Below are 72,089 nucleotides of genomic sequence, written 5' to 3'. Positions count from 1 at the left end.
GTCGAATCTTTAAAACTGTAAGTAAATCTTCTGGGGTTAGTGTTAGGATTTTTTTAGGGTGTATTGGGTGGGTTTTAGTTTTAGATTAGGACTTTGGGCCTGCAATAGAGCTAAATGCCCTTTTAAGGGCAATGCCCATCCAAATGCCCTTTTCAGGGCAATGGGGAGCTTAGGTTTTTTTAGATAGTATTTTATTTGGTGGGTTGTTTGTGTGGGTGGTGGGTTTTACTGTTGGGGGGGTATTTGTATTTTTTTACAGGTAAAAGAGCTGATTTCTTTGGGGCAATGCCCCGCAAAAGGCCCTATTTGTAGTTTATTGTAGTCTAGGGGTTTTTTATTTTGGGGGGACTTTTTTATTTTCATAGGGCCCTTAGATTAGGTGTAATTAGTTTAAAGCTTTGATAATTTATTTTATATTTTTTGTAACTTAGTGTTTTTTTTTTGTGTAACTTAGTGTTTGTTATTTTTTGTAACTTAGTAATTGTTTAGAGCAGATTTAAATTATTGGAGTAGGGTTAGGTGTTTAAATATATAATATAGTTAATTTAATTTGTAGTTTAATGTAATTTTAGTATAAATTTAGGTTAGATTAATTATTATTTTAATATAGTTTAATGTAATTTTATTATAATAGCTAGGGTAGGTTAATTATTAATTTAATATAGTTTAATGTAATTTTATTATAATAGGGTAGGTTAATAATTAATTTAATATAGTTTAATGTAATTGTAGTATAATAGTTAGAATAGGTTAATTATTTGTTTAATATAGTTTAATGTAATTTTATTATAATAGTTAGAATAGGATAATTATTAGTTTAATATAGTTTAATTTAAATCTAAAGGTAAGTTTAAATTTATTATAAGATGGGGATGAGTTAATATTTAATGTACAGTTAGCGGGTTGTTAGGTTTAGGGATTAATAGGTTAATTTAGTTTTGGCGATATGGGGGACTGGCGGTTTAGGGGTTAATGCATTTATTTAGTTGCGGTGGGCTCCGGGAGCAGCGGGATAGGGGTTAATACTTTTATGTAGGTGGCGACAGTGTAGGGGGTGGCAGATTATGGGTTAATAAGTATAATGTAGGTGGCGGTGGTGGGGCAGCAGATTAGGGGTTAATAAGTATAATGTAAGTGGCGGCGGTGTCGGGCGGCAGATTAGGGGTTAATAAGTATAATGTAGGTGGCGGCGGTGTAGCGGGCGGCAGATTAGGGGCGTTTATACTCGGGGTACATGTTAGGGTGTTAGGTGTAAACGTAACTTTTATTCTCCCATAGAAATCAATGGGATATCGGGCAGCAGCGAACATAAGCTTTCGCTGCTTTCAGACTCCCATTGATTCCTATGACACCCGCCGCCTCCAGGGCGGCGAATTGAAAACCAGGTACGCTGGGCCGGAATAGTGGTGAGCGTACCTGCTAGGAATTTGTTAACTAGCAAAAGTACTCAGATAGTGCCGAATTTGCATTCGGAACATCTGTAGTGACGTAAGCATCAATCTGTGTCAGACTGAGACCGGCGGATCATATGTTACGTCACAAAATTCTACTTTTGCCGGTCTGTAGCCTTTGATAAATAAGGCGAATCAAGCTCTCCACAATTACGCTGCGGAATTTCAGCATATTTGTGGTTGACGGCTTGATAAATAGGCCCCCTTGTTACTACAGCATGGGGGGGTAAACAGTGTCACTATACAGTACCACTATATACAGAACGGAGGGGCTGGACCATGTCATAGACTACTGTGGTTACTCTATAAAGTACTGGGGCGGGTAGGGTCAGGCCAGCCATCTCACCGGCAGATTATAGACGGTGTCACTAACTCACTATATACAGTACTGGTGGTTTAAAACAGTGTCACTATATACAGTAATAGGGGGTCAGACCATCTCACAGACTGTGGGCACAGGGTACATAGTAACATAGTAACATAGTAGATAAGGTTGTAAAAAGACCGAAGTCCATCGAGTTCAACCTATACAAATCTAAAATACTTGCAAAGAGCCCCACTAAAAGGTGATCCATTTAATACTAGCAATCATATCCATGAATTTTGTTTATATACAGGAATGTATCCAGACTATTTTTAAATGTATCTATGGTAGTGGCATTCACTACCTCCTTTGGTAATGAGTTCCACAATTTTATTGCTCTTACAGTGAAAAAACGTTTCTGTTGCAGTAGATTAAAATTTCCTTTCCTCCAACCTTAAATTGTGACCTCTTGTCAGAAACAATTTTCTTGGAATAAACAGAGATTCTGCCATCTCTGTATATGGGCCTTGAATATATTTATATAAAGTAATCATGTCACCTCTCAAGTGCCTTTTTTCTAAAGAAAACAGACCCAGTTTGGCTAGCCTCTCCTCATAGGTTAAATTCTCCAATCCCCTTATTAGCTTTGTGGCCCTTCTCTAAACTTTTTCTAGTTCTGCAATATCTTTTTTGCGATCGGTCCCCAGAACTGCACTCCATACTCAAGGTGAGGTCTTTCCCGGGCTTTATATAGTGACAGAATTTTGCTTTCCTCTCTTGAATCAATGCCTCTTTTAAAACATGCTAGTATCTTATTAGCCTTTGAAGCTGCTGCCCTGCATTGTGCACCCATATTTAGCTTGTTATCTATTACTACTCCCAAATCCCTTTCCTCCTCTGTTTGGCTAAGTCTTGTCCCATTTAAAAAATACGTTGCCTGCTTATTTTTACTTCCAAAATGTAGAACCTTGCATTTTCCCGTATTAAATCTCATTTTCCATTTACTTGCCCATACTTCTAATTTTTGCAGATCCCTTTGTAATGAAAGTTCATCCTGCTCTGACCTAATGACCTTACTTAACTTAGTATCATCTGCAAAAATAGAAATGTCGTTATTTAATCCTTGCTCCAATTCATTTATAAAAATATTTAAAAGAACAGGGCCCAGTACTGATCCCTGGGGGACTCCACTGATTACCTTTGTCCAATATGAGTATGATTCATTTACTACTACTCGTTGCTCCCTATCTTTTATCCAGTTATTTATCCATGAGCTAACATTTTCAGCTATTCCCAGTCCCTTACATTTGTGCATTAATCTCTCATGTGGCACTGTATCAAATGCCTTCCCCTTTATCTATATTTTTACTTACTTCCTCATAGAATCTAATTAGATTAGTTTGACATGATCTATTTCTCCTAAAACCATGCTGATTAGAACTCATAATCTTGTTTACACGAATATGCTCATCAATATAATCCTGTATAATCCTTTCAAATATCTTCCCCACTATTGATGTCAAACTAACTGGTCTATAGCTGCCTGGATCATCCCTGCTTCCCTTTTTGAAGAGTGGCACTGCATCAGCTTTACTCCAATCCTGGGGTACCATGCCTGAGGATAATGAGTCTTGGAAAATTAAGAGTAGTGGTTTGTCTATAGCAGTGCTAAATTCCCTTAACATCCTTGGGTGTATTCCATCTGGGCCTGGAGTTTTATTTACCTTAATATTATCCATTTTTTCCTGATATCCTCTAAACATAACCCAGTTAATGGTATGGACTGGCATGTTCTATTTTATTCCAAAGTATCATCCAATGGTTCCTCTATTGTGTATACTGAAGAAAAAAACTGGTTTAGTACCTCAGCGTTCTCCCTGTCATTATTTATCATGCTACCTTCCATACATTTTAATGTACCTATATTGTCCTTCTTAGATTTTTTGCTATTTATGTACTTAAAGAACCTTTGAGGGGTAGACTTAGAATCCTTTGCAATTAATTTTTCATTTTCAATTTTGGCTAATTTGATTGCTTTTTTGCATGCTTTGTTGCATTCCTTATAAATATGGAAAGTTGAGTCTGTACTATTTTCTTTGAATAATTTAAATGCCCTACGTTTTTTCCTAATTTCTCTTAACACATTTTTATTTAGCCACATTGGCTTTGATTTTTTATTTTTATAATGATATGGTATTTGTTGATATGTATATCTATTTAACAAAGTTTTAAATATTATCCATTTATCCTCTGTATCTGGGTAGGGGGGTGGGGGGCCCTTCTTAGATTCTTGCACCTGGGCCCTGTGGTTTCTAGTTACGCCTATGGTGTTAATATGTGTATATACACATATTAACACATAAATATATATGTATTTAAACAGAATGCACCTGTCATGGTTGATTATATATTTCCTACCTGTTCTATGTTAAATTTCTGCATATATTGTGTATTATTATTGTTTTTATATTTTATTGTACCCTATTATATCAATGCAATATTTTGTGGACCCAGGACATACTTAAAAATGAGAGAAATCTCAATGTATCCTTCCTGGTAAAATATTTTATAAATAAGTAAATATGCATATATATTTAGAGTAAAAACAAAGTCCCCATTCACCTCTATGTAAAGGCACTTTTAGTGCCGTTTTTTCCCCCCAAACACCCCACATCACTTCACTTTAACGCCTTATAACTGCTTTGTGCATTTTTTTATTAAAATCATTTATCATTAACCAGAGGTCTGGTTATTTAACATGTGCCCATAAACGGGCAAATTTGCCCCTTTACGGGTGCACGTTAAAATTTGTAATCTAGGGCGCGATCCGATATACGGCGCAGGTTTCGGCGCAAGCGTGGAAACCTGCGCCGCCCGTAGTTTGAGCTCGCACATCGAGCTATCACATATACGGCGCCGGCAGTTGCTAAAGTGCCGTAAGTCGGACAAACTAGCAATGTCCAGAAATCAGCGTAAGTACAAATTTCTGGAGTCGCCAGTGACTTACAACACTTTAGAAACTGCCGCTGCCTACAAAAACTGACTAAAATATTAAATCTCCCGTTACTGTCTAACACGCCTCCCAAACATCATCCCGACACGTATACCCCTCTATCCGCAATCCCCCCTCTCACTCCTAATAATAAATATATTAACCCCTAAACCGCCGCTCCCTGACCCCGCCACCAGCTACATTAAATGTATTACCCCCTAATCTGAGCCCCCTACACTGCCTCCATCTATATTAACTCTATTACCCCCTAATCTGATCCCCCTACACCGCCGCCACCTATATTAAATTTATTATCCCCTAATATGAGCCCCCTACCCCGCCGCCACCTACATTAACTATATTAACCCCTAATCTGATCCCCCTACACCGCCGCCACCTATATTAAATTTAATAATCACTAAACCTAAGTCTAACCCTAACACCCCCTAACTTAATTATTATTGAAATAAATCTAAATAATATTAATATTATTAACTAAATTATTCCTATTTAAAACTAAATACTTACCTATAAAATAAACCCTAAGATATAATAATTATTATTAAAAGATTAATAATTACATTGTAGCTATTTTAGGGTTTATATTTATTTTACAGGTAACTTTGTATTTATTTTAACTTGGTACAATAGCTATTAAATAGTTATTAACTATGTAATAGCTACCTAGTTAAAATAAAGACAAATTTACCTGTAAAATAAATCCTAACCTAAGTTACAAATACACCTAACACTACACTATCAATCAATTAATTAAACAAATTAACTACAATTATCTAATATAAAATACAATTAAATACACTAGACAAAACAAAGGGACGCCTCATGTGTAGTATCATCAAATAAGCATAAAGCCACAGAAAAAAGCCAAATGGGTACTCACAAGGCTCTGGAGCACACCTATGTGCTTGTAGGGACAGGCTGCAGATTTTATCAGGTGTGATAGCTCATCCACAGAGGATATCAGTCATTAGCTGTAGTAGGAAAATAAAACACAGGAAAAGCACCAAATTGTGCAGATCACAAAGGATATGGTGTTTGACTTAGCACAAAGAAAGATTGGGTACTCACATATTAGATGAGCACACTTATGTGCTAGTAGGAGCAAGCTGGCATATTATGGTAAGGTGTGTCAGCTCACCACCAAGGGACTTTTCCTTATGACGCAATATCCAGAAGTGGCAGACTTCAGTGTGTTAGGTTCCACTCCAAGCAGGTGCAGGCAGGTAAAATCACTCACAGGAGTATTTTTTAAAAATTAAAAAGTTCTATTTATTAAAAACAAATTAAAATACATATACAAAAGAGTGAACTAGGGGTATACAGTCAAGCCCCCTGTAAATGCAACGCGTTTCTCGACTCATACGCCGTTTCCTCAGGCATATTTTTTACCCTGCTACTGTCCTGCTTTATATACCTACTATCTAGTGCTAACTAACATTTTTCCTCTCTATCCTAAGGGCGTGTACCCTTAATTGGTAACCTTCAACACCTGACTGTTTCAGTGTTTATTTGCAAAGGTATCAGTCTAGTGTGTTAAAATAAAACAAAGGTATAAAGTGAAAATCTATACAGCAATTCATATTCATTTGGATATTGCATCCTAAGGAAAAGTCCCTTGGTGGTGAGCTGACACACCTTACCATAATATGCCAGCTTGCTCCTACTAGCGCATAAGTGTGCTCATCTAATATGTGAGTACCCAATCTTTCTTTGTGCTAAGTCAAACACCATATCCTTTGTGATCTGCACAATTTGGTGCTTTTCCTGTGTTTTATTTTCCTACTACAGTTAATGACTGATATCCTCTGTGGGTGAGCTGTCACACCTGATAAAATCTGCAGCCTGTCCCTACAAGCACATAGGTGTGCTCCAGAGCCTTGTGAATACCCATTTGGCTTTTTTCTGTGGCTTTATGCTTATTTGATGATACTACACATGAGGCGCCCCTTTGTTTTGTCTTTTATATAGCATCTCTGGACCATTGTTGGTGAGGAGGAGGCTGCCATCATTGGGAAGAAAGATACACTTCTTAATCTGAAATTGAACTTTCCTTTAACATGCCAAATTGCTGGCAATTCTAATTGTATTTACATGCTTATATATCATTGAGGTTATAACTAGCTATTTATTAGCACTCACCCTTTTGTTGTGTAAATTAAATACACTAAACTATATTACAAAAAAAAAAAAAATTACAAAAAATAATAAAAGATTACAAGAATTTTAATCTTATTACACCTAATCTAAGCCCCCTAATAAAATAAAAAAGCCCCCCAAAATAATAAAATTTCCCTACCCTAAACTAAATTACAAAGTAACCAGCTCTTTTACCAGCCCTTAAAAGGGCTTTTTGCGGGGCATTGCCCCAAAGTAATCAGCTCTTTTACCTGTAAAAAAAAAGCTATACAATATCCCCCCCAACATTACAACCCACCACCCACACACCCCTACTCTAAAACCCACCTGATCCCACCTTAAATAAACCTAACACTACCCCATTGAAGATCACCCTACCTTGAGCCGTGTTCTCCCTTTAAATGACATCATCCAAGATGGCGTCCCTCGAATTCTGATTGGCTGATAGGATTCTATCAGCCAATCGGAATTAAGGTAGGAAAAGTCCGATTGGTTGATTGACTCAGCCAATCGGATTGAAGTTCAATCCGATTGGCTGATTGGATCCGCCAATAGAATTGACCTTGCATTCTATTGGCTGATCCAATCAGCCAATCGGATTGAACTTCAATCCGATTGGCTGATTCAATTAACCAATCGGATTTTTCTTACCTTAATTCCGATTGGCTGATAGAATCCTATCAGCCAATCGGAATTTGAGGGACGTCATCTTGGATGACGTCATTTAAAGGAACCTTCATTCATCGTTAGTCCGTCGGCCGAGGAGGATGTTCCGCGTCGGAGGTCTTGAAGATGGAGCCGCGGATGGATGAAGACTTCTGCCGGATGGAGGACCTCTTCTGCCCTGCTTTGATGAAGACTTCGGCCGGATGGAGGACCACTTCTGCCCCGCTTGGATGAAGACTTCGGCTGGATGGAGGACCTCTTCTGCCCCGATTGGATAAAGACTTCTGCCGGTCCGTATGTCCTCTTCTGCCGCATTGGATGACCAGTGGTGCCCGGCTGGGTGAACACGGCTCAAGGTAGGGTGATCTTCAATGGGGTAGTGTTAGGTTTATTTAAGGGGGGGTCGGGTGGGTTTTAAGAGTAGGGGTGTGTGGGTGGTGGGTTGTAATGTTGGGGGGGTATTGTATTGGGGTTTTTTAACAGGTAAAAGAGCTGATTACTTTGGGGCAATGCCCCACAAAAAGCCCTTTTAAGGGCTGGTAAAAGAGCTGGTTACTTTGTAATTTTGTTTAGGGTAGGGAAATTTTATTATTTTGGGGGCTTTTTTATTTTATTAGGGGGCTTAGATTAGGTGTAATTATCTTAAAATTCTTGTAATTTTTTTATTGTTTGTAATTTAGTGTTTGTTTGTTTTTGTAATATAGTTTAGTGTATTTAATTGTATTTTAGTTGAGATAATTGTAGTTTATTTAATTAATTTATTGATGTAGATGTAATGGTAACTTAGGTTAGGATTTATTTTACAGGTAATTTGGTAATTATTTTAACTAGGTAGCTATTAACTAGTTAACTATTTAACAGCTATTGTACCTAGTTAAAATAAATACACAGTTACCTGTAAAATAAATATAAATCCTAAAATAGCTACAATGTAATTATTAATTATATTGTAGCTATCTTAGGGTTTATTTTACAGGTAAGTATTTAGTTTTAAATAGGAATACTTTAGTTAATAATATTAATATTATTTAGATTTATTTCAATAATAATTAAGTTAGGGTGTGTTAGGGTTAGACTTAGGTTTAGTGGTTAATATATTTAAAATAGGTGGCGGCGGTGTAGGGGGCTCAGATTAGGGGTTAATAAATTTAATATAGGTGGCGGCGGTGTAGGGGAATCATATTAGGGGTTAATAAATTTAATATAGCTGGCGGCGGTGTAGGGGGCTCAGATTAGGGGTTAATATAGTTAAAATAGGTGGCAGCGGGGTAGGGGGCTCAGATTAGGGGTTAATATAGTTAAAATAGGTGGCGGCGGTATAGGGGGGTCAGATTAGGGGTTAATAAATTTAATATAGGTGGCGGCGATGTAGGGGAATCATATTAGGGGTTAATAAATTTAATATAGCTGGCTGCGGTGTAGGGGGCTCAGATTAGGGGTTAATATAGTTAAAATAGGTGACGGCGGGGTTGGGGGCTCAGATTAGTGGTTAATATATTTAATGTAGGTGGCGGCGGTGTAGGGGGATCAGATTAGAGGGTAATTAATATAATGTAGGTGGCGGCGGTGTAGGGGGATCAGATTAGAGGGTAATAAATATAATGTAGGTGGCGGCGGGGTCCGGGAGCGGCGGTTTAGGGGTTAAACACTTTATTTAGTGGCGGCGGGGTCTGGGAGCGGTGGTTTAGGGGTTAAACACTTTATTAGGGATTGCGGCGGGGGATTGCGGTTGACAGGTAGATAGACATTGCGCATGCGTTAGGTGTTAGGTTTTATTTTGCAGGTAGTTTAGGGAGTTACGGGGCTCCAATACTCAGCGTAAGGCTTACTACGCCTGCAGTTTGTGGCGAGATGAAAATGGAGTAAGATTTCTCCATTTTTGCCACGTAAGTCCTTACGCTGTATATTGGATAGCAAACTGCGCGGGTTTGGTATATCACTCTATGGGCCAAAAAACTACGGCCGAAGGGTGAAATATACGAGCGTAACTTCTAGGTTACGATGTATATGCGATACCAAACCAGCGCAAAATTTGGCATTGCCGGCTTTTGCGGGCGACGCTGCATATCGGATCGGGCCTCTAGTTCTTAACTCTTACACTTCAGATATCAGGTCGCACCATTATTCTAGCGCTTTGGGCTTTTGCTTGAGCGCTATCCATAACTTACAACTTGTAATATCAGTGCTACTTAGTGCAGTTGAGCTATCCATTGAAAAGTAATGGGTGCAGTAGAGTGATGTCAGCCACGCTAAACTACTCTGGTAAAACTGATTTACCATGGACTTGTATAAAGTTGCACGCTTATTTTAGCACATCCCGCGTTATCATTAGCGCACCACTAATCTGGGCCAATGTGTCCTCTTGATGGGGAAAACAGCAGATGGAGAGCATCCAGCAGCCTCACCTAAATATGACCCTGTACTCTTTAGTAAATATATTATTATTTGTGTGTTTCAGAGTCATAAATTGATACGTGGCCCTCATGTGTTAGCAAGATTTATTAAAATAATTTAAAACAATACAGTAAGAAAACAGACAGACAGCTGTATTGTGCAGCAGCCAATGATTGTTTCACCCTCTACTGGTAGGTTTCTTGAGGCCTCAATTTTTTTCCTTTCGGTGGTTAAAATTAAGGAATTGCAAGATCTAAGTGAAATCACTTATATACTGTATTTATATAGGGCTAGATTGTGAGTGGAGTGTTATTTATCGCTCCTGCTTGCGCGTTAACTCCGCCACAAGCAAGCTATTTGCGTGCGTCGGATAACATTTGTATTACAAGCTGAAAGTAAAAGGTTTTCAAACTTCAAATATCTCGACCTCGTTAACCTATTCCTCCACAGATTTCAATGGAGCATGAAAAGTTTAAAAAAAACTAACATCATACTCACTCGCAAACCTGATCACATTTTCTCAAGTGTGCTAACTAGACATAATATGATAAAAATTGAATATTTCACTTTCTAATGTTCTTCACATAGCAAAATATGTTCGATTTATTCTTAAATACATTTATATATATATATATATATATCTATATATATATATATTTATATATATATATAATGTTTTTTTGGTGAAATAAATATCTATACACATATATACTGTATATATATATAAATATAGGGGCATATATATATATATATATATATATATATATATATATATATATATATATATATATATATATATATATCTTTATAAATACATAGAACATACTCCCTTATGTGAAGACCATTAGGATCTTAAATATTTACAGTAAATACACAGTATAACACTTTATTAAATATGAATATTGCATAAATATTATTTTTCATGTGTTCAGCTACTTTACTGCAAAGGGCTCCAATGCATATATATATATATATATATATATATATATATATATATATATATATATATATATATATATATATACATATAAATATTTAAACATGTGTATGTATGTATCTCTGTGTTAAAGCCATTTGCCTGCCTTTTTTTCACCTGAGACCTCATATCTTTGAACAAACAACAATGAAAGGGGAATATATAGGGTGTGTGCACCAAAACTATTAAGAATAATAAATGGGCCTTAACAGATACCCAGAGGCATGGGAAACAGTCCAATACAGCTTACTGAGGGAGAAATCCCCTGCCTACCTCAGTGTTATCACAAATAATTATGTGTAACTAGAAACACACTTAAATTATGGTTACTATGTAACTCACTACTCCAGGGTAGTGCATGCTCAGGAATCTATTGGACTTTAGTACAGCCACTTCTTCCAACTTACTTCATGTGCAGCATGAATCCTTTGTGGTGTCCTCTCTGCTGCACAAGTGCCCGGGTTGCTGCAACCAGTCCCTGATGTATGCTGCCCTCCTGCAGCTCCATTCAGTGTCCTCCTTCTTCCAGTTACTAGGATCTGTCCACCGCGACTGATGGCCTCTCCTCCGCAGCTAACCTATTTACCCCAAGCTCACTCACGGCCAAACAATGTTCAATATGAGAAAACTTGTAGGAGCACCATGGTCAGGGTTAAAACATAAACTTTATTAGGAAATCTCCAGGGTGTATAAACCCTGAGGGTAAAAAACAGTACAATCTGTGCAATATCAGACAAAAATAAGTGGCTGACCGGTTTTGGCTGCTGCCTTACTCCTAGCCTAGATGCAGGCTAGGAGTAAGACAGCAGCCGAAACCGGTCAGACACTTATCTTTGTCTAATATTGCAAAGATTGAACTGCTTTTTACCCTCAGGGTTTATACACCCTGGAGATTTCCTAATAAAATTTATGTTTTAACCCTGACCATGGTGCTCATATCTTTGAACCCTTATAGCTTTTTTTCTGCAATTTACATTTAGTGTAACTGTACTTTCAATGTATTTTTGATGTGTTTTGTAACACATTTTAGTTTTGCATAGAATTGCACTCATTCACATTTACTTTCAACTTGTAATATGAGCCTTACTTCCGATGCACGCAAACAGCTGCAATAGACCCGATATTGCTTGTACAAACAGTGCACTACTTGTAATCTGGCCCCTAATATTTTAATATATTGGATTTATATCTGGCATATATTTTTATTGTTGTGACTTATTTAGTTTGGTCGCTTATTAATTAATTAGTACACTGGATACCACAATACAGAATCATATCATGAAAAACAATAAATAAATATATATATATATATATATATATATATATATATATATATATATATATATATATATATATATATACACACAAAATGCACAGAGAAATAAAATTGACATGTTATAGTAACATCAACATGTACATAAATTGCTGCATTAGAATGTTTGTTTAGCAATCTTGGATGCCAACATTTCCTTTCTAGTATTGTAAACATTTCCAGTAATAATTAATAAAAGCACAAGTGATTACTGCTACACTTCACATACTGCACTCAAAGCCAAATAGAAGCTGCTTAAAAATGTGCTTGCGGTTACACTTACCAGAACAAGCAGTCAATCGTTAGAATGTGCAACTACAAAGTGATCATTTCTAAATCTGCAGTTGATTGCAATCTTTGATACCTGCACTCTGTATGTTTAAACATTTTTTTTATTTAATGAAATTTGAATTCAGTTATTTTTCTTTTCAGCGTCTGTTTGCTCAAATGTAGAACACAAACTCTATAAAGATTTATTTACCAGCTACAATCCGTACATCCGACCTGTGGAAAATGTGTCTGACCCAGTCATTGTCCAATTTGAAGTGTCAATGTCCCAGCTTGTTAAAGTGGTGAGAACTTCTCTATTTTCATAAATTCCCTATGGCAGTGTATAGGTAGAAAACCTTTATCCAAACTGCTTCGGACCAGGAAAAGTTTGGATTTTGGAATATTTGCACCCGTAAAATCGGACAGTTTGGAGAGGGGATGGAACCAAGTGTTAACAACAATATCGTATGTCATTTAGGCAATATTAACATGTCATAATACAACTTATACATGAAACCTAAAGGTAGTTTTATATAATTTTTAATACTTTTGTATACATAGTACCCTCAGAAAGATAGTACAGTACTATAATCACAAAGATAATATTTGTTGTTTTAAATAAATATAGACTATTTGTATTTTAGAACACAAAAAACAACCAAAGACCCAGACAGAGAAGATTGTGATTTACAGCCAGGGAAAAACTGTAATTTTTGATAATTTTATTCTGGATTTCAGAATAATTTTGGATTTTGGAATTCTGGATTAGGAGATTTTTACCTGTACTACAAATACACTTCAGCCTTGGGCCATCATAAAGAGAGTCAAGACTGAATCATATAGTATCATATTTGCACACCGACACAGAATATAGAAATAAATCATGACATAATGATCTATTGCATTTTCAGTGTCCAAGGAAGTGATGTGTAGCTATTGTTATCTTAAATAATTAGCCCACTAGTATATAGTATATACTATAACTAACAGAAAATGAAACTCCTTGAGATTGCAATATACAATTTCAAGTTATGTGTAATAAAAAAAATTGCAATATGCTATCATTATTTATTTTGTCCACTTTTTTCTAATTTAATGATTGTTGATTTTAAAAATCACATCAAAACTGGTAGTGCATACTCCAGACCTCACAAGCCTTACCCTGCAATATTCTACACAGTGACTGTTTAATCACTGCAGTAGTTCATTTTAAAGTATTTCTAACTTGCCTCAGCTAAAAAGATAAGAGGCCTTTAAAATATTAAGGCCCGATAATCAAAAGTGCCACGAGGCAGTGAGATATTCACAAGGGATCAGTCGAGATGTTGAGAAAGCAGGCAAAATATTCCAAGCAGCTGATATCAGTGTTTAAAGGCAGCATCACAGAGAGATAGTTTACTATACATTGCAATGGGTGGCAATGCTGGCAATATATTCCAAGCAGCATCACCACCTACATTGACCATGTAAAGTAAAGGATGCCTTTGACATATATCACACAACCAAATAAACGTACAACAGCCTACAACCATTAATAAAGGGGTTAGGATGCACTGGGGATGAGACAGTGAATTTTCTTGTGATTCTCAACCCCCCCATCTGCATTTTTCAGCATCAGAATGGTATGTTATTTACGTTCCCCTGCAAATTCTCTTAGTGATCTTTCCCACCTCCTGTCCTGTCTTCATACCCCCCTTTTCTCCAAAATATCAATGTACAATTATATAATATTGTTCAGTGCTGCTTCAGACCTGAGAAAGAGAGAAATCTCTCAAAAGTTTGTCTTTTACTATGTAATATTAGTCCAATAAAAAAGGTATTACTGCATACTGCAATACACTTGTTGTTTTTTTTATATACGGCTACTACAGTCTTCTTATCTATTTATATCCTAATTTAAAAACATAATTTATGTAAGAACTTACCTGACAAATTCATTTCTTTCATATTGGCAAGAGTCCATGAGCTAGTGACGTATGGGATAGCAAATACCCAAGATGTGTAACTCCACGCAAGATTCACTAGAGAGGGAGGGATAAAAATAAACAACAGCCATATGCTGAACAATTAATCCACAACCCAAAATATAAGTTATTCTCATGAAGAAAAGAAAAACTTAAAACAACAGCAGAAGAATCAAACTGAAACAACTGCCTGAAGAACGTTTCTACCAAAAGCTGCTTCTGAAGAAGCAAAAATATGAAAATGGTAGAATTAAGTAAATGTATGTAAATAAGACCAAATTGCCGCTTGCAAATTTGAACAACTGAAGCTTCATTCTTAAAAGTCCACGAAGTGGCGACTGATCTAGTAGAATGAGCTGAAATTCTCTGAAGTGGGGATTAACCCGACTCCAATAAGCTTGAAGAATCAAAAAGCTTTAATCAACAAACCAAGGAAATAGCAGAAGTTTTTCTGACCTTTCCTAGGACCAGAAAATATAACAAATAGACTTGAAGTCTTTGCTTAGTAGCTTAAATATAATATTTCAAAGCTCTCACCACATCCAAAGAATGAAAAGATCTTTTCCAAAGAATTCTTAGGATTAGGACACAAGGAAGGACCAACAATTTCTCTACTAATGTTGTTAGAATTCCCAACCTTAGGAAAAAATAGAAATGAAGTCCGCAAAACCGCCTTATCCTGATGAAAAATCAGAAAAGGAGATTCACAAGAAAAAGTAGATAGCTCAGAAACTCTTCTAGCAGAAGAGATGACCAAAAGGAACAATACTTTCCAAGAAAGTAGTAAAATGTCCAAAGAATGCATAGGCTTAATATGGAGGAGCTTGTAAAGCCTTCAAAACCAAATTAAAACTCCAAGGAGGAGAGATTGATTTTATGACAGGCTTAAATACAAGCTAAAGCCTGTACAAAAACAGTAAATATCAGGAAGTTTAGCAATCTTTCTGTGAATGAAACAGAAAGAGCAGAGATTTGTCCCTTCAAGGAACTTGCAGACAAAACCTTATCCAAACCATCCTGAAGAAACTGAAAAATTCTTGCAACTCTAAAAGAATGCCAAGAGAATTTATTAAAAGAATACCATAAAATGTAGGTCTTCCAAAGTCAATAATAAATCTTTCTAGAGATAGATTTATGAGCTTGTAACATAGTATTAATCACTGAGTTAGAGAAACCTCTAAGACTTAGCACTAAACGTTCAATTTCCATACCTTCAAATTTAATGATTTGTGATCCTGATGGAAAAACGGACCTTGAGACAGTAGGTTCGGCCTTAACGGAAGTGGCCAAGGTTGGCAACTGGACATCCAAACAAGATCCACATACCAAAACCTGTGGGACCATGCTGGAGCCACCAGCAACACAAACGATTGTTCCATGATGATTCCGGAAATCACTCTTGGAGGAAGAACTAGAGGCGGGAAAATATAAGCAGGTTAATAACACTAAGGAAGTGTCAGCGCACCCACCGCTTCCGCCTGAAAATCCCTGAACCTGGACAGGCATCTGAGAAGTCTCTTGTTTAAATGAGAGGCCATCAGATCTATCTGTGGCAGACCCCATATCTTGAACAATCTGAGAAAACACATCTGGATAGAGGAAACCACTCCCCAGGATGTAAAGTCTGACGGCTGAGATAATCCGCCTCCCAATGTCTATATCTGGGATATGCACCGCAGAAATTAGACAGGAGCTGGGTTCCGTCCAAGCAAGTATCCGAGATACTTCTTCATAGCTTGTGGACTGTGAGTCCAACCCTGCTGATTGACAAATGTCACTGTATGTGATATTGTCTGTTTGAAAATAAATTAACAGTTCTCTCTTCAACAAAGGCCAAAACTGAAGAGCTCTGCGAATAGCACGGAGATCTAAAAAATTGATTGGTAATCTCGCCTCTTGAGATTTCCAAAAACCCCTTGTGCTGTCAGAGATCCCCAAACAGCTCCCCAACCTGAAAGACTTGCATCTGAAGAGATCATAGTTCAGGTTAGCTGAACAAAAGAAGCCCCTTAAACTAAACACTGGTGATTTACCACCACGTCAGAGAGTGTCAAATATTGGGATTTAAGGATATTAATTGAGATATCTTAATATAATCCCTGCACCATGGATTGCAGCAAACAAAGCTGGAGAGGTCTCATGTGAGAACGAGCAAAGGGAAATGCATCCAATGCAGTCATGAGACCTAAATTTTCCATGCATATAACCACTGAAGGAAATGACTGAGACTGAAGGTGCCGACAGACTGTAACCACTTTCAAACGTCTCTTGTCTGTTAGAGACAGAGTCATGGACACTGAATCTATCTGGAAACCTAAAAAAGGTGACCCTTAGTCTGAGGAATCAAGAAACTCTTTGGTAAATTGATCCTCCAACCATGTTTCCGAAGAAACAACACTGGTTGATTATTGTGAGATTCTGCAGAATGGAGGACTGAGCTAGTACCAATATCATCCAAATAAGGAAACACCACAATACCCTGCTCTCTGGTTTCCATAAAGCAAGGCACCAAAAACTTTCTTTAAAAAAAGATTCTTTGAGTGGCTGCTAATCCAAAAATGGAAAAGCAATGAATTGGTAACTCTTGTCAAGAAAAGAGAATCTCAGGAACTGATAATGATCTGAATAAATCAGAATATAAAGGTATACATCCTGCAATTCAATATGGACCTAAAATGTCCTTGCTGAATAAAAGGCAGAATAGTCCTTAAAGACACCATTTGAAAATTGGTATTCTTACATAATGATCCAGAATGGTCTGAATGAAATTTCATTCAGAATTGGTCTGAATGAAATTTCCTTCTTTGAGACAAAGAATAGATTTGAATAAAAAAAAACAGACCTTGTCCCTGAAAAGGAACTGGCAAGACTACCCCTGAAACTCCAGGTCTGAAACACACTTCAGGAAAGCCTGAGCTTTAACTGGATTTGCTGGGATACGTGAGAGAAAAACATCTTCTCACAGGAGGATTTATTCAGAATCCTATTCGAAGCCCCTGAGAGACAATACTCTGAAACATTTGATTTAGACCGAATTATACAAAATTTTCTTGAAAAAAAACCTTAATCTGCCCCCTACCAGTTGAGCAGGAATGAGAGTCGCACCTTCATGCGGACTTAGGGGCTGGCTTTTTGGTTTCTTAAATGGGTTGGATTTATTCCATTTAAAGAAGGTTTCCAAATGGAAACAGATTCCATAAGGAAGGATTAGGTTTTTGTTCCTTATTGAAAAAAAAGAACGAAAACAATTTAGAAGCTTAATATTTACCTTTAGGTCTCTTATTACCTTGGGAAGAAGAAATAGCAATCTAGACATAAAAAGTCACAACAACAATCCAAGATTTAAGCTTCAACTCTTGTATCTAAGAATAGCTATAGACATAGACCTTAACATCAAAAAATGGCATCAGAACTGATTAGTATGTTGCAGAAAGCAAACAATACTAAATAAATCAGAATCCAATTCTTGTTGCGCTAAATCTCCAACAAAAAAAGTTGATGCAGCTGCAACATCAGCCAAAGAAAATGCAGGCCTGAGATGACCTGAATATAAATAAGTTTTCCTTAGATAAGATTCAAGTCTCCTATCTAAAAGAACTTAAGTACTATCTTCCATAGGAATAGAGGTACATTCAGCAAGTAGAAATAGCCCCAACAAGTTGAGGATCTTTTCCCAAAACTCTATAGAAATTGCTGGTAAAAAGATACAATTTTTTTAAAACCTTGAAGAAGGAATAAAATAAGTACCATGCTAATTCCATTCCTTAGAAATCATAAGAGAAATAGCATCAGGAACGGAAAAAAACCTCTGGAGCAATCACAGAAGGTTTAAAAAACAGAATTTACTAGTTCTAATATCAAGAGCACTAGTTTCCATGATATCCAAAATAATTAACACCTTTTTTAACAAAGAACGAAAATACTTCATTTTAAATAAATAAGTAGATTTGTTAGTGTCAATATCTGAGGAAAGATCTGCTAAATGAGATACATACATACATTGTCGGTCATTTAAAATTTCATCAACCTTATGAGAAGTTTTAAAAGACCTTTATAATAATTAGAAGGCAGAATAGCAGACAAAAGCCTTCTGAATAGAATCAGAAACAAATTCTTAAAATTTCATAGATATAACATGTACATTAAAGGTTGAAGGAACAACAACAGTAAATGTACTATAAACTGATGGATACAATATCTGCATGTAAAAAGTTTATCATACAATGACATTCGGAAATATAATGCACTTAGCTTTAGTAGTACCTACATCATGCAGCAAAGTTCCAACAGATACTTCTGAGGAAGGATCAGATTGAGACATCTTGCAAAATGTAAAATAAAAAACAACATATAAAGCAAAATTTGTCAATTTCCTTAAATGACAGTTTCAGGAATGGGAAAAAAATGCAAATAGCATAGACCTCTGACATAGAAAAAGGCAAGCGGCAAAAGCAATGGGGCAAATAAATATTGAAAAAAATTTAGCGCCAAGTATGACGCACAACGTAACTGAATTTTTTTTTGCTGCAAACCATGTCCGGAAATGACACACTCGCGTCACTAACGACGCAACCCTGTGTGAACTTCTGCGTCAATTACGACACCGGAAATGACGAACTTGCGTCAACGGACGTGCCTTTCGCGCCAAAAAATTCTCGCGCCAAGAATGACGCTATAAAGTGTAGCATTTGGAGCCTAAGTCAGCCCGCAATTTGAAACAAAGTAGTCAATTGAAAAAAAGACTAAACCCCAGGTAAGAAAAATATTTCTTAATATTAACTTTCCAAATATAAAACTGACAGTCTGCAAAAAGGAAATACATGAACCTGACTCATGACAAATATAAGTACAATACATATATTTAGAACTTTATATAAATGTATAAAGTGCCAAACCATAGCTGAGGTGTCTTAAGTAATAAAAAACATACTTACCAAAAGACACCCATCCACATATAGCAGATAGCCAAACCAGAACTGAAACAGTTATCAGTAGAGGTAACGGTATATGAGAGTATATCGTCGATCTGAAAAGGGAGGTAGGAGATGAATCTCTACAACCGATAACAGAGAACCTATGAAATAGACCCCCGTTAGGGAAATCATCATATTCAATAAGTGATACTCCCTTCACGTCCCTCTGAGATTCGCTGTACTCTGAGAGGAATCGGGCTTCAACAATGCTGAGAAGCGCATATCAACGTAGAAATCTTAGCACAAACTTACTTCACCACCTCCATAGGAGGCAAAGTTTGTAAAACTGAATTGTGGGTGTGGCGAGGGGTGTATTTATAGGCATTTTGAGGTTTGGGAAACTTTGCCCCTCCTGGTAGGATTGTATATCCCATACGTCACTAGCTCATGGACTCTTGTCAATTACATGAAAGAAACATAGTTTAAGACTTTATGAAGAACACTATTTTTTCTTTTTTATGAATGCACATTCGGCTTAGTGCTTCTTTGGGTTAGCCCTCAAGCAAAAGACATATAATAGATGAGAGATTTAGCACAGCCACTGTTTCCAACCTCCAGATGAGCGCAAAGATGACGCTTTTGTTCAAACAGTAACATTTTACTTTCAACTTGTAAAATGGAGGTAAAAATAGGAGCCTTTTGGATTATGATATAAGCGCACAATAGCAAGACTATTTTTATGCTCCACTTCTAATCTAGGCCAAGTTCTTAACTGTCCCTTTAGTAAATTTATTGCATATATTTTAGACCCCCAAACCAGTTCTCAAGGCTCCCAAACAAGTCAGGAATACCCCTGGGTTTAGGAGGCTCAATAATAATGATTGAACCACTGGAGATATTTTGTTTGCAGTCATTGTAGGTTCTATAGTGTTATATTCATGGAGATCACCAGGCTCGTTGATACATCAGAGAAAGAGATGGCTATCTGTGTCTCGGAATGTTATTAAAACATCAACATATTTACACACTTGCCTTTATAGAACTGATCATGATAAAATGTGTATATGTTAAACAATAGTAGTTTCCTAATTATTATTATTTGTATTTAAATAAACCACAACTAAAGTAAAACAATACTAAAAATTAGTATAATTTTATTTTTTCTTCCTTAACTTGTTGTTTGTAAAATGATATACTGTATATGTATTATGTCTAGTGAAATGAGAGGATTCTTGACACACAAAAAAATACTCACCACCCTTAACTATCTAAACTAATCTAAATACAACCTCAGTCCCATTCCACTTTGCAAGAAGAACTCTTTGAAAGGTTTTTCACAGCACTTTAAGCATGTGACCTTCAAATCCATACAAAACATGGTTTTCTTTACACTGTGTAAACTCCTGGTACATAGAATGGAGTGAGGGGAGTCACACTTGTAGTTGAGACTGGATAATTAAGTGGGGAAATGAGTAGAGCCCAACAAGTGAGGCCAATGTGAGAGAGAAGAGTAACCGTGTCCAACCTTTTGTTAATGGTAATTCAGCTAGAGGGAAAGTGGTTGGGACTCAGACTGTGGCATGAGATGGGCCAGTGCAAGAGATAGGAGAGAGTGGTTCCCATCTTGTGAGGCAGACGTAGCCAGTGTGTGATGGTGAGAGAGCCAGTGAAGGAGATAGTTGGTGGATTTATCCAGTATTTACTCCCCAACAAGCATGTGTCAGTAAGTCCATAAGCCTGTAATCTAGGTCTTTATGAGTTGTGTTTTTGTACGCAACATATAGGGAACATACTGGTTCTGCGTCTAAAAGTCTGCACCAATCACTCACATATGACCAGATTACCACGTAACGTAACACAAGTTACACCCCAGTATTATATCACATTAGGGATATATTCATTTTATTAGTGGGTGTACAAACATGCTGGATATTCTCTTGATTATATTAGGAATAAGTATTTACCATTTTACAAGTATGGTTACATATTATTTATTTGTTGTTTTTTTCTGGATTAATCTCCATGGTGTATATTAACCCTTCTGAATCAGTTACCTCCACCCAAGATCCTGAACTCCTCCTTTCCCCACTATTATAATACCCAAGTATTGACACTATTATCCCTGCTCAAATCTATCCTGCACTTTAGTTGCAATTTTAATGTCAATTGCCAGTTTTTATCCGTGACCCAATAAAAGTTATGTTTTATTATTTTGATGTGTCTTTCTGTTCCTTAAGGCATTTGTAGCTGCACATATTATCCCATATTTGTTTGTTTAGTGTATTCTGTCTACTGGATTCTTTATCCACTAAACAGTTAGAAACCTGTGACTAACACTGCACCCAATGTGGCTCAGCTCTAGCATTCAAATACTTAAAGGGGCATGAAACTCAATTTTTTTTCTTTCGCGATTTAGAAAGAGCATGTCATTTTAAACAACTTTCTAATTTACTTCTATTATGTCATTTGCTTCATTCTCTTGATATCACTTGCTGAAAAGCATATCTATATATGCTCAGTAGCTGCTGATTGGTTGCTGCACATAGAGGCCTTGTGTGATTGGCTCACACATGTGCATTGCTATTTCTTCAACAAAGGATATCTAAAGAATTGAGCAAATTAGATAATAGAAGTAAATTGGAAAGTTGTTTAAAATTACATGCCCTATCTGAATCATGAAAGTTTCATTTCGACTAGACTGCCCCTTTAATTTGTGGACTGACAAACTGCTACCGTTCTCCTTTTACAAACCTTCTGATGTCCACTACCTATACTACTTTCAATTTGCAGCCTCTCTTTCTCGCACTATTATATATATTTATAGGATCACATCTTAAAATGCTTTAAACCTGCTCAATATATTTCTAAATCAGGCCCGTTGTCTTGCCTTCTCATCCCTAACCCTAAAACACAGTCATTTCCATAATAATGAGACTTATGTCAGCTTAAGTTGTTGCACCGCCTCGACTGTAAGATCCATCTAGAGCAGGGTCATTGACTTCTTTTTCAATTGGTTGTTTTTGTCTTTATAATGTATTAACAATGTAAGATAATACTATCAATATTACTAACACTAATACTACTAATAAGTTTTATAACAAAACAACATTAATATATCTAACAATTGCATTAATATCTTTCATTTCCTCAGGATGAAGTTAATCAGATTATGGCAACCAATCTATGGTTGAAACATGTAAGTAACTGCAAGCACATATTCAATATACAATTCAATGTATTATGATGATTATTTTAATTCTATTGGTTTGAAATCATCATCAATATGCTAAAGAGCAGGTTATGTGAAGGTAACTAGGGATAATGATAAATTATCTGTGCCAGTTCTTTCCCTATATCTGTTTTAGTGTTAGATATTCTCTCTCTAATTCAATTTTTAAATGGACATTTAGATAGAGCATGCAATTTCTGAATCATGAATCAAAACAAATCAGTTTTTTTTCAAACAACTCAAAAGTGAAAAATAATTTACTAACCTTGTATGCATTACCTTAACAAAATGCACAGATAATTCTAAGTAAGTGCAATGAACCGTACAGAAACTTCAATAAAATGAATACACATAATCTAATTTATATCCCATGCATTACAGAGGTACATACTCTATTCAATTGTGCACTATGGAACTCTCGCTCTGTATGCAACAAACTTACCTCTATCCATGACATGTTCATCTCCCACTCCCTTAACCTCTTGGCCCTCACAGAACCTCTCTCTCTTCCTCAGACTCAGCCTCCCATGCTACTCCCTCTCTTGAGGGGCTGCACTTCAGACATACACACAGGCCTGGCAACAAGCAAGGTGGTGGTGTTGGCATCCTTCAAAGCCTATACAATTAGTTTATTGGTCCAAGTTGCTGCTTTTTATCCCCCCCCCCCCTCCCCGGGTCATCCACTCTTTTCCTTGACCACTTCACCTCATGGCTACCTTAATTCCTCTCCTGTGACTCACCTGCCCTCATTCTAGGGGACTTCAATTTTACCATTGACAACTCTAGCGCTCCTGGAGTTTCAAAACTCCTGGAGCTCACTTCATCATTTGGCCTCTCACAGTGGATGAATTCCCCCACTCACAAAGATGGTCATTCAATTCATCTAATCTTCAGCCACCACTGTGCTGTGTCTCAGTTTACTAACTATCCATTTCAACTCTCTGTCCACCATCTCTTGAAAAACACTGACTGCACACCCACCACCTAACCCTTCAAATAGACTCCATAGAAATTTACACACCATAAACACAGAACTACTCTCTCACACTCTAAACCCCCTCCTCCCTGTAATATCCTCCCTTCCCTGTTCTGAGGAAAGTATCCCTCTCTATAATTCCATTTTGACCTCTGCCCTTTATAAAATAGCCTCCACTTTCATAGCTCACACCTTACAGAAGCACCCCAACAATGACACACAAATTTGACATGCTACTTGCAAAAATGCACCTGCATTGTAGAACGGCATTGGAGGAAATCTCACTCGTCTGCTGATTTCTTGCATTGCAAATGTATGCTGTGCTCCTACTCCTCTGCCCTCAACTTCTCCAACTTTCATTCCTAAACTTCTTTTCTCAATGGTTAATACCCTCCTGGGCCCTCTCCCATTACAACTTCTCTCATAGCACATGACTTTTCAATTCATTTCAAAACTAAAATTGACTCCATCCGACATAAAATAATCTTTTACCACAACAACAATATCTACTCCTCATAAATCACTGCAAACTTTCATACTCAGCCTACCAAAAAACTCAGCACTTTCACTCCTGTTGCAGAGGCAGGGGTTTCTGCTCTTCTTTCATCTTTCCATCTTACTACTTGTCCCCTTGATTCTATTCCCTCACAACTGCTACCTTGCTTTTTCCCTACTCCTACTCCTACACCCATCCTCAGATACATATTCAACCTTAAATCTGGTACATTTTTATCATCCCTTAAACATGCTCTAATTACACCTATTCTTAAAGAAAAAACATCACTCAATCCAGCATCCCCTTGCAATTATTGCCCAATCTCTCTTCTTTCCCTTGCCTCTAAACTTCTCTCATCTAACCATCTTCTCAACTCTGTGCAATCTAGCTTTCGACCCTGCAATCTACCGACACCGGCATCACAAGGTGAAAAATGGGCTGCTTTTTGCCAGGAAAGGTCGCTACTAACTTTCTAATTCCTTTAGACCACTTAGCAGCTTTTGACACTGTTGACTATCCGTTGCTGCTCCAGACCTTTTAATCCATGGGTATTGGTGACACAGCTCTACTGTGTCTCTCTTCCTCCCTTTCTAACCATACCTTCAGTGTATTCTTCCCTCGCTCTTCCTCATCCCCTCTACCTCTCTCTGCTGGGGTACCACAAGGCTCAGTTCTAAGTCTCCTTTTCTCAGTCTACACATCATCTCACATCAGGTTCTTTAATCAAGTCCTGTGGTTTCAGTACCATCTTGCTGATGACACTTAAATCTAGCTTTCCACAGATATTTCCTCCTACCTGCATATCTAATATCTCATCTTGGATGGCTTATCACTACCTAAAGCTGAACCTATCTAAAACTGAACTCCTTCTCTCTCTACCAATCTCCCCCAGTCCCTAAATCTTATTTACTGTGGGCAACTCTCTCATCACCGCTAGCCATTCGGCCTGATGCCTTGGGGGTCAGACTTGACTCAGAATTTTATTTTGCTCTCCAAATAAAGTTCTTAGCTTAATCTTGCCACTTCCACCTTAAAATTATCTCTTAAATTCCTCACTTCCTCACTCTATCCACTCCCTTATCATTTCTCATCTTGACTACTGCAATTCTGTCTTCTGCGGTCTCCCAAGCTACCGCCTGTCCTCACTGCAATCCATCTTGAATGCCTCTGCCAGGCTTATTTTCCTTAAACGGACAGTCAAGCCAAAAAAAAACTTTCATGTTTCAAATAGGGCATGTAATTTTAAACTTTCCAATTTACTTTTATCACCAATTTTGCTTTGTTCTCTTGGTATTCTTAGTTGAAAGCTAAACCTAGGAGGTTCATATGCTAATTTCTTATACCTTGAAGGCCGCCTCTAATTTAAATGCATTTTTATCGTTTTTTACCACTAGAGGGCATTAGTTCACGTGTTTCATATAGATAACATTGAGCTCATGCACGTGAATTTACCATGGAGACAGCTCTGATTGGCTAAAATGCAAGTCTGTCAAAAAAACTGAAATAAGGGGACAGTCTGCTGAGGCTTAGATACAAGGTAATTACAGAGGTAAAACGTGTATAATTATAACTGTGTTAGTTATGCAAAACTGGGGAATTGGTAATTAGGGGATTATCTATCTTTTAAAACAACAAAAATTCTGGTGTTGACTGTCCCTTTAAGCATTACTCCACATCTGCACCTCTTTTGCCAACATCTCCATTGGCTTCTCTTAGCTTTAAGAATACAATTTAAAAGTTTGACCTTAACATACAAAGCCCTAACCAACACTGCACCCTCTTATATGTATGCCCTTGTCTGCAAATTGTCAGGATAGGTTAAGTCCAGAGTTAGACCCAAATGCTAAAATGAAGTTAGAATAACACTCTAGCACTGTGAGTATATTCCAGGACCTGACCCTGCGACAGCTGCAATAGTATACTCACAGAAATTAACTGGAAGATGGCACAGCAGGGTCAGGAGAAGAACTTCAAGTAGTTAGGGTAAACCAAAAGAGTAATCCATCAAGCAATAACCGGTAACAAGGAATCAGGCAGGCAGGGGTTAACCAGAAGGATTTGTCAAACAAGCAAAGTCCAGCAATGAGTAATCAGGCAGTTTGGGGTTAAACAGTAGAATGGTCTAGCAAGCAAAGTTCCAGCAGCGTGAAATCAGGCAGTTTGGGGTTAAACAGTAGAATGGTCAAACAAGCAAAGTTCCAGCAGCATGTAATCAGGCAGTATGGGGTTAAACAGTAGAATGGTCAAACAAGCAAAGTTCCAGCAGCGTGAAATCAGGCAGTTTGGGGTTAAACAGTAGAATGGTCAAACAAGCAAAGTTCCAGCAGCGTGTAATCAGGCAGTATGGGGTTAAACAGTAGAATGGTCAAACAAGCAAAGTTCAGCAACGTATAATCCAGGCAGTATGAGGTTAAACAGAAAAATGTCCAAACAAGCAATAGTCCAGATAACAGGAATCAGGCAGGAAGGGTTAAGCGGGTTAGGAGTTAAACAAGCCAGCAATTCTTGATTCAAACAAGTAATCCAAAAGTTACTTACAAGCAGGAATAGAACAAACAGGCCCCGAGGTGAGGAGACGCCGGAATAAGAAGGCCCAATGACGTCAGCAGAAGGGGCCGAGGGGAACAGGGTTGCATAGCAACCAAGAAAGCGCTACCGCGCTGTCAAAGAGAAAAGGAAGCGATCAGCAGCTGAGCTGAGCGATCGCGACACAAATATTCCCCAAATCCCACATCCACTCTGCCCAATACCTACTTCTCTACTTATCTCTTATTACTTCCTCACACTCTTGTCTCCTTACCTCGCTCAGTTAGACTTTCCACTTGTCTCAAAAACTTCCAGTGTTCCTTAACCCCTTAACGACCAAGGACGTGCAGGGTACGTCCTCAAAAAAAAGGCAGTTAACGCCTGAGGACGTACCCTGCACGTCCTCGGTGTGGAAAGCAGCTGGAAGCGATCCTGCTCGCTTCCAGCTGCTTTCCGGTTATTGCAGTGATGCCTCGATATGGAGGCATCCTGCAATAACCCTGCATGGCCATCCGATGCAGAGAGAGCCACTCTGTGGCCCTCTCTGCACCGGACATCGATGGCCGGTATCGTTGGTGGGTGGGAGCTGACTTGGGAGGCGGGTGGGCGGCCATCGATGGGCCGTGTAAGGTGGAGGGGGGCGGGATCGGGGCCGGAGCTGACGGGGGCGCGCACGGGTGCGCGCGCATGCACAGAGGGTGGCGGGCGGGCGCGTGCACGGGGCGGGAGCGGGTGGGAACCGCTATACTACAGAAAATGAGATTGTAACTGTGGGGGAAAAGGGCAAAATTTAAAAAAATAAACTTCAGTCAAAGGGATCTTGGAGGGGTGGGGGGTTGTTCTTGGGTGTGGGGGGAGCTACACTACAGAAAAAGGGATTTTTTCTTAAAAAAAAGCACATTTTTTTCTAAACTGGGTACTGGCAGACAGCTGCCAGTACCCAAGATGGCGCCCATTAAGGCAGAGGGGGAGGGTTAGAGAGCTGTTTGGTGGGGGATCTGTGAGGTTGGGGGCTAAGGGGGGATCCTACACAGCAGCATATGTAAATATGCTAAAAAAAAACTCAAAAAAGCCCAAATATACCTTTTATTTTAGTACTGGCAGAGTTTCTGCCAGTACTTAAGATGGCGGGGACAATTGTGGGGTGGGGGAGGGAAGAGAGCTATTTGGGAGGCATCAGGGGGTCTGATGTTTCAGGTGGGAGGCTGAGCTCTACACTAAAGCTAAAATTAACCCTGCAAGTTCCCTACAAGCTACATAATTAACCCCTTCACTGCTAGACATAATACACGCGTGATGCGTAGCAGCATTTAGCGGCCTTCTAATTACCAAAAAGCATCGCCAAAGCCATATATGTCTGCTATTTCTGAACAAAGGGGATCCCAGAGAAACATTTACAACCATTTGTGCCATAATTGCATAAGCTGTTTGTAAATAATTTCAGTGAGAAACCTAAAATTGTGAAAAAGTTAACGTTGGGGTTGTCTACTACACTACACTAAAGCTAAAATTACCCCAAAATGCTCCCTACATGCTCCCTAATTAACCCCTTCATTGCTGGGCATAATACACGTGTGGTGCGCAGTGGCATTTAGCGGCCTTCTAATTACCAAAAAGCAACGCTAAAGTCATATATGTCTGCTATTTCTGAACAAAGGGGATCCCAGAGAAGAATTTACAACCATTTATGCCATAATTGCACAAGCGGTTTGCAAATAATTTCAGTGAGAAACCAAAAGTTTGTAAAAAATTTGTAAAAAAGTGAACAATTTTTTGTATTTGATCGCATTTGGCGGTAAAATGGTGGCATGAAATATACCAAAATGGGCCTAGATCAATACTTTGGGTTGTCTACTAAAAAAAAATATATACATGTCAATGGATATTCAGAGATTCCTGAAAGATATTAGTGTTCTAATGTAACTAGCACTAATTTTGAAAAAAAAATGGTTTGGAAATAGCAAAGTGCTACTTGTATTTATGGCCCTATAACTTGCAAAAAAAGCAAAGAACATGTAAACATTGGGTATTTCTAAACTCAGGATAAAATTTTGAAACTATTTAGCATGGGTGTTTTTTGGTGGTTGTAGATGTGTAACAGATTTTGGGGGTCAAAATTAGAAAAAATGTGTTTTTTTCGATTTTTTCCTCATATTTTATATTTTTTTTTATAGTAAATGATAAGATATGATGAAAATAATGGTATCTTTAGAAAGTCCATTTAATGGCGAGAAAAACGGTATATAATATGTGTGGGTACAGTAAATGAGTAAGAGGAAAATTACAGCTAAACACAAACACCGCAGAAATGTAAAAATAGCCTTGGTCCCAAACGGACAGAAAATGGAAAAGTGCTGTGGTCATTAAGGGGTTAAAAACATATCTATTCAACCATGCGTACAAATTACGTTAAGATGTCTCTACTACTTATGTTTCCCTCTTCCTCAACTTCTCCATATAGTTCATTTAGAATGTAAATTCACAATTCGACCTGTCCTGTTGATCATTTTATGTAAAGATGGTTTACAGGTTACAGTAACTTAAGGACAGGGCCTTCTACCCTTATTTTACGTAAACGTCTTCTGATTAGTGTACTCCATACTTGATGTTTCAGCGCTGTGTAATATGTTGGTGCTTTAAAAATAAACAATAATAATAAAAATGAACATTGATATGAAAATATTTTTGTCTTGACAATTTGTTCAAGGTTCTTTAACAAAAAGCATGACCAATAGGTTCTGTTATGTATATATATATATATATTTATTTTTTTATGAATTTATTTAATTGACTTGTTCTATCTTTTTACTGTTTTCAGATATGGAATGATTACAAGTTGAAATGGAATCCAACTGATTATGGAGGCATAGAGTTCATTCGAGTTCCTGCTGATCAGATCTGGAAACCAGATATTGTTTTGTACAATAAGTAAGTAATTTTATAAATATATATCATGTGTATAACTATAAACTTAACCAGATTACAAACCAATCCTCAACTTATATTTTAACTATTTTGACACAACACAGGATGTAGTTGTTTTCCAAATGTTATTATATAACTATAATGGGAACAACAGGATATTTGCTGTAAAGCAGTAAACTCGATTGTCTAATCTGAGAGTTAACCCTTAAGACATCTCAATAGCCTGAATCAGATTCATATATTTAGCAAGTTCTGCAGGGTCTAGCAAATGGAACCCCCCCCCCCCCCCGCCTCCACCATGAATAGCGGTAAAATGGCATGTTCTGGTATAGATATATCAGGTTAAAAGAAACAAATTAGTCTTGTGTTAAAAAAGTTGGGTTGATTATCTTACAGATACAAGCTTATCATCATTTATCTCTACAAGGTAATCTTCTATATTTAGTAGGGATTTTGTAAATAAAGTCTGTAATAAGCTTTTCAGCTGCAATAGAATTTATCCTAACTATTGGCTCCGAGCTTGCTCATGCAAGACTACTCCGCGGCCTGATAAATAGAGCCCATAGTCCCTTATGTCACCACTCACCAGTATAGTTTTAAGAAGTATATGTCACTCAGGTAATGGCTTAGTCTGCTTTGTACAAAGTTACAATTCATTCATATGCTAAAGTGATCTCTGTGGCACATTTCCTACCTCCTGGCAGTGTGACATCTCAGAGGGGATTTAATTACATTATACAAATGTATACAGGAGCCATTTAAGCAGTTATCATCTGACCTGTTCATCAGTAAATCTGTACAAATGATGAGAGAGTTGATCCATTGAGATTTGAGATGTCACTTACAGCAGGGACTCTTTACAGTATGAATAATACGTATATGGAATGTGCTGCCTAATGAGGTTGTTCAATCAAATTTAGTACATGTTTAAATAAAAAGTACTTGAAACTCTTTTGGCAAAGCAGGATATACAATGATATAACAGAGATAGTATTGACAGTATAGAAGATTGTTAGTTAAAGGAAATAATCTGATAGCCAAACATTAGCAGTAACGCTCTTTTTGGATAATCACAGCTCCCCTTCCTACACCTGCAGTTACAGGTGCTCCTCTTGGACAAAGTGGTGTTGGGTAATTAGAGCTCTAAAAGAGCGTTACTGCTAATGTTTGCAGGACACTTATAGGAAAAGAGCCCAAAATATCTTGCTCAAAGTGTTAGTCTTGATAAAATACCTACAATCCAACCATTGGATGAAAATATTCTCCAGCCCAATGCTACAGGATTGCCAAGGTTGCAAGGACTGTGAGGAACTGACAGCAAAAGCGTCTGGTGTAAGTACTTGTATACACATTTTTTAAAACACCAATACCGCCTGTAACGAGACCATTCTGTCTCCCTTGTCTTTTTAGAAATGTATCACCACTAAGGAATCTTTTCAGTAACTTCATTAACTTCATCAAATGAACCTTTAGAGGAATTTTACAAAAACGAACTTTCAGAGGAGTTTTTTTTTACCAGAAACAAACTTTTTAAAGGATGAACTTTTTATTATTATTATTATATGTACTTATATGAATTTGTTTAGTAAAATTTGTGTGTATTTTCATGTTTAACTTGTATTTTTGATCAATTTTAACCAACTACATTTGTTTTAAAAAACTGAGTTTGTATGCATATAGTAATATGTTGGATTATTACATTGTGGAATTTTAAAACTGTGCAGTGTATCCCCACCTATAATTAATTATAATTTAAGTATTTTAATTGATTTACTACATTTAGAGACAGACATTAGACAGATACTGGCTAGCAGGTTTTGAAAGTAGATATCCCCTATTTTTTAACCAGCGCTTTCTTTTGTTGTTTCAACAAAAGGTGTCAAAGTTTACAAGGGATATTACACTTACCAGAATCTTTAATGTATATAAAAGGAGATATAGAAAGAAACATTATATGGCACTCTTGCACAAAGTGTAGAGGGTGGTCACAACAATTATTGAAATGGAAAAGGGCGTGAGTAAACAAATAAAACTTAACATTTTTTAAGGTATATTAAAAATACAGGACTAAACCATCCCATAATAAAAGGTTAAAACGTCAAATTAGCAACGCTGCCTCCCTGCATATTTCGAGCTATCATACCATTAATATGAGGAAACCGCTAGTAAAAAAATCTAATGAGGGTCAGCACAAAATGGGTAATTATCCCCACCAGCCAGTGTACTGTGAGTACAAAAGATTCCTAATGTACTAAAATGCCATGGTCGATTAAAGAAGTTGAGTGCACATGCTCAGCGTCATATCCAGAGGTTGTCTTTGGGAAATAGACGTATGAATGCTGCCAGCATTGCAGAGGTTGAAGGGGTGGGGGGTCAGACTGTCAGTGCTCAGACCATACGCAGCACACTGCATCAAATTGGTCTGCATGGCTGTCGTCCCAGAAGGAAGCCTCTTCTAAAGATGATGCACAAGAAAGCCTGCAAACAGTTTGCTGAAGACAAGCAGACTAAAGAGATGGATTACTGGAACCATGTCCTGTGGTCTGATGAGACCAAGATAAACTTATTTGGTTGAGATGGTGTCAAGCAAGTGTGGCGGCAACCAGGTGAGGAGTACAAAGACAATTGCGTCTTGCCTACAGTCAAGCATGGTGGTGGGAGTGTCATGGTCTGGGCCTGCATGAGTGCTGCCGGCACTGGGGAGCTACAGTTCATTGAGGGAACTATGAACGCCAACATGTACTGTGACATACTGAAGCAGAACATGATCGCCTCCCTTCGGAGACTGTGCCTCAGGGCAGTGTTCCAACATGATAACGACCCCAAACACATCTCCAAGACGACCACTGCCTTGCTAAAGAAGCTGAGGGTAAAGGTGATGTACTGGCCAAGCATGTCTCCAGACCTAAACCCTATTGAGCATATGTGGGTCATCCTCAACGGAAGGTGGGGGAGCGCAAGGTCTCTAACATCCACCAGCACTGTGATGTCATCATGGAGGAATGGAAGAGGACTCCAGTGGCAAGCTGTGAAGCTCTGGTGAACTCCATACCCAAGAGGGTTAAGGCAGTGCTGGGAAATAATGGTAGCCACACAAAATATTGACACTTTGGGCCCAATTTAGACATTTTCCACTCATTTTTGTAGCCACTACTTTACATTGTAGCAACGTGTCATTTCTTCAGTGTTATCATGAAAAGATATAATAAAATATTTACAAAAATGTGAGGGGTGTACTCACTTTTGTGAGATACTGTATGTGTATATATATATATATATATATATATATATATATATATATTCATACATATACATATTTAGACATGTATATGTGTGTATCTTTATGTTAAAGCCCTTTGTAGTACTTTTTTTCTAACACCTGAGGCCACAAATCTTTGTGCCCTTATAACTTTTTCTATGCAATATTTTTTTCCAACAATTTTTATTAGATGGTGTTATTATTAGTGTATCTGTACTTTTCAATGTATTTTTTAAGTCTTTTCTGCAACTTTTTATTCCAGCGTATTAGTTAACCAGAGCTCTGAAGTTGCGCTATCCGGACACACATTGGATTCTATTGCACTTGAGTGAACGCGTTTACTATCAACTTGTAATATGCGCGATACTTCGCGATCGAGCCGGTCTGTGACTAGACAGCTGGCCAGATGCGCTCTGAGGGAAAACCAGACCCGCTCAGTAGAGCACAGAGGGTGGGTCTGAAAAACCCTCTTTTTTTTTATAAAATTCCAGCGGCAATATTAGGTTGTATAAAGCTAGCACTAATATAATGTTATATAATTCTGCACTATGTGCACAATTATATAACATTATTTTCCAGGTTTAATGCCCCTTTAAAAATAATCTCATAGGGGCCGAATTATAAAGCTTCGAATGGATCTTGATGCCCCTGATTGACACGCCCTGCTAGCGGCCAATTGTCAGCAAATCTGTCGGTATTTATCGATGTGCAGCGGACATGATACGCTACATTGTATAATGTCCGCTCGCACTTTATTAAATCCGCCCCATAACCTAATCATTTAAGTATAATTTAAAAAAACTATGGGTATGTCACTGCTCACCAACACTTATACCATGCGGCAGTTGTGCACTTTCCATTAGTTTCAACATTAAATTTGACTGCTTTAATCTTTCTCGTACAAAAAATATTTGAACATGTGCAAATTGTGCTCTATCATGTACATCATATATATTTTTCTAGTTTTATGCTGTTAAATAAATATATCACCAAAGCCCTGACAATAAATTAGAGTGAAAGGATAGTACCATGAAATAGCAAAAGTTTTTTTTTTAAATTTCCAATTTAATTCTATTATCAAATTTGCTTCGTTCCCATGGTATTCTTTGTTAAAGAGATACCTAGGTAGGTATGTGGAGCACTAAATGGCAGGAAATAGTGCCGCCATTTTGTGCTCTTGCAAATGCAAAACATTCTTGCAAAACTGCTGCCATACAGTGCTCCAGACACGTGCACACTGCAGAGCTTACGTTCCTGCTTTTCAACGAAAGATACAAAAAGAACAAATACAATTTTATAATAGAAATAAATTAAAAAGTTGTTTAAAATGACATGCAGTATCTGAATCATGAAAGAAACATTTGTGGTTTCACGTCCCTTTAAATTACAGAATGCTGGGGGGCGGAGCTAACCGTCAAGCTGGAGAGACGTGTCTAGAAAGAGCTCCTTAATATTTACCCAAAAATAGTTATAAATCAGCCGTTTAAAATTGCTTTTTCTATCTTTAAAAGAGGACCATCAGAGATTTATACTACTGCTAGCTGAAAATAGCCTGACTGCACCGGGATAACTGTTATATCCACTGACAGATCTCAACTTTCCCACACCGGGACCTGTCCTGATCTGAGCCTGTGAAGATACCTGGTAGGTCGCTGCAACAAAGGCAGAGCACACCAGATATTCTGTCACACAGCCCTGTTTGTAGGTGAGAGAAGGCTCAACTCAATCGCCACTGCTGCCCAGAGGGTCGGGGCTCCTCTCCGGTGCAGCAGGTTACAGACGGTGACCGGGCTTCTGAGTGAGATCAGAGATCCAGCGCACACAAAAGCCGTAACAGCTAACGGGACTTACCCCTTGATGACCATCCCGCCTGGAGGTGCAAGAGGACCCTAACCGAGACCCGCGGGTGAGACTTTGGGAGACCGGAGACTCTGAACTGCGGCACAGCTTCTTTGGCGCGAACCGCCGCCATCTTGAGACGAGATCTCCTATCAGTGCGCAACGCTCTTGCTCCTGCAGTGGGGGCCGGCGGAACAGCCATACCATAGGGATCAGGTGAGAAAAGCCATTAACACAGCCTAAGCCCTTCCTACCCTACCCAGCTACCCACACTTGGTTCGCTCCATACCTGCCAGCAACTAGAACGCTAAACAGATACCTGCATCACATCCCAGAGCGAAACCACACGATAGTGTATTTGTGCAGGACTGTACATACTCACCTAACAGTTTAATAAACTGAGCGAAACTCTACTCTATTGCCCCTAACTGTGGGAGCTCATTCTGTCAACTACGGCACAAGACCCCTTAACATCCATTAGCCCTTCTGCCTAACACCTAACGGGCTAGACTATTATTAAAGCAGGATCCTCTGAGCCATTCCCTGGAGAACCAGCACATAATATTTGGCATACGAGAGCTAAAGACAGCAGTGGAAAACCCCACTCTACAATCTATCCTATTTTACTCCCTCAAGACCTGGTTCTTCTATAGAGGCCAATAGCCCTAAATTCATGCCTCTTTTGGTTTTATCTACCTTTGATACCGGGAACCTGAATATAACTTATATCTACAATCGGAAATAACAGCCCCTTTCCCCACCATTTCCCACCTCACTGTAGGTGGGTCATATCCCCATCCCCTCCCCCACTTCGTCAACAGGAGACAAATCCCCTGGGGAGTGGGGTACATGATAAGAGCTGAGACCACTATACATACCACCCTATATGGCAAGTACTATATATGAACTAAGAGCATATACCGTAAAGGAAAGATCTCCCAAGTACCCACACCTCTACTTTCACAAAGACAGGACGCCTGACCTACAGACGTGTAGTTTACGCTATCTCTGAGAAGATATTGTCCCATTCCTAGAAGATCCAGGCTATGACAATATGTAAATAACTCCTAGGAGTCTGTGCCCCCGCCGGCCGATCAATGTTACAGCATTAACATACAGATAATAAGCAGGTCCTCAGCAACAGCAAGTATTTACCAATAGATAGTCTCATCTGTAACTGTTATAAAATGCCGCAGGCTCATAAACGCAAGCAGAAACCTCATTCCACACCCAAAAGAACTGTAGTTGACCACTTTCAACACCGCCCAGAAACTGCCCAAGTAAGGTCAGAAGATGAATATTCTGACACAGGCAGTGTCTCTGATACCCAGGTTGGTTCAACATTAGTAAAGAAGGCTTCGCAGATCCTGGGGACAGATACCTGCTCTAACAACAATATGATGGACACCATGAAAGCACTGCTAGCATCACACCATGAATCTCTATCGAAAAAATTTGACAGATCTCATGCAGACTTGAAGAGAGATATTGGCCTCATTGGAGAGCGAACAGATGCATTAGAGCGCAGACAGGAGGATCTTGCAATAGATCACACTAACCTTCTTTCCTATTCTCAGTCCCTAGCCATCCAAATTACAGACCTGGAACTGAAATTGGCGGACCTAGAAGATAGGTCGCGCCGCAACAATCTACGGATAAAAGGCATACCAGAGTCTGTTTTACCACAAGATCTGGAGAAGTACCTGCAGAAGCTATCCGAAGCAATATTGGGCCCTGCGACAAATAATGAAAACCTTGTAGATAGAGTACACAGAGCTCTCAGAGCACGGTCAGCAGATGGTGGCCAGCCAAGAGATGTGATAGCTAAATTCCACTACTACACGTACAAAGAGAAAATCCTCAGGGCACTAGCCAGAGACAAGCGTCTCCCTGAGGAGTATGTGGGATTACAAATCTATCCAGACCTTTCTCCTCATACATTGCAGATCCGAAGGCCCTACCAACCGTATACCAAAATACTAAGAGAACGAGATTTGAAATACAGATGGGGGTTCCCAGTACGGCTTATTATCACCAAGGACAGCAACCAATATATAGCTTCTACTCCCCAACAAACAAGGGAACTACTCCAAAAATGGGACCTTCTTCCAACAGATAGAGAGGATCAATCTGCCAGCACAGAGCTGGGAACTGGCCTGAGAGCTTCAGCTCCACCTTGGAAACCACTACCACAGAGGCCTTTTGGAACGGCTGGAAGACCCTCTGAGACCCTCAAGAATCTCAGAGACACTATTGGTACACACCAAATTACAGACCCATAGAGCACCTGCTTATGTAAGCTACTTTGACTGTATACCTCTAAGGGGATACCCCTCCACTGGAGGGTATGTCCCTTGCAACTTGTGAAGGACTTCAGGAGATGAACGGGAAGAAGATGGGTGAGATCAGAACAGTTTTACATGTTATTTTCTGTGTGTTTTCTATGATATTAGCCACTAATCAAGGACTCTACATTTCTCTAATCCTTGACAAGATTGGCAAAAGTGACTCTAAGCTATTGCACTACACTATACATCTACCTAGCCAACTGTGCCATATGTTTTTGCTCCTGACTAGGATTACCACATGTGTTATTGTTATGATACCTTATGCCATGTAATTGTTTAACCAACTGTTTATGAATCCTGTTCGGTATCTTCATTGCCCTTTAAATGCTAGAGACATTTTGCTTGCTACCCAGAAGAGTAGACGTTGACCACAGTACATAAACATAATTATCTCCCCCTACTGAAGGCCTTTGTGTGGTTACCACTATGTTACATTGTAGTATATGTTAACTGAATCAAATGCTCATACATAATGCTGCAATGTGACTGGTGCCCCTTAAACATTAAGGTAAAGATGTAGTCAGCAGAATTGAATATATACTTAATCTTTACCGTTGACAACTTAAAATCAATGCTCCGCTATTTGGGAAAGTACCCTACCCTCCAAAACCCATATAGACCATATCCCTTAATCCCAGTTAGACCTATATCGACATACTCACGTTGAAAAACTTACACTGTTTGGTGATGGACCGCAGGCCCACCGCTTAGCCCCCCTTGAGACCCTTAGTTATCAAGCATAGACATAGTTTGTTATTTTCACCTATTGTCTAACTGCCAACGGTCAGTAGGGGAAGTCAAACCTACACTCCTTTGAGAGCACGATGCTAAGCCCCCTACTAGTAAACCAACTTACCATGAGCACTACATGGTAACCTTAATGGGGAGATAACATACAATATATAGGTCCCTATTTGGAAAAACATAGCCTATAACCACACAAAACGAAATAATAGATACCTCACCTCCACTTATATCCTGTTGTGTTGTCCCATTCTGTTTCTTGTTTCTCCTGTTGAGATTACTGTTTTAACCTTTGAGATATACAGCATTGAATGTGATATTACATATGCAAATAATTTATCAATACAGGACATATGCCTTTTGCTTATTTTATTTTATTTTCCTTTTCTCATTTATCTGTTACTTTTGTGAACTTCACATTGGCCGGCAGGGCCCTAGACCCCTCTCCGCATAGCACCTCCCCAACAATTTAGTTGTGCCCCTCTGGCATAGACCAGACGGAACACTCATTGCGAAAGTGTATATATATAACTTTTAGATAGCCATAGAGGTTACTCACCTTGTCACGCCACACTCAAGGATATACTGCAGGCTCACACCCCCCTAAGGGAAGAGCGACCCCTACACTTCATCTTCAAACCAGCCCCCTACCCCCAGCGATCCCGACAACCCTTTGACCATTGCCATAATGGCCCCAATACGTATAGCTACATTGAATGCGCAGGGCCTAAACTCCCCCACTAAGAGGAAGCTACTGCAGCGTTATGTACTAGCACACAAATTACACATCCTATTCCTACAGGAAACCCACTGGTCGGGGGAACTTCGGCTCTCCGGGATCTCCAAGCACTACCCGACTTGTGAGATTGCCTCTAACTTCCGAAAGCAAAAATAGAGGTGTTGCCATATTAATTAGTAAAGACCTGTCTTACAAACTGGAATATATTGAAAAAGATAGTGAAGGTAGGTTCCTGATACTTATCTGCTCACTTAATGACACCTTGTTTACCCTAGTCTCGCTGTACTCACCCAATACCAAGCAAATCCCCTTTCTCCGCAAGCTTCTGACGCACATAGACCAGATCAAAAGGGGACATTTAATATTAGGGGAAGACTTTAACATGGTATGGGACCCCTCCAAAGACAAACAGTCTACCCTCACGATACACTCAGATAGGAATCTTTCATCCACCTCCAATGCTTTCCGGAAACTCATCTACCAACACAATCTATATGATGCATGGAGATGTCTGGCACCCCTAGAGAGAGACTTTACACATCATTCCAAAGCCCATAACTCATACTCTCGATTGGACTACATATTCTGTGACTCTTGGTCCCTGGATCAATTTACTAACCCCAGCATTAGACCATGCACGTGGTCTGACCACGACATGGTGTATCTGGACTTTACTAAATTACAGTCCCTTTCTGGTAGACCTCCATGGAGACTCCCAGAACAATGGCTGTCTGACATGGAACTCCCGGCACTACAAGAGACTGTCAAGGAATTCCTAACACATAATGACATAGGGAGTACTGACATAGACATAGTGTGGGCAGCTCTTAAAGCATATCTTCGGGGACATTTTATTAAAAAAACAGCTCGGCTTCGTAAAGAGGGAAATCAGCCTTTAGCAAAACTGTATGGAGATCTACGCATACTTGAACAGGCAAATAAAGCACACCCTAGTTCCCAGATAGCGCGCCAAATAGTAATCATTAGAGATGAAATATCCAAACGAGATTTGATGCGGGTCCAAGAGAACCTGCACAAGCTCAAACAACTCTATTATTATAAGGGGAATAGAGTGGATAAACTCCTCGCTAACAAGCTCCGCAAGCGTACGCAGCAAAAGAGAATACCCCACATCGAGACACATAGAGGGGTGGTACATGCACCCAAAGACATAGGCGCTGCGCTTGCAGCTTACTACTCCTCACTGTACAACATTGAGGCAACCGAAGGGATGAATAAAGCCAACCATTGCGATATCCAGAGGTTTTTAAAAGGACTACCCATTCTGGGGAAGCTAGGGCGGAGTTAGAACAACAATTTACATTAACAGAAATTAAAGTGGCCATAGGCGAACTAGCGCCCCATAAGGCCCCAGGCCCGGATGGTTTTACAGTAACATTTTATCGTGCACTCAGCCCGATTGTAACTCCGATACTACTTCGATTGTTCAGTGATGCTGCAGCCAGGGGTAGCTTTTTGGCTGAACTCTTGGAGGCAAACATCACAACAATTCACAAAGAGGGTAAAGACCCTCTACTATGCTCTAGTTATAGACCCATATCACTCATCAATGTTGATGCCAATATCTACGCTAAAGTCCTAGCGAATAGGTTGGGGAAGCATCTTCAGACACTCATACACTTAGATCAGGTGGGCTTTATCCAGGGCCGACAGGGCACGGATAACACCCGACGCCTTTTGAATATATTTTCGGAGGCTGTGGATATGGAACTCCAGATGCTCACCCTGTTACTAGATGCCGAAAAGGCGTTTGACAGGGTAAGGTGGGACTATTTGTTTCAGGCCCTTTCGGCGTTTGGAATTCCAGACTCCTTCATCAAGGCGGTCAAAGCTTTATATTCGACTCCCACAGCAGTCATTTGGGGGCTAGGATTCTGTTCACCCAAAATAACGATCCGCAATGGGACCAGACAGGGATGTCCACTTTCCCCTCTTCTATTTGTCCTTGCGATCGAACCCCTGGCGCTTGCCATTAGAGAATCGAGGGAGATCCACGGTGTACAGATGCATGATATCCCCCAGAAATTGGCACTCTTTGCAGACGACCTTACGGTCTTTCTATTGGACCCCGCTGACTCCCTACCACCATTAATGGCCCTCTTTAAACAATTTGGCGAAATCTCCTACTATAAATTGAACGTGGCCAAAACGGAATCATATTCCATTAATATCCCACAGAATGAGAGAGATTCTATCCAGCGCACCTATTCTTTTAAGTGGTCCTCCAAAGGAATTCGCCTCTTGGGAGTTTTCCTATCCCATACTAAAACTACAGTAATAAAGGAGAACTTTGAAACTCTCCTAACAACTATCACCGCGGAACTTCACTACAAACGATATGATGAGATATCTTGGTTAGGTAGAATAGCAGCTCTTAAAATGATGATTCTCCCTAAACTTACTTACCTGTTCCGGTGTATTCCGTTGCCAGTCCCATGTGCCTTGATTAGGAAGTTCCAGACCCTTTTCAACACCTATACTTGGCATGATAAAAGACCTCGAGTAGCAGCGCATATCCTACATATGCCTTTGGAGAAAGGGGGCTTAGGCCTCCCTAATGTCAGAAAATATTATGAAGCGGCAATGATAACGCATGTTACAGTCTGGGCAGGAGAACTCCCCCCGACAAGGTGGAGGGAACTGGAACAGGCATCACTGCCAGCATAGATCTACTTGGAAGACTTGCTCTGGCTGCCCCCACACTGGCAAACTAAAATACACGTTACAAATAACATTGTGAAAGGGCTGCCAAGAGAACTGGTTTAAGTTAAGACATAATAAGTTGGTAGCCCCACACCCCTCACCGGTACACTCCATAAGAGGCCTCTTGATAGGACTACCAAACGCTCACCTTAGCGTTTGGGCTGACTCAGGTATAAATACCTTGCAGGACTTTTACAGTAATGCTAAACTACGACCACACCAAGATATGCTAGACCTCCCTACTTTGACCCCCAACCTAAGATTTGACCTATTGAGACTGCGCACGCTAATGAAATCCTGGGGATTCCTAGACGAATCATTGAGAGACTTGACTATGTGGGAGGTAAGATGGATGACCAATATCCAACTGTTTAAACCTCTCTCGATACACTATCATTGCCTCATAGAGGGAACATCTTCCCTAAAGACGATACATATGGACGCCTGGGAGAGAGACTTACAGTTAACATTTACGACTGAGACCTGGAATAAGGCCATTAGTTTAACGAAAAAAGCAACTCATTGCATTACCCTGTATGAACTATACTTTAAAGTAATTACCAGATGGCACCTGGTACCCACAAAGCTGCAAAAGCTCTTTCCCGGGCACTCACAGCAGTGTTGGAGGGAGTGTGGAGAGCCGGGGTCCCCCCTACATGTCTGGTGGACATGCCCTAGATTAGCGGACTACTGGAAGAAGGTAGAAAAGGTCTGTAGAGACTTACGACTAACGACAGCCCTGAACCCTACCCTAGCCATACTGCATTTGGAGCTTGACAGAATCCCCAAGAGTAAACAAAGCCTCCTGATATATATCCTCATTTCTGCCAAGCTCCTTATAGCTAGGAACTGGAAAAAGAGCCAATCCCCAAGACTGCAGAGCGTACTGGAAGGTGTAAATTACATTAAGAATATGGAAAATTTTGTAGCCAGAGAGAGGGGGCAACTGCAAAATTATTGTCTTACTTGGGAACCTTGGGAGTCTATGATAAGCCGCCCAGCCGATACCTAGATATCTATAGAACTCAGGCTATGTCTTCTCCGGTTCCTTCCACATACCCCTTAACACCGCCCCCCCCTTGAAGCAGCGCTGTCGCTTCAGAATCTCCCCCTATCCCCAATACCCCATTACTGAGACAGGCCCGTTAAAAGACAACATAGAAAACGGAGCCTGCGCTGCGAACCCACAGATAGACAGAGAGGGGTCTGGGAGCCCCCCACATTAACAAACTAATATGCAAAGAACCTATTTAAACTATTAATCCCTAATCCGCCACCCCCCCACAACGAAATCTACCTATTTAAGCTATTAACCCCCTAAACCGCCATTCCCCACAACGCAAAGTACCTATTTAAACTATTAACTCCTAAACTGCCATCGCTCCATAACGCAAAGTATTAATCTAATCACTAAGCCCCCTCACCTAACACCCCCTAAGTTAACCCCCATTACATAACATAAAAAAGACTATTAAACTAATAAATTAATTAAAATACCAAAATTAAAAATCCTAATCTAAAATTTAAATAAAAATCCTAACATTACATAAAAAATAAAACCTACAATTTAATTTAAATACAAAATCTAAGATTACATAAAATAAAAAAATCTAAAATCACAAAATATAAAAAAATCTAAGATTACCTAAAAAAATAAACGAAATTATCCAAAATAAAAAAGTTAAACCTGATCTAATACCCCTATAAAAACAAAAAAGACACCCTATAATAAAAAACAACCTCTAATCTAACACTAAACTACCAATAGCCCTTAAAAGGGCCTTTTGTAGGGCATTGCCCTGAAGTGATCAGCTCTTTTACCTGAAAAGAAATACAAATTAACCCCTAGCAGTAAAACCCCCACCCATGTAACCCCAAAAATAAAAAAGACCTAACTATAACAATCTGATCTACCCATTGGCCCTAAAGGGGCATTTGTATGGGCATAACCCTTAAAAGGACAATCAGCTCTTTTGCTGCCCATTAAAAAAATCCCTAATCTAAAAAAAAATTATAAAAAAAAATATAAATAAAATAACTAACACTAACCCCAAAAAATGTACTCACCCTTCTTGAAGTCCGGACAACCATCTTCATCGAGGTGGTGAGAAGTCTTCATCCAGGTTTGAACAGCCAATAGGATTTAAGCAGCTCTCATCCTATTGGCTGATTTGACATTTTCAGCCAACAGGAATGCAAGGTACCACAATATAAAACGGGTACCTTGAATTCAAGCTTCAGTGTGCGGCGGAGATCGCATGAAGAGGAGGCTCCGGGCTGGATGTCATCGTTAAACCGAACACCCTAACATAAACCGCAAGTCTAAACACCCCTAATCTGCCGCCTCCAATACCGCCGCCACCTACATACAGTTATTAACCCCTAATCTGCCGCCCCCGATATTGCCCTCGCCTACATACCGTTATTAACCCCTAATCTGCTGCCCCTAACATCGCCGCCACTATACTAAAGTTATTAACCCCTAAACCTAACCCTAACGTAAGCCTAAGCCTAACACCCCCTAACTTAAATATAATTAAAATAAATTTAAATAAACCTTACAATTATTAATTAAATAATTCCAATTTTAAACTAAATACATACTTACCTGTAAAAAGAACCTAAGATAGCTACAATATAACTAATAGTTATATTGTGGCTATCTTACGGCTAGATTGCAAGTTTTGCGGTATGAGTGAAAAAGCAGCGTTATGGCTCTTTTTCACTATTGCTGGTATTACGAGTTTTGCAGGTTTAGTCGCACCGCACATATTTTTGGCCGTAACGCAACGTAACTACCGCAGCTTTCAAAAAGTCGTTAGCGCCGGTATTACGAGTCTGCCTGGGAGGCCAAAAAGTGAGCAGTGCAGCCAATACCATCAAGATCCAAGAACTGAAAGTCAGTAGTTATGGGTTTTATGCTACAATGCCATGACATAAAACTCATAACTTAAGTGCTAAAAAGTACACTTACACCCATAAACTACCTATTAACCCCTAAACCGAGGCCCTCCCTCATCGAAAACACAAAAATAAAATTATTAACCCCTAATCTGCCGCTCCCAACATCGCCGCCACTATAATAAACATATTAACCCCTAAATTGCTGCCCCCGACACCGTCATTATACTTATTAACCCCTAATCTGCTGCCCCCAATGTCGCCGCCACCTACATTACACTTATTAACCCCTAATTTGCCGCCCCTAACATCGCCGCCACTATACTAAAGTTATTAACCCCTAACCCTAAGTCTAACTCTAACACCTACTAATGTAATTAAAATAAATAATAACTTAATAATTCCTATTTAAAACTAAATACTTACCTGTAAAATAAACCTTAAGCTAGCTACAATATAACTAATAGTTATATTGTATCTAGCTTATGTTTTATTTTTAATTTCGCAGCTAAGTTTGTATTTATTTTAACTAGGTAGACTAGTTAGTAAATAGTTATTAACTATTTACTAACTACCTAGTTAAAATAAATACAAATTTACCTGTAAAATAAAACCTAACACTGAGTTATACTAACACCTAACCTTACACTACAATTAAATCAATTACATTAATTAAATACAATTAACTAAATTACAAAAAAATAAACACTAAATTACACAAAAATAAAAAAGAAATGATCAAATATTTAAACTAATTACACCTAATCTAATAGCCCTATGAAAATAAAAAAGCCCCCCCAAAATAAAAAACCCTAGCCTACAATAAACTACTAATGGGCCTTTTGCGGGGCATTGCCCCAAAGAAATCAGCTCTTTTACCTGTAAAAAAAATACAAACAACCCCCAACAGTAAAACCCACCACCAACACAACCAAACCCCCAAATAAAATCCTAACTAAAAAAAACTAAGCTCCCCATTGCCCTGAAAAGGGCATTTGTATGGGCATTGCCCTTAAAAGGGCATTTAGCTCTTTTTCCACCCAAACCCTAAGCTAAGAATAAAACCCACCCAATAAACCCATAAAAAAACCTTCATCCAGACGGCATCTTCTATCTTCATCCATCCGGTGCGAAGTGGGTCCATCTTCAAGACATCCGGCGCAGAGCATCCTCTTCTTACGGTCGTCACTGGAAAATTAAGGTTCCCTTTAAGTGACGTCATCAAAGATGGTGTCCCTTACATTCCTATAGGTTGAAAGATTTCTATCAGCCAATAGGAATTAAAGGGGGGACAAAATCCTATTGGCTTTTGCAATCAGCCAATAGGATTGATCTTTCATCCTATTGGCTGATCCAATCAGCCAATAGAATTGAGCTCTCATTTTATTGGCTTTTCCAATCTGTTGCAATCAGCCAATAGGATTTTTTTCCCTTCATTTTCCAGCGACAAATGTAAGAAGAGGATGCTCCGCGCAGGATGTCTGGAAGATGGCCCTGCTCCACGCCGGATGGATAAAGATAGAAGATGCTGCATGGATGAAAACTTCTTGCCGCTTGGATGAGGACTTCGCCAGCTGGATGAGGATGGATGTCCGGACTTCGATAACTGTAAGTGGATCGTTGGGGGTTAGTGTTTTTTTAAGGGTTTTATGGGTGGGGGGTTTTTTAGGTTAGGGTTTTGGGCAAAGTAAAAGAGCTAAATGCCCTTTTCAGGGCAATGTTTAGCTTAGGTTTATTTAGATAGGTTTTTATTTGGGGGGGTGGGTGGTGGGTTTTACTGTTGGGGGGTGTTTGTATTTTTTTACAGGTAAAAAAGCTGATTTCTTTGAGGCAATGCCACGCAAAAGGCCCTTTTAAGGGCCATTGGCAGTTTAGTGTAGGCTAGGGTTTTTTATTTTGGGGGGGGCTTTTTTATTTTTATAGAGCTATTAGATTAGGAGTAATTTGTTTTTATTTTTGTTAATTTCGTTCTTTATTTTTTATAATTTAATGTCTATTTTTTTTTATTTAGTAAATTGTATTTTATTAATTTAATTTATTTCATTTTATTGTAATGTTAGTTTTTAGTATAAAGCAGGTTAGAATTTATTTTAAAGGTAACTTTGTATTTATTTTAACTAGGTAGCTAGTAAATAGTTAATAACTATTTACTAACTAGTCTACCTAGTTAAAATAAATACAACCTGTGAAATAAAAATAAAACCTAAGCTAGCTACAATATAACTATTGGTTATATTGTAGCTAGCTTAGGTTTTTTTTTTTACAGGTAAGTATGTATTTAGTTTTAAAAAGGAATTATTTAGTTAATAATTGTAAGGTTTATTTAGATTTATTTTAATTATATTTAAGTTAGCGGGTGTTAGGCTTAGGATTACGTTAGGGTTAGAGTTACGTTAGGTTTAGGATTAGGGGTTAATATATTTATGTAGAGTTAGTGATGTGGGAAGTCAGATGTTTAGTGGATAATAATTTATTTTAGTATATTTTGTTGTGGGGGGCTTGCAGTTTAGTGGTTAATTAACTTAATAGGTTTATTATAGCAGCGGTGTTGGAGCACAGCAGATTAGGGGTTAATAATTTTATTTTAGTGTTTGCGATGCGGGAGGGCGGCGGTTTAGGGGTTAATAATTTTATTTTAGTGTTTGCGATGCGGGATTAGGGGTTAATAATTTTATTTTAGTGTTTGCGATGCGGGAGGGCGGCGGTTTAGGGGTTAATAGGTTTATTTTAGTGGCGCTGACGATGTCGGGGAGCAGCGGAATAGGGGTTAATAAATCTTTTTTAGTGGCGGCGATGTCCGGAGCGGCAGATTAGGGGTTAATATTTTTATTTTAGTGTTTGCTATGCGGGAGGGCCTCGGTTTAGGGGTTAATAGGTAGTTTATGGGTGTTTAGTGTACTTTGTAGCAGTTTAGTTATGAGTTTTATGTTACAGATTTGTAACTTAAAACTCATAACTACTGACTTTAGATGGGGTACAGATCTTGTCAGTATAGGGTGTACCGCTCACTTTTTGGCCTCCCAGGCAAACTCGTAATACCAGCGCTTTGGGAGTCCCATTGAAAAAGGACTTTTTTCGAAGTGCGGTACTGACGTTGCGTGACGGCCAAAAAGGTGTGCGGTACACCTATACCTACAAGACTTGTAATAGCATCGTTAGGGAAAAAGCAGCGTTATGAAGCATAACGATGCTTTTTCAATCATAACGCAAAACTCGTAATTTAGCTGATTCAAATTTAAAAAAAATGATATTGCACGTTTCAAGGTATTTAACTTGGAAGGACTCAAAGTGTATATATATGTCTATATGTGTATATATGTATGTACAGTTGCAAGAAAAAGTATGTGAACCCTTTGGAATGATATGGATTTCTGCACAAATTGGTCATAAAATGTGATCTGATCATCATCTAAGTCACAACAATAGACAATCACAGTCTGCTTAAACTAATAACACACAAAGAATTAAATGTTGCCATGTTTTTATTGAACACACCATGTAAACATTCACAGTGCAGGTGGAAAAAGTATGTGAACCCTTGGATTTAATAACTGGTTGAACCTCCTTTGGCAGCAATAACTTCAACCAAACGTTTCCTGTAGTTGCAGATCAGACGTGCACAACGGTCAGGAGTAATTCTTGACCATTCCTCTTTACAGAACTGTTTCAGTTCAGCAATATTCTTGGGATGTCTGGTGTGAATCGCTTTCTTGAGGTCATGCCACAGCATCTCAATCGGGTTGAGGTCAGGACTCTGACTGGGCCACTTCAGAAGGCGTATTTTCTTCTGTTTAAGCCATTCTGTTGTTGATTTACTTCTATGCTTTGGGTCATTGTCCTGTTGCAACACCCATCTTCTGTTGAGCTTCAGCTGGTAGACAGATGGCCTTAAGTTCTCCTGCAAAATGTCTTGATAAACTTGGGAATTCATTTTTCCTTTGATGATAGCAATCCGTCCAGGCCCTGACGCAGCAAAGCAGCCCAAAACCATGATGCCCCCACCACCATACTTCACAGTTGGGATGAGATTTTGATGTTGGTGTGCTGTGCTTCTTTTTTGCCACACATAGTGTTGTGTGTTTCTTCCAAACAACTCAACTTTGGTTTCATCAGTCCACAGAATATTTTGCCAGTACTGCTGTGGAACATCCAGGTGCTCTTGTGCAAACTGTAAACGTGCAGAAATGTTTTGTTTGGACAGCAGTGGCTTCCTCTGTGGTATCCTCCCATGAAATCCATTCTTGTTTAGTGTTTTACATATTGTAGATTCGCTAACAGGGATGTTAGCATTTGCCAGTGACTTTTGTAAGTCTTTAGCTGACACTCTAGGATTCTTCTTCACCTCATTGAGCAGTCTGCGCTGTGCTCTTGCAGTCATCTTTACAGGACGGCCACTTCTAGGGAGAGTAGCAGCAGTGCTGAACTTTCTCCATTTATAGACAATTTGTCTTACCGTGGACTGATGAACAGCAAGGTTTTTGGAGATACTTTTATAACCCTTTCCAGCTTTATGCAAGTCAACAATTCTTAATCGTAGGTCTTCTGAGAGCTCTTTTGTGCGAGGCATCATTCACATCAGGCAATGCTTCTTGTGAAAAGCAAACCCAGAACTGGTGTGTGTTTTTTATAGGGCAGGGCAGCTGTAACCAACACCTCCAATCTCATCTCATTGATTTGACTCCAATTGGCTGACATCTCACTCCAATTAGCTCTTGGAGATGTCATTAGCCTAGGGGTTCACATACACTGTGAATGTTTACATGGTGTGTTCAATACAAACATGGCAACATTTCATTCTTTGTGTGTTATTAGTTTAAGCAGACTGTGATTGTCTATTGTTGTGACTTAGATAATGATCAGATCACATTTTATGACCAATTTGTGCAGAAATCCATATAATTCCAAAGGGTTCACATACTTTTTCTTGCAACTGTATGTATGTGTGCACATAATATTTACATATATAAATGCATAAATACAAATGTATATACACACACACACATATATATATATATATATATATATATATATATATATATATATATATATATATATATATATACAGGGTAGATATATATATATATATATACACATATTCAGGACTTCAGATATTACAACCACGCTAGCTTCTTCTCCCCATAGACTTCTACGGGGCACACTAATAAAACATAAATCTTGCCACCCTTCAGTTTGTGAGAAAACAACAGCAAGATCTACAGGGGGGAAATGTTTAGAGAATACACCATGCCTCTATTCATCCCACTAACAGCGGCTGGGAAACTCATTTTACAATAAGGAAAACACAACACTGAATTTTGTATTATAAATATAAATTTCCCAGCATGTTTTGCATGTGAAGTGTAGTTTTATTACAATTTCTACTGTACTACTTAGATAGTTTTCCACCTGCGTAACTTCAATACGATTTTTAATTTTTGCAGAACAATTTTGCTATGACTTTTAATGCAATTAAACAATAACATTTTTAACTGCATATTTTTATTTCATTTACCAATATTATTTTATACTGTTGTAATGTATGCCTCTTCACATACTTAAAAGCAGGGAACATCCCTTTGCGAGACATACTGTTCTCAAGGTAATAGCTTCAGGGGCTTCATAGTACCGGTTACATTTCTTAGAAAATCTGACAAGCACAGAGAGCTATAGATAATCGGGCCCTATGGGTTCTAGTTCACTACTTTCCTAAGCTTACCTATGTATGCTCTTCAGCAAGGGTACCAAGAAAACAAATAAATCTGGAAACAATTTATTTATTTTTGTGTATTGAATTTTCTAACTTAATGATTAAAATTTAATTTTAACTTTCATGCCCTTTTATTAACTTTACTTTCTGAACCCTTGTGTTTTCTAGTGCAGTTGGAGCTTTTCAGGTGGATGACAAAGCCAAGGCCTTACTGAAATATACAGGAGATGTCACCTGGATCCCGCCGACTATTTTCAAGAGCTCCTGTAAAATTGATGTCACCTACTTTCCCTTTGACTACCAGAACTGCACCATGAAGTTTGGCTCGTGGACATACGACAAAGCAAAAATCGATCTAGTAATGATTGGTTCTGCCATCAACCTAAAAGAATTCTGGGAGAGTGGAGAATGGGTCATTATCAATGCACCTGGTTATAAACATGAAATTAAGTACAACTGCTGCACAGAAATTTATCAAGATATTACATATTCCTTATATATTAGACGTCTTCCTTTATTCTACACAATTTATATGATTATCCCCTGTCTTCTCATCTCTTGTTTAACCATTTTGGTTTTTTACCTACCCTCAGACTGTGGAGAGAAGGTTACCCTCTGTATGTCTGTTCTATTATCATTAACTGTATTCTTACTAGTTATAACAGAAATTATCCCATCTACTTCATTAGTGATTCCCCTTATTGGTGAATATTTACTTTTTACAATGATATTTGTAACACTCTCTATTGTCATAACCGTGTTTGTGTTAAATGTACATTACAGAACACCCACAACTCATATTATGCCCTTATGGGTAAAAAAGGTCTTTTTAGATATGCTTCCAAAAATAATGTTCATGACAAGACCTCTAAAAAACGGAATGGATGTTGCAAAGCCGCCATTAAATGCAGAGATTTTTAACATAAATAGTATCAGCAGCTCTGATAGCAGAAGTTATAAGGAGGAATTGTTTTATAAAGACAGCGCTTGCTCTTGTGGACTATTAAAAAATTTGTATAACTCTGATGTCGCATGTAACCTTACAAGGGGTTCCAGCATGGAATCAGTGGACAATGCCATTTTAAATCAAGGATTATCCCTGGAAGTTAGAGAAGCAATTGAAAGTATTTGTTTTATAGCAAAGAACCTACGAATACAGAATGAAGCCAAAGAGGTAAGAGACAATGTATATAGATATAATATGAGGAGAGAATAATATAATGTTGTACTCCTGTCTTATGTTGTGAATGGTGCAATGGTCCACTACCACAATCTGCTTTTATTTCAGCATTCCCAAAAAAATATTTTTTGACAAATAATACAGTTTTTCTGAAACACAAATACATCATTTCCACTAATAAAACCTTGCTTTAATGACTTTTTTAAAGGGACATGATACCTGAATGTTAAATTGCTTGAAAGTGATGCAGCATAACTGTAAAGAGCTGATAAGATAATAGCACCTGAACAACTCTAAGTAAAAATATATTTTACCTCTAAATGTCTTTAGCTCACAGTAGTAAGTGATCTGTGAACAGTTATCCTTCAGCTACTGTCAGCTTCATGTTAAAAAAAAAAGACAACAGACAATCAGCTTCAGCTGTGCCGATGTCACACATTGATTTACTGTGATCTTATGAGATTTCCCTGAAATCTCACAAGATTTTATAGTAAACTTCCTTAAACTGAGGAGGAAATAACATAATTGTGTCTGTAAATGACAGATGCATGTTCCTTTGCAAGTCCAAAGACTAACATCCTGATTGGTATTTGGTCCCTTTAAGGTAAAATATTTAAATTTTTACATAAAGATGTTCAGATATTTTTAGTCAGCTTTTTACCGCTATGCTGAATCCCTTTCAAGTGCTTTAACATTTGGGTATCATGTCCCTTTAAATCTGTCTGACATTGATTCTATTGATCATACAAGTTTGTGCTAAAATGTTCATTCTACATTATTCCAGAACACATTAAGAGCATCCCAGGGATCACCTAAATCATTTGTTTCACCTTTTCCCTTTCTAATGTGACCAAATAAGGTCAATGGGGTTGATGTCTGGTGGCTGTGGGGGGAAAGTAAGCTTTCCTTCCTCTTTCCTCTTTCTTCTTTAGTTCCTCTTCTTTGTATTTCAGATACTTCTGATACAGCTTTGATGTGTGTTTCTAATAGATAATAAATCCTCTTACACACTTTATGCCAGAAGGGATGGGATGCCTCAGCAGAATAGAGTAATACTTCTCTTTGGTCAAAGTGTAGGTGATCTTGTGCAAGTCACAAACTCCAGAATAGGTAAAAGCATTCCCACACCAAAATATTTCCTTCATCATGTTTAATTGTAGGTTTAACATACTATTGGCCAGATTACAAGTGGCGCTTTCGTTCACACGCAAACACCACCAGAAGTACACTTTTTAACTCACGCGGGTTAGTTTGCATATTACAAGTTAAAAGTAAAAATGTTTGTGTGCGAGCGAAAGCTGACGTGCGCTAACTTCGGGACTTCGAATATCACAACAGCGCTAATTTCCTCTCCCCATAGACTTCAATGGTGAGAGCCAACTGGAAAAATAAATCTAAGACTTATAACTTTTACACTAACCCAACACCACATTCAAATTACAGGTGGTTATAAATATTTTACATTCCAATGTTCTTTACATAGAAGAAAATGTTCTATTTACGTATATTTACATAGATATATATATATATATAGGAATATCTATTTAAAAATGCATAGAACATTTTCCCCTATGTGAAGATATTTACAGTACATACACAGTAAAACACATTATTAAATTGTGTTCTAGTATTTGAGTGGAAAGGGCTCCAAGATATATATACATATGTATGTATGTGTATACACATATATACATACGTATTTATGTGTATACATGTGTATATATTTGTTTATATATATATATATATATATATATACATATTAACATAAATACACATGTATACACATATATAGACATGTATATGTATGTATATATACATTATAAACCTTTACATTTAAATACCTTATCATATGCCTTTGAACCCTTCTAACCTTTTTTTAAAAAATATTTATATGGATAATTTTATTCAATAGTGTATATATTAGTTTAACTGTTAATTTTAATGTGTTTAAGTTGTGTTTAAAGGGACACTAAACGATTGAAAACAACTATCTTAAATCTCTCTATCCATCTTTGATATTAATATTTGTAATAGGCTTTGCTTGTCATATTATTACCGTTCTCTCTATATTCTGCTTCAAAAATAAATTGAATTCCAAACCCACCGTTATAAGCTTTGGTTTGCAGAACAAATTATTCATGATAACCTGAGTTATCAAGATGGCCGGCTTCGTCCATACTGCGCATGCGCGATCTATCTTACATGTCATCCTTTACGTCACCGTCCTCTAAACCATTTCGCAAACAGATGTGACAGTGGTCTGGACCCGTTAAGAACGTAACGCTGCGCTGCTTGAATCACCCTTGCAATAACGAGCATTACATTTATGTGGCATTTTATATATATACTAGCTACTAACATTGCGCTGTAATGTGTAAATGTTAATTGTGTGACTAGGAATACCTATTGAATTGATAGGATTTTGTATAGCGCATGCGTTGTGCCAGTAGCTTCATTCGGGTAACTGAGGGTTCAAAGTGGCAATCTGCGCATGCGCGAACCAATGGATTGTATTGCCCATGCGCCGGGTGACGAAACAATGCGATAATGATATTCACGAAAACACATTGTGATTGGAGATATAATTTTGTATTGAAGGCAGCATAAAAGGGGGTTTGGCTTCGATGATGCTTTTGCCAAAATAATATATATAGTTTTATAACGATTAAAACACTCGTTTTAAGGTCAAAGTAGGTAAGTTTTGATATTTGATTTATGTAGATTTGTTGGTGATGATTTATTTATATGCAAAATTTGAAACTTTTGGAATCCTTTAATGCAACGGTTTTTTTTTATTCCTAACCTTTTACACGAGGTCTTCAATCATGGTAACTCAACAAGCGCAAATTTAGTTTGTGTGCGTGCGATCGAGTTTTCTTTCAACTTATAAAACGTGCAAATTAATGCTGGCGCGATATTTTAACAGTTTTGTGTTTTGCGTGAAGTAGCTATGGGATGCATATGTACAGTATGGGTAGCAAGTTTGATTTGAGCACTTAAAAAGTATTATCCTTGGTTTTGCACATTTGAACGAGAACTTAAACTTTGGTATTATGAATGTTTTTTTCTCTCACTCTTTTCTTTCTATTTTCCCTTTTCTCTCTCTCTTTTGCTCTCTCTTTTGTATTGAGCATAGCAATATGGACTTGGCACAACTTCTGTGTATTGACCTTTACTGAATTGTCGCTGATGCACATTGTTTTCTTTAATAGCTTGCCAAGGAACTTTCCTATAATTGTAATTTCTAGCATATGTTCGCTCTACATTTCATCTATTTTGAAACTGTACAACAGAGATAATGATAAACCTATTGAGGTTTAATTGGGCTTAATCAACAAACTCCATTTGTTAAATTTAGAGGGTGTAGCCTTTTCATTGTTACATCTCTTCTTACTTAAAGGCACAGTATACACCAATTTCCATACAACTGCATGTAATAGACACAACTATACAGAAGAATATGCACGGATAATGTTATAAAAATCCAGTATAAAACCTTTTAAAATGTACTTAGAAGCTCACAATTTAGCACTGTTGATGATGTTAGGCTGGGACACCCACTGAAATGGGATGAGAAAGCAGAAAGAGCAGGCACCACCCCCCCTTCCCACTCCCCTGCATATGAAAAGAGCCATTAGACAAACAGGAGCAAGCAGGAGTCTGTAGACCTGGTTCTACATCTGATACTTTGGGGCTTGGTTAGGAGTCTGAAAATTAGCACAATGTTATTTATAAATAAGCAAAACTATACATTGTTACAAAACATGGGATATATAAATGGATCATCTAAAAAACACAATGAAAACTACTTGTTCATCTGCCCTCTCCTAATAATCATTCACAAATTCCTAAAAAGCACGTGTATCTTAAGACCCCTGGTATCTCTGTCACTTACTATTAGAATAGAATGCAAGATTAATGCCATACTATAACTTATAAATTATATGCTAAACACCCCCCTTTGTGGCAAATGGGCAGCTATGTATATTATGTCATTGAGATTTCATCTATCAATATGAATACTTATTTTATACTAATTATCTTTGCATTTTTCTCTTCAGATTCAGGATGACTGGAAATATGTTGCTATGGTAATTGATCGGATCTTCTTGTGGGTATTCCTGCTAGTCTGCATTTTGGGAACTGCTGGACTTTTCTTGCAACCTTTGATGTTCTGAAGACAGATATGGACTTTGATCAAGTTATGTAGATCATTTTTTTAGGCTATTTTCAGATTCACTTACTGTATGCGTTTCTGGGAGTGCAAATCTAAATGAGTTTGCTGTGTAAGTTTGGTTCTGTTTATTAGAATTATTTTTCTCTTTATGCAGAAGACCTTCTTCTCTCCTGTAGCAACAACTATGCAGCTACCTAAAGCGCTATATATGCAAATACTTAACTTCACCTTTTTCAGCCACAAGCAAATTTCAACCAATGACTGCTTGTGTCACTTTTCGTTGAGCATCTAGAAATGCAGTTGTTGGTAACTTTTCTTAATTGTCTAATAAATCTATCAAAGTGCCTAGCCAAGGGCATCTGCACCTCTAGCATCATTTCTAGATGTGTGTATTCATGCCAGATGGTTGGTCCGGGTGCTGAGTCATTCTACAATAAGTGCAAACTTTCCTCCACAAATTCTTCCTCATCCTGTATTGGTGACCCAACTCTTTTGTTATTCTCTGGGTACGTCTGTTACTGCACATTACGTGTCTTTGTCTCTGTCATCTCCAACCACCAACATGACTTCAACTGGCATTGCACCAAGCTGAATTTTAGGCTCTTCTGCTTTAATCCCTTAATAGCTCCACCCAATTGTGTATTTTTTGTGCTGCACTAGGCGATTGGTATCTGCATAGCCACAATACTGACTTAATGTTATTGTGATGATGACTATGGTACTAACTGGGTTCTTTTTTAACGTGGTACCATACACAGTGAAAATGTGCAAAGAATAAAGTGAAAGGAATAGGAAAGTGAAAACTAAACTTGCACTATTCAGCTAGAGCATGTCATTTTAAGACAACTTTAAATTCACTTATATTCTGAAATGAATGTACATATCCTACACTATTGGGAGCTAACTGGTGATTGGTGTTACACACATTTGTCTTTTGTCATTGGCTCGCCAGATGTGTCCAGCTATGTGCCAGTAGTGCATTGCTGCTCTGAAGCTAAGTTTATCTGTGTTTAATACCTTTGCAGGGTTAACACAGTTATATACAATCAAGTGCAATAATACCATTAGAGCATTTTCATTTTGCAGTTATATATCCCTTTAATAAATAGCTATTCAAATGCTGAAGAACTAAATTAGTTTTTATTTAAAGGAACATGGAAGTATTTTTCTTTGCATTTAATAGAAGGTATTTTGAAAATTTGATGCTCTTCTGTTCCAACCTACATTTTGTTTTTGTACTTATTAGACATTGCCTTGTTAACCAATACAGCTGTGTACTGTAGACAGTGTATGCAGTGTATAATGCAGTAATATTTGAACACAAATATGCATTTCATGCTGGTTTTAGAACCCCCAGTGTAAATTTAAGCCTCCAATAAGCAAGCGCTATCCATGGTACTGAACCTAAAATGGGCTTGCTGATAAGATTTACATTCCTGCTTTTAAAATAAAGATAGCAAGAGAACAAAGAAAAAATGATAATAAGAGTAAATGAGAAAGTTGCTTAAAATGTCATGCTCTATCTGAATCATGAAAGAAAACATTTGGGTTCAGTGTCCCTTTAAATACCTTCCTGGGGGATTAAGTGAAACCTAGGAGACATTTGTTTGGGTGGGGAAGGATCATATGTCAATACTGTGTGTGTCTATGTGTAAATGTGCATGTATGTGTGTTTGTGTATGTGTTTGTAAGAGTGTGTGTTTGTATGTGTGTTTGTGTATGTGTTTGTAAGAGTGTGTGTTTGTAAGTGTGTGTGTATGTGTTTGTAAGAATGTGTGTTTGTAAGTGTGTGTGTGTGTATGTCTTTGTAAGAGTGTGTGTTTGTAAGAGTTTGTGTTTGCAAGTGTGTGTGTGTATGTCTTTGTAAGAGTGTGTGTTTGTAAGAGTGTGTGTGTATGTGTTTGTAAGAGTGTGTGTTTGTAAGAGTGTGTGTGTGTGTTTGTAAGAGTGTGTGTTTGTAAGTGTGTGTGTGTATGCGTTTGTAAGAGTGTGTGTTTGTAAGTGTGTGTGTGTATGTGTTTGTAAGAGTGTGTGTTTGTAAGAGTGTGTGTTTGTAAGTGTGTGTGTGTGTATGTGTTTGTAAGAGTGTGTGTTTGTAAGAATGTGTGTTTGTAAGTGTGTGTGTGTATGTCTTTGTAAGAGTGTGTGTTTGTAAGAGTGTGTGTTTGCAAGTGTGTGTGTGTATGTCTTTGTAAGAGTGTGTGTTTGTAAGTGTGTGTGTATGTCTTTGTAAGAGTGTGTGTTTGTAAGAGTGTGTGTGTATGTGTTTGTAAGAGTGTGTGTTTGTAAGTGTGTGTGTGTGTGTTTATGTGTTTGTAAGAGTGTGTGTTTGTAAGTGTGTGTGTGTATGTGTTTGTAAGAGTGTGTGTTTGTAAGAGTGTGTGTTTGTAAGAGTATGTGTGTATGTGTTTGTAAGAGTGTGTGTTTGTAAGAGTGTGTGTTTGCAAGAGTCTGTGTGTATGTGTTTGTAAGAGTGTGTGTTTGTAAGAGTGTGTGTTTGTAAGTGTGTGTATATGTGTTTGTAAGAGTGTGTGTTTGCAAGAGTGTGTGTGTATGTGTTTGTAAGAGTGTGTGTTTGTAAGAGTGTGTGTTTGCAAGAGTCTGTGTGTATGTGTTTGTAAGAGTGTGTGTTTGTAAGAGTGTGTGTTTGTAAGTGTGTGTGTATATGTGTTTGCAAGAGTGTGTGTTTGTAAGAGTGTGTGTGTATGTGTTTGTAAGAGTGTGTGTGTGTATGTGTTTGTAAGAGTGTGTGTGTATGTGTTTGTAAGAGTGTGTGTGTGTATGTGTTTGTAAGAGTGTGTGTGTATATGTGTTTGTAAGAGTGTGTGTGTATGTGTTTGTAAGAGTGTGTGTGTATATGTGTTTGTAAGAGTGTGTGTGTGTATGTGTTTGTAAGAGTGTGTGTGTATATGTGTTTGTAAGAGTGTGTGTGTATGTGATTGTAAGAGTGTGTGTGTATATGTGTTTGTAAGAGTGTGTGTGTGTATGTGTTTGTAAGAGTGTGTGTGTGTATGTGTTTGTAAGAGTGTGTGTTTGTAAGTGTGTGTGTAAACAATTGTTGAATAAGCATAAATAAAATTTTGTTTTCTCAAAAAATCATAGTAACATGCATTCATATAATCGTAAGGACAAAACTAAAGCTGCAGATTTCCGGGTGGGTAAAACACCTTGGTCTTATAAAGCAATGCCTGCAAGGCCCTACTTCCAAAAGCTGCCTGTGAGGACACAAATACATTAAAGTTAGAGCTTTTAAGCTACATGAGCTAAGAGTGAATCCTTTTAGTGACAGAAGGCTGGATTACAAGTGGCGCACAATCAATAGTTTAGTGTAATGCTTGAGGTCAAGCCAAAATGCTGCTGTAAAATTTAATGCTTTATGATACTCGAAGTAAACCATTATTATTAATAGTATAGCACAGAAATCAACTACTTTGGCACCCTGGGCTCAGCGTATCCTCAGCGTAGATATTACTTATCACTTGAGCAATATCTGACAACAATTTTACTGTATTCCCCCATAGAAGTCTATTATGTTAGAGATTTATCGCATCCATGCTATTCGACATTCAAATGTTAAGTGTGCCATAGACTATCTTGTAACTTTGGACTTGTAAATGGAGCACAAAAATAGAAGTGCCATTGGTTATACTAAAGCGATATTAGCAGAATCGCTCATCACTTTGAATTTGGTGCCAAGACTGACACAGGCATGAAGCTGCAAGACCTTAAAATAGGAGTCCATGCAAAAGGGCTACATATGGGGAGGTCCATATAATGTAGATATACTTAGAGAGAACTCTTCAGAGGGAAACTTATTCACAATTCTACTCAAAGGGAGACAATACAGGGAGAACAACTGAGGGGTCAGAGACACAATTTATATGTCAACAGAGAATTTACCTTGTTGGGTGCCTGGAACCAAGCTTACAGGAGATGTGATGAATACAGATGTCAGGAACAGACCAAGTTTTTCACAAGATGAGCAGAACCAAGCAGAAGTTATAGTCAAAGACCAAAGTTCAATACCAGAAATCCGTCAGGAACCAAACATCACAGCAGAAAAATCAGGCAAAAGGGTAGTAAAAAATCCTGTTCCAGTAATCAGAAGCCTGTAAATCAGTCCTTAGTTCAAAAAGGGTCTTTTTAACACCTACCTCTAGGTCCTGTGCACTATACTAAAAACACGCTCTTTTAAGCCTCTTCAGTCACAGAGATGCCCATAGCACACCCCATTATATCCACTGTGCTATTTCTCCTCTCTTCAGTGCAACCCTGAACTCCAACTGCATTAAAAGCTCCCCTCATAAGGTGACCCTGATTTCTGCAACAAGCCTACGGATAAGATCAGCCCCTAACAAACACCTAGATTAGGAGTTTTGCGTTGCGGCTTGTAAAGATGAAAATATGGCATTTTCAGCGTTAAAATAGCACGGCAGCTATTACAAGTCTTGTCAGTATAGCTGTACCGCACACCTTTTAGCCTGTACCACAACATCAGTACCGCACTCGTAAAAATGACGTTTTTCATGGGATTCCCATAGTGCCGGTATTACGAGTTTTGCGGTGAGGCTAAAAAGTGAGCGTTACAGCCTAAAACGACAAGATCCGTAACTGAGAGCAGTAGTTATGAGTTTTACGCTACAAAGCTGTAACATATAAAATATTAACCCCTATTTTGCCGCTCCTCGACATCGTCATCACTATACTAAAGTTATTAACCCCTAAACCGCGGCCCTCCCATATCGCAAACACTATTTAAATATTATTAACCCATAATCTCTCATCTGCTTACATCGCCCCCGCTATACTAAAGTTATTAAACCCTAAACCGCAAGCCACTATAATAAACCTATTAACCCCTAAACCGAAAGCCCCCACAATAAAATATACTAAATAAAACTATTAACCCCTGAACAGAAAGCCCCCACATCACAATAAACTAATTTAAACTAGTAACCCCTAAACCTAACGCCACCCTAACTTTATATTAAAATTATAATTTCCCTATCTTAAATTAAAACTTACCTGTCAAATTAAAAAAACTAAGTTTAAACTACCAATTAAACTAATATAAATATTAAACTAAAATTAAACTGACTACCAATTAAATTAAACTAAACTACACATTAAAAAAATCCTAACACTAAATCCTAACTACTACAAACTATCTAATTACAACAAAAATACTAAGTTACAAAAAATAACAAACACTAAATTACAAAAAATAAAAAACGAAATTATCAAAAAATAAAAAGAATTACACCTAATCTAATAGCCCTATCAAAATAAAAAAACCGCCCAAAATAAAAAAAATCCTAAAAAAGGGCCTTTTGTGGGCATTGCCCCAAAGATATCAGCTCTTTTACCTGTAAAAAAAACACAAAGACCCCCCCAGCAGTAAAATCCACCACCCAACCAACCCCTGAAATTAAAAAAAAATAATTCTAAGCTACCCATTGCCCTGAAAAGGGCATTTGTTTGGGCATTGCCCTTGAAAGGGCATTTAGCTCTTTTACTGCCCAGACCCTAAACTAAAAAATAAAACCCACCCAATAAAGCCTTAAAAAAGCCTAACACTAACCCCCTGACGATCCACTTACAGTTTTTTAAGTCCCGCTTAAACGATCTTCATCCCGGAGAAGTCTTCATCCAGACGGTCTCTTAATTTTTCATCCCGACGGCGACGTCCTGATCCAAGCGGCGAGAAGTCTTCATCCAGACGGCCTCTTCAATTTTTATCCAGACGGCATCTTCTATCTTAATCCCGGAGGCGCAGAGTGGGTCCATCCTGAAGACATCCGGTGCGGAGCATCCTCTTCATACGGTCGCCGCCGTACACTGGATCTTAAATGCAAGGGACGCGATTCAAGGTGGCGTCCCTTGCATTCCTATTTGCTGAAAAATTTGAATCAGCCAATAGGAATTAGGGCTGCTAAAATCCTATTGGCCTTTCAAATCAGCCAATAGGATTTTAGCAGCTCTCTTTCTATTGGCTAATTTGAATTAGCCAATAGAATGAGAGCTGCTTAAATCCTATTTTAAGGGTTTATTGGGTGGGTTTTATTTTTTAGTTTAGGGTCTGGGCAGTAAAAGAGCTAAATGCCCTTTTAAGGGCAATACCCATACAAATACCCTTTTCAGGGCAATGGGTAGCTTAGCTTTTTAAGATAGTTTTTTTTTTTTTTTTTGTGAATTTGGGGGGGTTTGTAATGTTAGTGGGTCTTTGTAATTTTTTTAAATAAAAGAGCTGATATATTTAGGGCAATCAGAAAAAAGAGTACTGGTTGCTCCGATAAAATATAACAATTTATTGATTCTTCATAAAAACAGCAAAAGCATGGAGAAACAGATAGACACGATTGCAGGCGCAGCACCAGGGCTTACGCGTTTCGGCTGTGAAGCCTTAATCATAGCATACAGGTGCTGGGCCTGACAGGTGCACTTAACACCTTAGGTTGATTCTCATTGGTTAAAAGAAAAGTTTAAAAGAAAGCAACCCGCCCGCTTGGAAGTGTCATAACATGAATATAGTACTAGAAAATAGCAAATAACAATGTCAACAACTAAGCAAAATACTGTGAATAAGTAAAGAAAACCCAAATAGTGCAAAAGTACAAAGTACAAATAGGGTCTAAAAAGTAAACGCAGAGTAGATATGTTAAGAACAGGACACTGATATTATGAGAGATAAGGGGAAATGACAACAGCTCTAAGGATGATAAACAGTAATATGCAATAAATGTCAACAAATTATTTTATACAGAATTTATGTCATCACCTAATAAGTCTGTAAATGTGGCATTAGAGAGAATAATTGTCATAGATATAAGGACTCTTGTTGTGAACAATGTGCAGAGTATAAAGTATAGACTATAAAATTTATATATTCACAAAACAAGAGATAAAGATCAAAAAGGCTCACAGTTTGTGTGAACCGAACACATGATCTACATCTAACCTGATTCAATATAGTCTGAAAGATGGTGGAATTTTGATTCACGAGCAAAGTGTCTACCTAGGGGGAAACAACTAAACCCAGGAGCGATAATACAGGACTGGTATTATTCCCAGTAATTTATTAAATCATACCTGGAGTTAAGTCCTTTAGGTATTCTGGTGTCAAGTTTAAACATCCAGAATGCCTCTCTCTTGGCCAGTAATTTGCTAAGATTTCCACCTCTGCTAGGCAGAACAACTTTTTCAATGATACACCATCTCAATGAACTAAGGTTATTGCCATGTTTGCCATAGAAATGGAGTACCAAAGGTGTAGTGGCTTTTCCTATATTGAAAGATGACAAGTCTTGAGTTCATGTCCCTAGAGGTAAGTCCTACATACTGCAGGTGACATTGGGTGCAGGAAATGAGATATATGACATTGCTAGCTGTGCAGTTGAGACAAGTTTTGATGTCAAAAGTTTGGCCAGTGGTGTAAGACGTAAAATTATTTGTGACCTGAACAAAGTCACAGGGTTTACAACGTCTGCTGCCGCACTTATACATCCCGCAGTGTCTCAACCATGAGCTTTGGTTAGTCTCAATCTTTTTGAGTTCTGTAGGTGCTAGAATACCCCCTAGTGTATTGCTTTTTCTATAGGAACATTTGAGCCCTTTCTCGACTGTAGTCACTAGTTTGTCATCTGCAGCAAGTAGAGCAAAGTGTTTTTTGACTATGCTGCATACTTTGTTGTACTCTTTACTGAATTGTGTGACGAAATACACTCCTTGAGGAGATTTAGACCTGTCATACCTTGGTTTATCTTGTAAGAGCGTCTTCCTATCTATGTGTTCAAGGGACCTTTTGGCCCTTATAACATCGTGTGAAGGGTACCCTCTTTCACGAAGTCTTTCTGACAAAGATTCAGCTTCCTTATCATAGGTAGCTCTGTCTGAACAGTTTCTCTTGAGTCTAGTGAATTGTCCTTTTGCAACAGCGAATCTCATTTGTATGGGATGACTGCTGTTGCCATGCAACAGGGTGTTCCCAGAAATGGGTTTACGATAGACACTCATGGAAACTCCACTATCCTGGACACCTGTGAGAGTGAAATCTAAATAGTTGATATGCGTGTTATGTAACTCATAGGTGAATTTTAGATTCAAATCGTTAGAATTCAAAAATTCTAAAAAGAGTGGCACATCTGTCTGGCTGCCTGACCATACCAGGAGGAGGTCATTGATGTACCTCCTGTAGAATTTGATGTCCTGTTTGAAGGGATTACCATCTCCAAAGATGTGGCACAGCTCCCACCAACCTAAGTATAGGTTGGCGTACGAGGGAGCAAACTTGGCTCCCATAGCTGTGCCTAATCTATGGAGATAGAACTCCCCCTCAAACCTGAAAAAGTTGTGTGTCAGAAGGAACTCAATTACCGTAATCACGTAATTCTGAAACTCTGGGGAAAAATCACTGTGATTCTGGAGGAAAGAAGAAACCGCTTGCAGGCCCTGCGTATGGGGTATAGATGAATAAAGGGCTACTGCATCTATGGTTAACCATGCGTATTCATCCTTCCATTCAAACGTCTCCAGAATATTGATTATATGCTTAGTGTCACGAACATATGACACCAGGGATAATACCATGGGTTGTAAAATGGAGTCAACCCATTGTGAGAGGTGCTCCAAAAGGGAGTCGATCCCACTCACAATGGGTCTACCTTGTACTTGTGTGATACTTTTGTGGACTTTTGGAAAGTGGTGGAGACAGGGAGTCCTGGGAAATTGTACATCTAGATATTTAACAGTCTTATCATCCAGGAAACCCTGTTCCCTACCATCGTCCAAAATGTCTTTCAATTGTGATTTGAAGATGTTAGTAGGATCCCTGTGGAGTTTTTCATAGTCATCTGTATTGTGAAGTTGACGTTTAGCCTCCGCAATGTAATCATTCCTATTCATTACGACTACCGCCCCGCCTTTATCGGCGGGGCGTATCACTATCTGATTATTGCCCCTGAGTTGAGCTAGGGCATCCTTCTGTTTGAGTGTAAGATTTTGTTTGACTTTTTTGGTCTCCTTTTGGAGCTTGATTAGGTCCATCTCAACTCTGTGTTGGTATGTCTCTAAAATTTGACCTCTACTCATTATAGGATAGAAATTGGATTTTTCCATGAGTGTGGTACCTCTGTTAGTGAAATCTGTATCTGTACTAGACTCAGTGGCTAGGGACTGTAGGGTAACTACGTCACACATTTCTGCAAAGTCACTAATATTGTTAGTCATAGAGGGTATAGGTGTAACTCGCTCATCTGACATGGTATGTGTACTGTAGAAATGTTTTTTCAAGGTCAGATTTCTGATGAGGCGATTAACATCTATGAGTGTTTGAAAAAGATTAAAGTTGCTCGTGGGTGAGAAACCTAAGCCTAGGGCTAAAACAGAGTGTTGTTGTGATGTTAAGTTAACAGATGAGAGATTAATGACATTGGTGATCATTTGTATTTGCTCAGTGGTTTGTTCCCCCTGCGTGGATATCTGGCCTGACCTACTTTGGTCGACCCTCCATTGTGTGTTTGATCCAGGGCCTGTGGAAAAACCTGTTCCAGATCATTGGAGGCTAGACTTGTACTTGATGTTGCCACAATAGGGGGGGCAATGGGCATATTTGTTGTGGTATATTGGCTATTAGTGTATTCTTGTGAGCGTTGCTCTTTGTGTCTCACTGTGGGTACATTTTCAGGAACAGGGGCATATGTATATTTATTCTTAAGTATGCCTGTGGGAATAGAGGGCACATTCTGAGCAATAGGAGCAGCACTAGTCGTGAAAGGGACAGCAGTGGACGTGGAGAGTTTATTTCCCTCATCTGAGGAGCCATCATTATCGCTACTGGAAAAAGAGACATTTCTAGAATTAGATCTATGTCTTCTACGTCCTCTGCTGCCCCTCCGTGTGCCTGAGGGGAATTGATTTCGTCTATACTCTCCCCTCTGCTTACGATTCCAAATGTATACCGAGTCACTCTGATAATCTGAGCGATCTCTTAAAAATTTGGAGTGATTATTTTCCATTATTAGGCTCTTGCCTCTTGCTACCATGCCCCTGAGAATAGAGTCAAATTTAGCAAACTGGGGATCTGAAATGCGTTTGTCCATTTCCACTTGTAAGTCCATAATATCTTTTTTGATAGTGTCCAGTTGTTTGGATTTGTAGCTTCTCAGCATAATCATCAGTCGGGAAGAGCATTCGGAAAGAACCTCATTCCAATCTTTTACAAATTCTTTGTCGCTAGTATCCACGTCAAAGGAAGGAAATTTATAAAGTCTCAGACCTCTGGGTATCATGCCTTCTTGCATATATTTATCGAAGGCCCACACATCCCATTGTACCTTACACTCTTTTAAGAGCAAGGTTTCCATTAATTCAAAAAGGGAACTGAGTGAGAGAACCTCCTTGTTGTCTGAAAAAATCTGTTCATAATCAGACTGATGATTACTTCTGGCCGTGGCAGGCATGAGTGAGAAGAAGTCTCTGTTGGTATTTGCTAGACTAGTATTAGACAGTTGGTTCTCCATATTTGAAATAAATAGAGCTCACAAAAGTCCCGAATGGTAGCAAGAGGCAAGAGCCTAATAATGGAAAATAAGCACTCCAAATTTTTAAGAGATCGCTCAGATTATCAGAGTGACTCGGTATACATTTGGAATCGTAAGCAGAGGGGAGAGTATAGACGAAATCAATTCCCCTCAGGCACACGGAGGGGCAGCAGAGGACGTAGAAGACATAGATCTAATTCTAGAAATGTCTCTTTTTCCAGTAGCGATAATGATGGCTCCTCAGATGAGGGAAATAAACTCTCCACGTCCACTGCTGTCCCTTCCACGACTAGTGCTGCTCCTATTGCTCAGAATGTGCCCTCTATTCCCACAGGCATACTTAAGAATAAATATACATATGCCCCTGTTCCTGAAAATGTACCCACAGTGAGACACAAAGAGCAACACTCACAAGAATACACTAATAGCCAATATACCACAACAAATATGCCCATTGCCCCCCCTATTGTGGCAACATCAAGTACAAGTCTAGCCTCCAATGATCTGGAACAGGTTTTTCCACAGGCCCTGGATCAAACACACAATGGAGGGTCGACCAAAGTAGGTCAGGCCAGATATCCACGCAGGGGGAACAAACCACTGAGCAAATACAAATGATCACCAATGTCATTAATCTCTCATCTGTTAACTTAACATCACAACAACACTCTGTTTTAGCCCTAGGCTTAGGTTTCTCACCCACGAGCAACTTTAATCTTTTTCAAACACTCATAGATGTTAATCGCCTCATCAGAAATCTGACCTTGAAAAAACATTTCTACAGTACACATACCATGTCAGATGAGCGAGTTACACCTATACCCTCTATGACTAACAATATTAGTGACTTTGCAGAAATGTGTGACGTAGTTACCCTACAGTCCCTAGCCACTGAGTCTAGTACAGATACAGATTTCACTAACAGAGGTACCACACTCATGGAAAAATCCAATTTCTATCCTATAATGAGTAGAGGTCAAATTTTAGAGACATACCAACACAGAGTTGAGATGGACCTAATCAAGCTCCAAAAGGAGACCAAAAAAGTCAAACAAAATCTTACACTCAAACAGAAGGATGCCCTAGCTCAACTCAGGGGCAATAATCAGATAGTGATACGCCCCGCCGATAAAGGCGGGGCGGTAGTCGTAATGAATAGGAATGATTACATTGCGGAGGCTAAACGTCAACTTCACAATACAGATGACTATGAAAAACTCCACAGGGATAATACTAACATCTTCAAATCACAATTGAAAGACATTTTGGACGATGGTAGGGAACAGGGTTTCCTGGATGATAAGACTGTTAAATATCTAGATGTACAATTTCCCAGGACTCCCTGTTTCCACCACTTTCCAAAAGTCCACAAAAGTATCACACAAGTACAAGGTAGACCCATTGTGAGTGGGATCGACTCCCTTTTGGAGCACCTCTCACAATGGGTTGACTCCATTTTACAACCCATGGTATTATCCCTGGTGTCATATGTTCGTGACACTAAGCATATAATCAATATTCTGGAGACGTTTGAATGGAAGGATGAATACGCATGGTTAACCATAGATGCAGTAGCCCTTTATTCATCTATACCCCATACGCAGGGCCTGCAAGCAGTTTCTTCTTTCCTCCAGAATCACAGTGATTTTTTCCCCAGAGTTTCAGAATTACGTGATTACGGTAATTGAGTTCCTTCTGACACACAACTTTTTCAGGTTTGAGGGGGAGTTCTATCTCCAGAGATGTGGCACAGCTATGGGAGCCAAGTTTGCTCCCTCGTACGCCAACCTATACTTAGGTTGGTGGGAGCTGTGCCACATCTTTGGAGATGGTAATCCCTTCAAACAGGACATCAAATTCTACAGGAGGTACATCGATGACCTCCTCCTGGTATGGTCAGGCAGCCAGACAGATGTGCCACTCTTTTTAGAATTTTTGAATTCTAACGATTTGAATCTAAAATTCACCTATGAGTTACATAACACGCATATCAACTATTTAGATCTCACTCTCACAGGTGTCCAGGATAGTGGAGTTTCCATGAGTGTCTATCATAAACCCATTTCTGGGAACACCCTGTTGCATGGCAACAGCAGTCATCCCATACAAATGAGATTCGCTGTTGCAAAAGGACAATTCACTAGACTCAAGAGAAACTGTTCAGACAGAGCTACCTATGATAAGGAAGCTGAATCTTTGTCAGAAAGACTTCGTGAAAGAGGGTACCCTTCACACGATGTTATAAGGGCCAAAAGGTCCCTTGAACACATAGATAGGAAGACGCTCTTACAAGATAAACCAAGGTATGACAGGTCTAAATCTCCTCAAGGAGTGTATTTCGTCACACAATTCAGTAAAGAGTACAACAAAGTATGCAGCATAGTCAAAAAACACTTTGCTCTACTTGCTGCAGATGACAAACTAGTGACTACAGTCGAGAAAGGGCTCCAATGTTCCTATAGAAAAAGCAATACACTAGGGGGTATTCTAGCACCTACAGAACTCAAAAAGATTGAGACTAACCAAAGCTCGTGGTTGAGACACTGCGGGATGTATAAGTGCGGCAGCAGACGTTGTAAACCCTGTGACTTTGTTCAGGTCACAAATAATTTTACGTCTTACACCACTGGCCAAACTTTTGACATCAAAACTTGTCTCAACTGCACAGCTAGCAATGTCATATATCTCATTTCCTGCACCCAATGTCACCTGCAGTATGTAGGACTTACCTCTAGGGACATGAACTCTAGACTTGTCATCTTTCAATATAGGAAAAGCCACTACACCTTTGGTACTCCATTTCTATGGCAAACATGGCAATAACCTTAGTTCATTGAGATGGTGTATCATTGAAAAAGTTGTTCTGCCTAGCAGAGGTGGAAATCTTAGCAAATTACTGGCCAAGAGAGAGGCATTCTGGATGTTTAAACTTGACACCAGAATACCTAAAGGACTTAACTCCAGGTATGATTTAATAAATTACTGGGAATAATACCAGTCCTGTATTATCGCTCCTGGGTTTAGTTGTTTCCCCCTAGGTAGACACTTTGCTCGTGAATCAAAATTCCACCATCTTTCAGACTATATTGAATCAGGTTAGATGTAGATCATGTGTTCAGTTCACACAAACTGTGAGCCTTTTTGATCTTTATCTCTTGTTTTGTGAATATATAAATTTTATAGTCTATACTTTATACTCTGCACATTGTTCACAACAAGAGTCCTTATATCTATGACAATTATTCTCTCTAATGCCACATTTACAGACTTATTAGGTGATGACATAAATTCTGTATAAAATAATTTGTTGACATTTATTGCATATTACTGTTTATCATCCTTAGAGCTGTTGTCATTTCCCCTTATCTCTCATAATATCAGTGTCCTGTTCTTAACATATCTACTCTGCGTTTACTTTTTAGACCCTATTTGTACTTTGTACTTTTGCACTATTTGGGTTTTCTTTACTTATTCACAGTATTTTGCTTAGTTGTTGACATTGTTATTTGCTATTTTCTAGTACTATATTCATGTTATGACACTTCCAAGCGGGCGGGTTGCTTTCTTTTAAACTTTTCTTTTAACCAATGAGAATCAGCCTAAGGTGTTAAGTGCACCTGTCAGGCCCAGCACCTGTATGCTATGATTAAGGCTTCACAGCCGAAACGCGTAAGCCCTGGTGCTGCGCCTGCAATCGTGTCTATCTGTTTCTCCATGCTTTTGCTGTTTTTATGAAGAATCAATAAATTGTTATATTTTATCGGAGCAACCAGTACTCTTTTTTCTGATGTTCTCAACTCCAGGCCCACTGGTTTGCTACCGCATTTGAGCTCCTCCAGTCCCTCTTTGTTACTGCCCTACCCCTCAAGTTGCCGCTGTTGCAGACTGACCTGCTCCATATCGGATCTCCTAATCCCTCTGATACGCACACGGAGGTGGATACGGAGGTGAACGCCGACCGAGACGCTGCTCCTCGGAAGTATACACAGACTTGGAACCGGCTACTGATTGCACAGTGACTTCACACACCGCTCAGCACGAGCCAGCCAACAGAAGTTCGTTCTTTGAGACCTGAGGAACCACCAGTTTGAGGTGAGTCTGGCATATAGAAATGACATGCCAGTGTACCCATTTGACTCCGACGAATCTGCAAATCTATTAAGTGCTGAACTCTGCTTGTATCTAAGTGTGCATATTAAGTGACTATATTTATTTTCACTTTGGGGTATTTGGGCAGTTTCAAAGCGCAACGACTATTGCTGTAATATATACACGCTAGTGTGGTTCACCTGACTGTTTTCCTTCTCCTGTTCATATTATATTTAGGGCAATGCCATACAAAAGGCCATTTTAAGGGCTATTGGTATTTTATTCTATATTAGTTTTTTTTATTTTGGGGTGTTTTTTTATGGGTATTAGAATAGGAATATTTTTTTTATTTTTGATAATTTTTTATTTTTAGGCGGTGTTTTTTTTTAGTAGTAGTTTTTTGGTACTTTGGGGGGTGGGGGTTTGTATAGTGTTAGGGGGTGTTTGTATTTTTTTTGGAGCAAAAGAGCTGTTTATCTCAGGGCAATGCCCTACAAAAGGCCATTTTAAGCCCCCCCAAAAGGCCCTTTTAGGGGCCCTTGGTAGTTTGGGGGTTTGTAAAAGAGCTGTTTATCTCAAGGCCCTGGTAGTTTATTGTAGATTAGGCTTTTTTTTGGGGGGTGTTTTCTTTTTTTTTTTTTTTTTTTTTTTAAAGGGTATTAGAATAGGAATAATCTTTATTTTTTTTGATAATTTCGTTGTTTTTTTTGTAATGGTATGTTTTTAAATTTTTTGTGATTTTAGTGTTTTTTTTATTTTGTGTAATGGTAGGTTTTAGTGTAAGGTAGCTTAGGTTTTATTTCACAGGTAAGTTTGTATTTATCTTAACTAGGTAGTTAAATAGGTAATAACTATTTACTAACTAGTCTACCTAATTAAAATAAATACAAACTTACCTGTGAAATAAAAATAAAACCTAAGCTAGCTACAATGTAACTATTAGTTATATTGTAGCTAGCTTAGGTTTTATTTTAAAGGTAAGTATTTAGTTTTAAATAGATATTATTTAGTTAATAATAGTAACTTTAATTTAGCTCTAATTTCATTATGTTAAAGTTAGGGGGTGTTAGGGTTAGGTTTAGGGTTACGTCAGGGATAGGTTTAGGGGTTAATATAGTTTAATTTAGGTTGTTGTGATGTGGGGGGCTGGCAGTTTAGTGGTTAATAGGTATTATTTAGTTAATAATTGTAAACTTAATTTAGATCTATTTTAATTATGTTAAAGTTAGGGGGTGTTAGGGTTACGTTATGGTTAGGGCTACTTTAGGGTTAGGGGTTAATAGTTTAATTTAGGTTGTTGTGATGTGGGGGGCTGGCGGTTTAGGGGTTAATAGTTTTATTTAGTGGTAGTGATTTGGGAGGCCAGAGGTTTAGGGGTTAATAGCTTTATTTAGGTGGCGGCGATATCAGGAGTGGCAGATTAGGGGTTAATAACTGTAGGCTGGCGTCTGCGATGTTGGGGGCAGCAGAATAGGGGTGTTTAGACTCAGGTTTATATTAGGGTGTTAGGTTAAAACTGTATTTTATCTTCCCCATAGACATCAATGGGGCTGCATTACGGAGCTTTTGTTTCCCTGATCGCAGGTGTTAGACTCTTTTTTTTTGCCGGCTCTCCCCATTGATGTCTATAGGGAAAGCGTGCACTCACAAGCAGTGTTTTTTTACACTTGCAATAGCAACGCTAAAGGGAATTAAATAACGCCACATTTGTGGCGTTCTTTACTTTCCCTATAGCGCTCAAAACTCTTAATCTAGTTGAAACACAGGTAAGGACCTATGGAACCTGACAACAGTATAACTGATTTTAAATGTATCAAACCCTTTGATGTGAGCAGGTGAGCTTACATATAAATTATAGTACTTTATATAAGATTGTGGATGGTGTACATGAATTAATGTTTTCTTGTTTGTAAAATGAGGCTAAATTATTTCTTTACAGTTATAATTATGCACAGTTTTTGCAACCATCCATCACAATGATGTGCACGTGATTTAATAATATTAATACATAATTAACATAGATAAAAACGATTTTCATAAGTTTCTAGTGGTTAGCGATTCATCAGTAAAGAGGTTCTGAAATGTTACTTGTATAAAAGATTATTTTATCTTCTGTGACATTAGATGCTCTGATTTACTTTTATCAGTTAACTGATCCTCCCTTTATCTAACAGAAAAAAATGTCACAACACCAGCAATATTATACATTTTTCTAGATCTCGCTAATTAAATTGTTTTCAATCCCCTTAAAGGTTACATTCATTAACAGTTTATTGAATACATTATCAACCTT

General features: G+C 38.4%; 1 protein-coding gene across 1 annotated transcript; it reads left to right on the top strand.

Moving 5' to 3' along the window:
* Positions 1 to 12,788: 12,788 nt before the first annotated feature.
* Positions 12,789 to 55,170, top strand: LOC128665121 (neuronal acetylcholine receptor subunit alpha-3-like). Its single transcript, XM_053719866.1, has 5 exons — positions 12,789 to 12,824; positions 22,551 to 22,595; positions 29,445 to 29,554; positions 49,981 to 50,986; positions 55,054 to 55,170. The coding sequence occupies exons 1-5, from the start codon at positions 12,804 to 12,806 to the stop codon at positions 55,168 to 55,170; spliced, it is 1,299 nt and encodes a 432-aa protein (XP_053575841.1). The 5' UTR covers positions 12,789 to 12,803.
* The last annotated feature ends 16,919 nt before the right edge of the window (positions 55,171 to 72,089 follow it).

This window comes from Bombina bombina, chromosome 6 (genome assembly GCF_027579735.1).
Source record: "Bombina bombina isolate aBomBom1 chromosome 6, aBomBom1.pri, whole genome shotgun sequence".
Taxonomy (NCBI): Eukaryota; Metazoa; Chordata; class Amphibia; order Anura; family Bombinatoridae; genus Bombina; species Bombina bombina.
Note: the sequence above shows the minus strand (reverse complement) of the source record. Positions and strands in the feature narration are given on the sequence as shown.

What these genes read in the sequence shown, in the direction of transcription:
- LOC128665121 (XM_053719866.1), top strand. Translation starts at nt 12,804, where the DNA reads ATGTCCCAGCTTGTTAAAGTG. An exon ending in GATATTGTTTTGTACAATAA is followed by an intron (nt 29,555 to 49,980) that starts GTAAGTAATTTT and finishes TGTGTTTTCTAG; the next exon opens with TGCAGTTGGAGCTTTTCAGG. An exon ending in TACAGAATGAAGCCAAAGAG is followed by an intron (nt 50,987 to 55,053) that starts GTAAGAGACAAT and finishes TTTTCTCTTCAG; the next exon opens with ATTCAGGATGACTGGAAATA.